Source organism: Pinus tabuliformis, chromosome 4_2 (assembly GCF_031772625.1).
Source record: "Pinus tabuliformis cultivar Carrire ecotype Pingquan chromosome 4_2, CPIR1, whole genome shotgun sequence".
Lineage (NCBI taxonomy): Eukaryota > Viridiplantae > Streptophyta > Pinopsida > Pinales > Pinaceae > Pinus > Pinus tabuliformis.
Window position 1 is genome coordinate 553,387,044 of NC_142304.1, and position 72,089 is coordinate 553,459,132.

Consider the following 72,089-nt stretch of genomic DNA (forward strand, 5'->3'; position numbering starts at 1 on the left):
AGACCTGTGTGCAAAGCACTCATTCATTCGAAATTAGGGTTTCCAAACATAGCCAAAGGAATTCTTTCCCAATTCCTTTCTTTTACCTTGTTGGAATTGAGGCTTACTATATGTTGTCCCACCACCCAACTATTAGTTATATAGACACATCAACTATTACATTGTCATGCTAATACCAAGCATGTTACCCTGCAACTTCTCACACATCTCAACCACATGTTACAAATATCAAGACAATCATATCTATTAATTTGAAATAAACTGTTACCAAGACTAACAATCATGTCATAATCCATAGTCAACTCATAGTCATCAGTCATAATACTACAACTATCACCTACTATACTCAAGTACATATCAACTATCTCAACACATATATTTTCATACAATCATCTTAAAACAATATCATTTGAACACATACTCATATTATGAAATTCATCAAACATTCATACCATGTTAAATAAATCAACTATATGACATAATCAAAATTCAAGCACCAATTATATGACATAAGCAACTAATACCTTAATGTATCTCAGGGGAGGTGATCTTGTCTGCACAATCAATATAGTTAGCATGATATAACTTTACAACACATCAACTCAAGCACTCATTAGATCGTGATACTCATAACAATATCTAACTAACATGTTAACATCGTAAACTCATACACATCTGCAAAGTCAATCTAGATTAGTATGGCACCATCTCACAAATATGTCGATTCATACCTGAATATTGCAACCATAACCATCTTCATAGGTCAATCCAGGTTAACACAATGCATATAACATCAAGATCTTCAAGGAAATGAACATAACCATCAGGCATATGACCAATCCAAATTATAACATCAATATCTCAATGAAATGACCCTAATCATCAAGTTAATATCATATAACAACAATAAGCTATATATCATATTCATCAACAACATACAACACAATCATCAGGTTATCTAATATAAAACAACAATAGAAATGCATACAACTACAGTTTACTATCATTCTTAACTATCTGACACATGTGCATATAACCACACTAATCATCTAACATCTATCATGAATGTAACCATAACATCAAATACATGTTCATAAACCTAATGTATATAACCCTAATGCATATAATAATCCTTAACTTACATACCTACATGCCAAACATACACTACCTATATGACGATTTTCTCTTATCCCAAAGTCTAATGTTGCAACCTCATTATGATGATCTGCATCCCTTGCTCTATCTCAACTAGCTCATTAGCATCATAACAACCAATAGCATCATGATGACCTAAATTGCATACAATGACTTCACAAGGCATGTTTTACCTACTATACATGCATAATCATAGCCACGACCATGCATGCATAATAACAACCATTAATCCATTGTACACATTTCCACATGCAACCAAAAATATGCATAAGAAATGCCAAATCAACTACAACTACGCATAAGTGCATGTAGTCGAACATAAGCGATCAATTCTTGTAATCAACCTACAATACTGATACATGTAATCAAAATATTCAAAAATGTAACCTAACATACAAGGATGTAAGTAGGTATCATGAAATCAACATCCAAGCGACATATAATTCATACACAATCAGTCACATGTTCCAAAAATCAAGACATTGTGTCTATTAATTTGAAATCGGCATTCACCAATACTAACAACCTATAAGCATACCCCCTTACTATCCATGGTCCACATTAAGGTAGAAAGAGGAAGCTACTATAATGGCCTGATCTCCAATGTCCAATTATGGAAATGGGATCTCCAAGGATCTACTAAATTTAACCACACTTGAAAATAAATTGATTTTTATTTCTCATGCATTTGTATGAGACTAAGTCAAAAACATTTTTCTTATTCCACTTGTAACATAATAACTAAAAACATGCCACTTTTCCACTTCCTTACATGCAACTTTTCAAATTCCGTGCAGGCAACTCTTCAAATTATTTGCATGAAAATAGGCATAGATCAGCTACATCCATATTATCATACTAAAATACTATCCCATCCAAAAAAAAATTAACATGTTTTTCAAACAATTACCATACTTTTACATTTTTCTTCAAACAACTACTATTCTATTACATTTGCATGTAATAATTTCTTCAAACACTTTATATGAAAACTAATATAGTAAACCATTTGCATACAAGTAAGCATATATCAACTGCAAGAATACTATTACACATCAATACTATCCCCAACCACAAACAACATACTCATTGGGCCATTTTATCACACAGTTTGTATGCAATTAATCATTGAACCATTTAAGCATTTCATCAAACACTTTGCATGAAAACTAATATAGTGAATGATTCAATGCATATATCCTAAATTGTAGTAGTACAAGTTATCGAAACTAAACCATATGATTAGTGGTATTTTCCCTCACTATGGTTCAAGTTTCTGATCAATGGTATTTTCCCTCACTATGGTTCAAGTTTCAACTTCTGAGATTTCATAGATGAAAAGTTATAACAAAAATACCAACACAATCCTACTTGGTGCATAATTCTAGGAGTATCCAGAAAGCTCGACTTCCACTGGTCATATATCCTAAAATGTAGTGAATAAATGTCTGAAATTTTTATCACAATATCAGTTGGATTTCCCCTCATTGTGGGAAAAATTTCAGCTCCTTATAGTGCCTAGAAGCAAAGTTATAACAAAAATTTCTGTGTGACCCGTTTGAGGCCTGATTTTAGGAGCATTCAGAAAGCTCGACTCCCTCTACTCATATCTCCTAAAATATTGCAAACCAATACCTGAAATTTCTACAACATAATCAGTGGTATGTCCCCACAATGTGAACAATTTTTCAGCTTCTGAAAGCCTACAGAAGATGCATTATTGCATAAATTTCATCATGACCTCTTTAAAGGTGCATTCAGGAAGGTCATCTTCCTTAGATCATAATTCCTAAAGTATTGTGAACCAATATATGAAATTTTTACCACATTATTAGTGGGATTTACCTTAAATATGGACAAATTTTCAACTTCTAATATGCCAAAGAAGAAAATTTATAACATATATGACAGAAAGATGTAAAATTTAACCTTTGTTCTTCATTTTACCTATGATGGAGCCCATCCAGTCCAAGTGTTTGAACCATTCTCTGATACCAATCTATAACACCTTCCAAGGTAAATGTGCATATAAACAACATAATAGGAACATAAATACAATAAACATATTAGCCATCAAAATCCATATATACACCAGTACATTTGCACATGAAAATCAAGGGAATGAATTTTTTCATTAATAAATGCAATGAACCAACCAGTGATGGGACTACCACGTTCCACCCGACCATAGATTGGCTGAGCCAAGTCTCTCTTCAACCAATCACCCCCATGCCATATTCCAAGCATGAATGTGGGATCTCAGAGAACACATCAATCAAAACTCATTCAGGGCTTCCAGAGGCCACCCACCTCAACCCATCAAATAGTGATTTTACCTCACGGTCGAACATCACCGAAAAAACCATCATCAGATTGGTCTCCATCCAAGCCTTCCAGGGCTTCTAGAGTGTTTGTCCAACCAAGGCATCTAGAACTAGTAACTCAACCCACAGCTTATACAGGGCTTCCAGAGCTTTTGTCCAGCCAAGGCTTCTAGGACTAGTAACTCAACCCACCAAGGGCTTCGAGAGTGTTTGTCCAACTAGGGCTTCCAGGACTAGTAACTAAACCCAAGCTATTACAGGGCTTCCAGAGCATTTGTTCAACAATGGCTTCTAGGACTAATAGCTCAACCCACGCTAAGGAAACATGAGAACCAACCAAAATGAAGCAATGAAAGTAAACCCACAATCACCATGGCTATCTAGGAAATGGAAAGGCTAGGCAATCCACTGCCAATCCTAGACATCCGCCATGCCAATGACAAATCATAACCAAGAAACCATAGGCATGTGCCATGCATGCCAAAAATAGTGAAGAAATCATACATGCAACCCGATACCTGCAAGAAATCTGATGTAGCTACTGATACCGATGCGCTCTTGTGCTTTCCTACTCTTCCTTTGCCTTCTTGCACCAAGAATCCAAGTGTGCCACCCCCTCCAAGAGTGCTCCAAGAAAACTCTAAGAATCCAAGAGTATGAGAGAGAGAGAGAGAGAGAGAGAGAGAGAGAGAGAGAATAATGAGAGAGCTCCAAAACTGAACTGACAAAAGGTTCACACTGAAAGGAAGAAGCCTGAGCCAAGAGCTTGCCAGCTGATCCTTATAAGCCTTTTAATGAGGCCTCTATTTTCTTCATTTTCCATTATTTTCCTTCAATTTCTCCCTCACATGCAACCTTTGACCTTCCTTTTCTCCTAATTTCCATTATTTTCATAAATAAATGTTTCAAAATACCTTTTTTCCCCTTTGATGCCTTAGTCATTTCTTTTGCCAATTTCCTTAACCAAAAACAACCAAATGAACACCCACTAGGATGTCCTACCCACCATTCATCTTGTAATATGTGTCCCATCATCCATGGTATTTATATATTTTTACATGGAATTTTCACCAGGGTTGTTACATCAAAGGCTAGGGGTTGGCAAAGATTTTATCTGAATCCAATTGCCAAGCTCTAGGGATAATCCTGATCACAGAGGAGGGAAAACTAGAGGATGAATAGAGCAGAATCAAAACAGCTGAGCATAAGATCTATTCCAAATATGAGGGATCACCCAAGTATAAGAACATTGTTCATTACCTCTTATTCCTAGGATGCCCATTGGGACTGGATAGATCTAAATACCGGAGTCTGAGATTGTAGGCACAAAAGTACATTATATCCAACGGACTGCTCTACTGGAAGGACCTTGTGGGGGTACTACTTCTATCTTTGGTCGAGGGAGAAACCCATGAAGTGATTAAATATTTCCATGGGAGAGTCTATGGAGGACACTACAATTGGAAGGAAATATCACACAAAATCCTCAAGGCAGGATTTTATTGGCCCACGCTGTTTGGAGATGTTTATTCTCAGGTTAGGCCATGCCAAAAATCCCAATTGTTTACTAAAAGAGAGAAGTGTGCTCCTCTCCCTCTGATTCCTTTGCATGTAGAGTAGCCTTTTAGAGAGTGGGGATTGGAATTCATTGGAGAAATAAACCCACCTTCTAGCAGCCAACACAAATGGATTCTAACAACCACTGACTATTCCACCAAGTGGGTAGAGGCTATCCCAACTAGGAATGCTACTGATTCAGTGGTGATAAAATTCATGGAAGAGAACATATTGTCCTGTTTTGGGTGTCCTTTTAAAATCATCATTGGTAATGCACAGGTCTTCAAATTTTTCAAGTTCACCAACTTCTACCACAAATTCAACATCATTATTGGGCACCCCACTACATAATACCCTCAAGGGAATGGCTTGGCTAATTCTTCTAATAAAACTATGGTGAGAGTTCTAAAGAAGACCATCACTAAAAATCAAAGGAACTGGGACTCTCAGCTAAAGTTTTATCTGTGGGCTAACCATGTCACACCAAAACTATCCACTTGAGAATCACCCTTTGAGCTAGTATATGGCAAGGTTGTTGTCTTCCCTATCCAATTAGCAATTCCAGTAGCTAAGTTGCTACAAGAATTTGAGGAAGAACCAAGCACCTTGACTAGAAGAATGAATCAGCTAGTGGAGCTTCATGAGAACAGAGAGTAGGTGGGGACCAAACTGTCAAACTACCAACAAAGGATGAAATCTCTATTTGACAAGAAGGCTAAGGACAAACCTCTTCAGCAAGGAGATTTAGTTCTCAGATGGGATGTCAGGCGAGAAGACAAAGGAAAACATGGGAAGTTTGATCCACTATGGTTCAACCCTTTCAAGATTGAAGAAGAAAGGGAAAACAACACCTACATGCTTGAAAACTTGGATGGTGAACTGCTGGAACTACCTGTAAATGGTCAGTTTCTAAAATTTTATTTTCAGAATTAGAGATATTTGTCTCTTGCTCATTGTAAATATCCAGTGTGTATGTTGAGATTGTTATTTGAATTTTTCAGTTTATTTTCAGAAAATTCCTTTTCACATAATTATATTTTGTTTAAGAATAACTCCATGCCCAATGGAAGGAAAGACTATTGGTCTACAGGTCCTCAACACCTTGCCAATAAGGCACTGTCCCTAGTTGGAGCCAATGTTGTCACTCACTGCATTGTGGGTTTCAAATGGTCAAATTTTCCCAAGAGAAGTGAAATTTGGAGCCCCTTTCTTAGGCCACAGAAGATCTCAGAGCTAAATCAGACCCTCCCCATTGCGTAGTGCTCAGAAAGAGATTTCCAATGATATATGGAAGTCCAAAAATGGACTCCTCGAGAAAAAGATAAAGCATTTTGAAGGTCTACCTTGGAAAATCCCAGCAAACCAAAAATGACTAAGTATGGAGGGAAAATCGCAATCGGAGGTCCGGGGGAGCGATCAAAATCGCAAATCGGCTATCAGTAGAATTCAATAGGAAATGAACAATGGTAGAATGACAAGCAATGATCCGTCGATCATTGACATTGCATATCGGCAGTCGACGGGTCTGAGCACAACTTTTATCAGCAATCGGCTATCGGCGGGATCCTAGTGCACACACTTAATCCAAAACTTCAAAGACTTGCAGGGGACGATCTGCGATATAATGTTGTATCACTGGGAAAGGGCTAAAAATATTAACAAAGGAAACACTCAACAAAACCAAGGTGGGTGGCCCACTTTCTCTCTCCTCCACGTGGCATCGGCGATTGACGGATCGATGGGGTTTCAACTTAAAAAGACTTGCAAACCGCTGATATCGTAATAAAGTGGTGCATCACCCGGGGGGGGGGGGGGGGGGCAAGAAAACCAAATACAAAGGAAAAGCATGAAAAAATAGGGTCGGGCAGGCCTTTTTCTCTCTCCTCCAGGGGGCCACGTGGCGACCTCTGATTGGTCCTTAGAGCAGACATGGAAGCTAATGTCACCAATGATGTGGTAGTGTGGATGAAAAGTGGTAGTATGGAAGACATGTGGAAATACGGATGTTGAAGTCACAGGCAGACACATGTCACTCGGTTTTGGCATTTTCAGGGGTCCTCTAGGGCCATTTCTAGGTGACACATGTCACCACTCACAAGGGGACACGTGGAAAAGATGGCATCATCCAGCATATCGGTGATCATAACTTCTTAGCAAAAAAACTCAAGGGAAAGTGTATTAAGCGTCAGATGTGGGATTTTTATTGTAACAAGAAAAGGGCCCCCCCAGATGCGATGTTCCATAGGCTGTATTTCATAAGGTTTTCGCGTTCGGGATATCGATCGATGTTGTGTAAGGGGTTATTAAAGGTTTTTCAAGTAATAAAGGAAAAGGACCCCGCACGATTATTGAAAGCCTTAGTGCCCAAAGGACTAAGCATGCGGTTCAAGCCCTCGATCACATAAAAGAAGAATCGGAAGGGGGTTGTATTCCCAAGGGCATAAGGGGCAGTCGGGCACCCATGTTTCATGGTGTTCATGTGTTAAAAGGCTAGTGTTCGAAAGGCTCTTGGGTACTCCATGAAACATGACACCAGACATTTCAGAGCACCGATATTATCTAATGGAAAGTTAAAAGGGTGTATGAGTTGGCAGTTGTTTCAGAGGCTGTTAAAGACTGAGAGTGACCCAGAACCGGTTGAGAGAGGATTAACCATGACTTAGCAGGAACACGTCAGGACCAAAGGCCAGCAAAGAAGAGTGGCATGAAGATATTTCCAAAATCCATCATTTCAGTTGCAATGGATTAATTTCGTTTTGTTGTTTTGATCATTGTATTATTATTCTATTTTTCTTTCAAGAAAGGAATCTCCCTACCATAATAGTTATAGGATTTACGCCGAGGCAACCATTCATACAGACAGCTGTAAATTTCCACCTGAAGATATTTTTGTAACTGATTTTCTTACCCTCCCTCTCATTATATAAGGGAGGAAGTGTTAAGGGACAAATTCCCCTAGGGTCTTTGGGTTGACACCCTAGCAGATCAGAGGTTGTCTATACATAGAAACACAAATTCCATACAGCCATAATGCTAATATAAGCAAACTATACGATAAGGGGCATACCTGGGGGTCCTTCGATTGAGAAGATCCTTCCAGGGTCCAAACCCTCTTGGAGTTCCTTTTGCTCCTTCAGCCTGCAAAACAATCAATTCAAGAAAGTACAACAGTATATGGACTAAACATCATAAAGGAATCATCTTCATAGTATATTGAAAAGTAGTTAGTTATGCAATTAAAAAACCTTTCATATATGAATCATAACATGGATATCATAAACATGAAGAAGATTTATATCGGGAACAAAGACAAGTGTTTCTTTTATTATAGACAAATAAAGTACAGAAAGGAATAATTTCACCTGATTCGTCCTTTCACAGGCTCCAAGCGGAACCGTCCTCCGGATTCGTCTAGTCTCAAGCCTTTAACAAATTCCTTCCATGACTTACTCCATGATATCACAAGTAATAGATAGGCATCATCACACAAGGAAACAAGGGTTTCCTGTAAATGGGGGAAGTGTAGGAGGCACTAGGATCTTTAGACCTGGTCAGGGAAATCTCATCATAGTAACCTTTCTCTCTCTTCTCTCCTCCTTTAGGCCTTCCCATTGAAGCCTTTTTATACTTCTCCCAAAGTAGTTTTTTAGTTGGGAATTCTATGGGAACAGTTGGGTCACGGGCACTAACAGTTAATCAACAGGTAAAACCTGCAATCTCTGCTCGAAATTAAGAAGATTTAATTTTTTAAAGTGTTTTAAGACATATAAGCGGGTTGGGTATACACAGACTCACATACACACGCGTTTAGCTCAGGGAAATGTCGCGTATAGGGAATAAAACACTGTTTTTTAAATTTTGGACCAGGTCTGGAAGGAAGGGTTGCCCTGGGCTATGAATGCAACATCACAAACCTCAAGAGTGAGATCTGGAGCTATAAAAGATGCCCCCTAATATATGAGTTCATAAGGGCTACATGATGGCTGAAATGTATTAAGCAAGTACATGGAAAATAAATCTGTCAAAAACTGAGAAGGACTTCACCAGAGTTCAGCCTGCCAAGCCACAAAAGGAGATTAGAAAGAAACACTATCTGAGGCGGGCATACCCATGCTTAGAGAAAGTACATCATGTCCGCATATCAAGTACAAGCGGATCCACTAAGTATACAAGTATAAAAGACTAGAAAATACATAATGGATCATCTGATCAAAATCAAACAAGTACATGTCTGAATATCACATATAAGAATGTCAATGATGCTGAAGAATGAACCGAATCACTGATATCAAAGACTGATCACAAAAGGTACCAAATGAACATGATGGAATAGGATGGTAATACATTGCAAACTCAGGTGCCAACATATAGAATGTTGCCATGACTGACTGCAACATATAAAGTGGAGTGGTATCAACTAGCAGCAACAGGAGCAACTGTCAAGTGAACCAATGAATGCTGATACAACCTGAGGTCTTCACCGACCACCATGGTACATTTCTACACTATGGGAATAAATGATCTGAAGTCGACCATGTGAGAAATCATTTGATTACCGTTCATTGATGTATACTGTTAACAAACGCGAGACTACTCACCGATAATGATAATGAGCGTCAAGGTACCCAATACAATCTAACAAGTGTGAAAAGATGAGTTGGAGTCGAACTCCTGTAAGAATCTATCAATCAGGAGACAATGATGGTTTCCCACTATTGATAGCAAAGGATCTGCCAACTAATGACTGCAAACCCCAAGGTACTGCCAAATGGACTCTAGATCTTTACCCCACAGCAATGAGTCGTAGTTAATGGGGAAAGATCCGATAGAAGGAAGGCATTAAGGCATCCTTCATCAATCTAGCACGAGTGTAATCCGTAGGCCAATAATGTGGAAGGAATCAGACGAAAAAGATGTAGTAACCCGACCAAAGTACGTTTCTAGTGTACACAAGATGTGGCTAGCGCACGACAGAAACCCTCTGAACCAACCAATAATGAAAGCTAACACAGAGGCGAGGTATCCACCAATAGGGTCAAATGGAAACCAAGGTACTACACGAATCCTAGTGTGTGATAATGTAAGTTGATGTTGAACACAAGGGAAACCACTCAGTCAAAGACCCATGATACTGATCGATGCTAAGCACAAGGTGGCCTATGAATAATGAAAATAGGGCCAGGGTGCAGCTCTAGGCCTATCCTCAGAGCAAGATGTCGTTGTCGATAAGGACAAGACCCACCAGCAAGAAGTCAATGGAGACCTTCTCAAACTAGCACGAGTAAAGGACCAATATAGCTGATGTGATGATAGACATGATACTAACAACCAGGGATGGCTGACTGAAAAATGAGTCAAGAGACACCGCAGAGAAGCCGACTCAGGCTAACTTCCCTTGAACAATAGCACAACTCAATGTGACTATGTGGCAGCATATGATGACTCTATATAAGTTCATCATACAAGAGGCATGAATGAACCCTCCATATGATTGGAAGAGATAACCAATCGGGGGAGAACTGACTCAATAACAAAGTTAAGGCGTACCTAAGTCAAACTAAATCTCGCCCAAATGGAGGAGACTTTGCTTTGAGTGATTTGTTCAAGGGAGACATGACTGACTCTAGTTGCCAACAATAAATGGAAATATTGTCCCGTTCCTGCTCTTTTTGGAATATATAATTTTTTTTTGTCTATTTCTTTTAAGCTGGAAAAAGAATAAAAGAATGCTATAGTATAGTGGAAAGAACGAGTGCCGATGAAACAGATGATCTAGTTCCTAGGATTGGAACATTCCTATGCTCAATGCAGGGAGGTGAAAACTGGTCAATGACACTCAAAGGTGTGTTCCTTCCACGGGTCAAGGTGTTTCAAGTTGCAGAAGTTAAAGGTATGCAAGTTTGATTTTTCAATCGTCATGGTCAAAAGTTGGCTTAAACACGAGTCCTAATGAAGCCGGCTAAAGGCAAAAAGGTGCAAATGGTCAAAATTCAATGCAGTAGTACAACTCAACACAAAGGAACCTCTAGGGTATAAGGCCAGAACGAAAGCGAAGAAGCAAATAGGAATGAGTCTTCATCGCATAAGTCATGGCAGGACTACAGAGGACTCCCAAGCCTACTCAAATCGGAGCAGCATGGGCAACAAATGTCAGTGAGGTGCTAACTATGATGCCCATGTAAAGGATGGCTTCTACCATCGTGTCATGATTTAAAGAATTGGCGAGTGAAGATGGTTTACGAACCAAAACACGATGGGATTGACCCTATGGCAAATTTATCGACAGATGGAGGCTAGTATGCATGATGCAATGGAAAAAATGGCTTCCCTAACCTATATGCTAGTGAGAAAATGATACCTACCATGACGGGTCAGCAGTCATGGAACCATCGAAAAAACGTCCAAAAAGTCCTGAAAATCAAACCATTCTCGACATTCCAAGCTCCCAAGTTAAAAGTTACATGAGGCCAAACAAAATAAAATTTTGAAAAAATTTTGCATTTTCAAAACCTATAAAAGAGTTTTTGGACTCACCATTTTCACCATTTGAGTTTGACAGCAGAGAAGTGGAGCAAAAGAAGCAAATTTTCCATACGCCAAATTCAACCGTTCAGATTCTTCCAAAATCCCCAGGTAACTCTTATACTTGACTTGCAATCAATTGTAACTAGTTTTAGAATTTTTAAATTATGTTTTACCGTTGAATTGTTTGTCAAAAATTTCATCGCAGCATATACACGGGTTGGAAATATGAAACTTGCGTACACGCGGGCCCTGCACGCGACTATGTGCAAATGGACCCGCGTATACGCCGCGAACATTTCAAACAAAAAAAACTAACGGTTTAAAATCATTTTTTCTTCAGGATGCCAGTCACTTGGCAAGAAAGAGAGCATACCGCAGTGGATGATGAGGTCATGAACGATCCCAATGCTTTGGATGCCTTACGGGGATGTGGTTTGCTAAAATTCTTCAAATTGCCAAATATGAAAGCAAACACACGTCTGCTTGAGATACTCATTGATTACTGGAGTATCGATGATGATTCGTTTATGATTGACCAGATGCCACTCAGGATAGAAGTGGATGACATTTATTTCATCACAAGTCTTTCCCAAAGGGGAGAGGTAGTACATTCTAGGGGCAGGACATGAGGTAGTCTCTCGATCAAGGACTACGTACATATATATTACCCGGGACATCCAAAAAAGGTTGGAAGTCAGATTTCAATCACACATGTGGAGAGTTTATCACTGAGGATAATCCTATTCATGACAGCTAGAGTCAACGGATCGGCTTCTCTACACCAGGCATCATGGCTGACCATAAGCTTGGCGGTAGACTGTCTCACCACCATGTTTGACTAGTGTACTCCTCTTCTGGCCAGCTTGAAAAGCCAGCTCACTTCCATCAAGAGAGGGCAGAACAAAAACTTCGGATATGGGACTATTTTGTGTTCTTTATTTTTTGAGAGGGTCCCTGCACTCCGCCCTAGGGTAGCGGTTTCCATCAACACCCCACGAGATCCACGCATGGGTAGGTGGGCTAACCTAATGAAACATCTAGGAGGTGGGGACATCCCACGGACTGCATTTGACAATGACTTCTTCTCCTGGTGGGATCAGCAGATCATCGCCATAGATGACTACCCTTATGCTGGATTGGATTTCCGAGGAGATCCCGATCTAGTATTACCACCGACCGCAGCATGGGGCGACATTGGTAAGTGTTTTTTGATTTTATAATTTTTTTTGGATTTTTCAAATATAATGATGAATTTTGAAAAATATTTTTGATAGGATTCAAATGACTAATATGATGATCATATTCCAGATATTGGGCTGGTACGACCAGATGATTTCCCACATCACAGACGTCGTGGCCGAGGGGCTGAAGAGGCAGCTACAAACACAGAGCGACTACTTCACACCGTCCAACAGCACTTGGTGAGACTCACTCATGGAGTACTGAAGGCGGCGGTAGAGGATCTTCCTGAGGATATGCAACATCATGTGGTTTGCATGCCACGTGACTGGGTCCACACTTTTAGGCGTGTGGCTAATGCGATAGCTACCTACTTAGCCTCTCATCCTTAGCAGAGGCATTAGATATACTAGACATGATTATGGGCATTTGAGTCCCAATTTTGTATATTTTTTTTTGGACAGACTTATGTACACTCGAGATGTTTTACGATATCTCTCTCTCTCTCTCTCTCTCTATATCTATATATATATATATATATATATATATATATATATATATATATATATATATATATATACAGTTTGACTTTTTGATGCTTGATTTTATTGCGATGAATGATTAATGTGCCAGTCTAATGCTTGATTAGCGATAGAATCAACTAACCAATTATGAGATCTTGGAATGTGAAAATAATTAATATAAGTAAATGATCTTTGCAACAACCTCACCCTTAAATACTGGCGATATAAACATGGATCCCTTACCCGATAAATGTTATTCAGTTGCAACGCTATCAATTATGAATCAAGATAAGCTACCAACGAGTCAATTCCGTGAGAAATTGCCTCGGATAGTAAATTAATGACGACAGTATACTCAGCCATATTATTTGAAGTGGGACCCATGCATACTCCCCTTGATACCATCAACTGACCAGTTGGATAGTAGAGTACCCAAGCTGCGGAAGCGAGGTTCCGAGTGTGCCGACTAGCACCATCGGCGAATCCGAAATAGACCAAGCCATCCATCAACACCTGCCACAACAAACCAAAAAGTGTTGAGATCAAAAACTCTCGATGAGATATGTACAAATATACATAATGTACAAAGAAGCCATTGCCTAGTTACTAAGCAAATTACTACTTAAGGTAAAGCCCATCAAGGGGCTCCGCCCACTTGCTCCTAGGGATGTTTATCGGTACTATTACCGAACCAATCAATATACTTCCTTCGGAGAATGATTGTGTTGGAGCCAAAGGGATCGTACAAACATCGCTAGTCAGACTGGAGGACCCGAATCCGACTTCATGCAAAGGGGAAATGAAAACATGACCGACGATGTAAATCTTCCAAAGGTCGATCTACAGCCGTCATTGCTTCGAATATCACTTCGTCAGATGGAAAAACAATATCCAAGCAATCCAACATAGAAGTGGAATCAAGGGTCTGAGGATGAGTCACATCACCATCTACCTCTTTCTCAGAGGAAGGAGTAGAATGGTTACCTACAGGGTTATCGATAGATTCACATCTAGGCTCCACTGCAGACATAAGAGTTCTATTCCACCCGCCTTGCTGTCATCTGATGTGGTCACAGATGAAGATAAGGTTCCAGGACCCGAAAAATAATTAGCTTGAGAAACTCTTTCTGTAAGAGGTATTTGGAGGATGAAATTGTATCTATTCTAGCCGTAGGAGGGGGAAGATCAAACATACCCATCAATGAAGAGTACATCCCGACTCCTAGATTCTCAGTAGGCGGACGAGGGTTATCCGCTAAGGGAACAGTAGAGTCTGAAGTTGCTCAAGGATCAACTGGACAATAATCCAATTGATCAACCTTAACGATTTTCCCTTCATGAGGAAAGCAAATAACACAAAACAGAGTTGAAACAACGACTTCCATTTCGTATACCCAATTCCTTCCTAAGAGGATATTGTAGTCTAGGTTAGCATTAATGACTTAATACTTCAATATTAACAAACTTTCCCCCAACACATATAGGAAACGTCGGGATAATCCCATATGGCCTATGAGAATGACCATCAAACGCTGTCAAGAGGGTAGGTGAAGGAACAACCGAAGGTGATCCAATGGCCTTCCAACATGACATAGACATGACACATGTGGAAGTTCCCTCATCTATAACTATCTGAAAAATATTAATTTTCTGGTAGGTAGACTTTATCTGAAAAGCCATGTGATGAGGAAGTCTCCTTTTGACATTATGCATATCAAAAGTGAGAGCTAACGAATTATTTGGATCCACTGCCCCCATTGCCGACAACAAGGCACTTCTTTGAGCGGGACACGACTGGAGGACCTCTAAAGCAGACATAGCACATGGACTCTGAGCCAGATCCTCAACAATGGAGTAATTTTGGGTTGCCGTAACATTAGGGTTAATAGTCGCGCGTTTAACGGAACCTTTTAGTATCCGTGGTATAGTCTCGACAGGGGGTTGCTCAATATGAAGTGGGTTGTTAGTTTTGGGAATTTTTTTATCCTTGGAAGTTTCACCTTCACCATAATCGCATGACCGAGTGGCCACATGGAAATTGGAACCCATCATGAAAACATTTTATGACTTTTCCCCTTCCTGGTTGCCCCCTGCGAAGGTACCAGGGTTTGAACTCGTGCCAGCAAGAAGTTGTTGCCCTTGGGGAAAAGGGTTGGTTAACAAAGCTTGAGAACTAAAAGTCCCTTGCTACCCTAACAAGTGCTAGGCATCTTCAATCTTGGGGCAGAGATGAGTTAAATGGTCTCCACCGCATAACTTGCATGGAAACTTAACTTTCTTTTTGGACTCATTTCCACCACCACCAGCATTGTTTCTAGGATTATTTGCATCAGTCTTCCCATCTTGACCCTTTTTCTTACCTCGTCTTTCTTCTTCCCATTGGAATTTTGATTTCCTTTGGGGTTGGTATATTGGACGACATTAACTGAAGAGGGTTGGGAAGACGAAGGGTTAGATGATGTGACTTTGTTGTTAGGAGCAGTTTGCAAGGACCACTGCTGCAATTGGCTCAACAAGTTCACCACATTTGTGTCTACCGATCCAACGATACCATCCACATGGGGACCTAGCTTCAACTTGGCTATATTAACCTTAGACCTAGGAGCATATAACAAGATTTTTTGTAGGATCCCGAACTGAGAGTAAATCAATTCTAATTGTTGGGCCATAAAAATAGCTTGCTCCTCAGAATAGACTCCGAAAATGGAGATATCCTTAGATATTTCAGGTTGTAAAGATTTCAAAAACCATTCGAGACGATATTCCAGGGGAATCTCGGCTTTAATAAGCCTCTTTCTTCATCTCCATTCCTAAATGTGGTCAGAAATGTGAGTTTCCGTGTCCTAACGGAAATTGGCCAGAATTTCAATTCCGGCATCATAACGGACGGGCAACTGGAAATGATTTAAGAAAATATTAGCTAAGTCGGCGAAATATGTAAAGCTGCCCCCTGGCAACTCTATATACCACTCGGCCGCATTACCAGTCAAGGTGCGTTGAAAAATTCTCAACCTAGTTGAGTCATCAATAAGGGAGTTTGATGAGCACCACAGATGGAATGTGCTTACATGGTCGCCTGGGTCTTCATAGCCCTTCCCTTCGAATTTTGGAATGTCCGAAGGGAGTTTGGTTGGGACTGAAAGCCAGGCTGGGTTGTATTTGATTGTATCATTTGTTAATTTTGTGAGATCTGGAAAGTTCAAAGTTGCCAGAAAAGGAAGCCTAGGAGGACCTTGGAGGTTCCACCCTTACTGGGTGAAGCTCCCAAAGTTCTGAAAAGATTGGCCTGGATTTTGAAAGGCACCAGGCTGCCTGAAGTATCCAACAAAACTAGATGAACCAAAAGGCAAGCCTTGTGATCTAGCAAAACTTGGAGTTTGACCAACTCTGGCCGCAAAACCTCCATAACTGGCAAAGCTTCCTCCTAAAGGATTATAAGGAGTGGATAACCCCTGATAAGGATTCCAAGCAGTAGCTAAGATTGGAATACTTCGAAACGAACTAACTGTGGAGTACGACCCATTCCCTTGTTGGCCGAAAAACAGATTCCCAGTTCCCATGCCACTAACCGCAAGGTTAGTCTAACCTTGGAAAGGATTGTTGCTTTGTCCTGTAGAAGAAAAAGGCATAGATCCTACTGTCGGGTTGGAATGTGGTATATGACCACTTCTGAAAGGAAAACCCTGGAATGAAGCCGATCCACCCATCATGGATGTGGAGGCGCTAAACGAAACTGATGGAATACCCTATGAATGGGTGCCAAATGGGAAGAATCTAGTACTAAAAGCATTGGCTTGGAAATTTCCACTCGTAGAAGGAATGGAGGTAGACCCAACAAAAGATGTGCTAGCAAAAGACCCAAATAAAGATGCAGAGGGGATGCAAATAGTTCCTCCCCCTTGTACTGATGTTGGAGTCTGCATAGTTGTAGCACTTGTAGTAGAAGCCATGCTTCCAGTAGTGGTCATCAATGGTAAGTGCATAGTGTGACCTGGACTTGACAGTATATGCATCGGATTCCCAACGTATCGTAATACTTCTGGTAACTAGAAGGTAGGGGAGAATTCAGAGCCGCTAACGACTTTGGGAGTTCTTCTACCTCTATGTTATCTTCCGTCTGAAAGAGAACCCGAGAAAGAACTGGAGTGTCCCTTTCTTGTTCTGTGGAAGTACCAGGCCTATTCTGAACACTAATTTCCCCGAGAGGAGGATCAATCCCCGATGCATCAGTTGCCATGGGATGAAACCCACTAATAGTATTACCTCTACGCCTTCTACAAGAAGCCTCTAAACTTGGTGGTGAAAGACCATGAAGTCTTCGAGACCGTCTAGGTGATCGGTTAGCCACTTTGAATTTTTTATTAAGATCTAGCTAAAGACTCAAAAAATTGAAAGCTAGGTCAACTAGGAGCATAGAGCACACACTAAAAAGTCCCTAAAAGATATCATCCAGTCAAACAACTTTCGAGTATTTCCACTCTGGGTGATGAGGACCGGACACCAAAATACAAGAAAGTGAAGTAAGGGGCCTTCCAAAGATAGTCTGGGATAATGACGGCCCAGTCCTATCAGCGAAGGTAAGAGAGGAAGTTACGCTGACCTCCTAACAACAGCCTGTGCTGGTGCAAGCCCCTAAGCTTCGTAAGGGCGCCCTTCAGTAGTACTGTTGAGAGTGATACAACGTCGACCTCAGGTGCCACGAGATTCCCCTCCGCAGCCACCTGTGTAGATCCCTAGGAGTAGCAACTAAGGTTACCAACTCGTATTAGAAGCTAGGCGGAACAATCTTGAGGATAGATCCGACAAGTAGGAGAGGGGGTATCTCTCTTCCCTGTCTTCAAAAACCCTCGTGCTTAACTCCCAGATCTGGAGCTTTCTTGGTCTCCCTAACGCTATTGGATTTTCACTCACTATTCAGACTCCTATGTTTGACAGTTTAAATGGCCTTGGAGAGTTATCTCTCCACTCGCCTAATCCAAGGCCCTAAAATATCCCGAAACTTGTTGGTGTGTCTAACTTGACAATTATAAAAAGTTCTAGTATATTTTAATTAGCGCTTGTTTTTAAATGGGTTGTTCTTTAAGTCAAGGGATAAGCAGAAGTGAAACTAGTGGTGTTTTGACGCAAAAGAAATTAATAAAAACCAAACTACATGCAAATGCACTTGTTTTCGTTTTTCGATGAAAGAAATTTCTACTGGGTTCAGAGGAACTTCAAAGAAAACAACAAATTTTCTTTTCTTTTCTTTTACTCACGCTTCACACTCACAAAAGTTAACAAAACTATGAATGCCTAAAAAGATGTGCAACTCTATCCTAATGCAATGAGTACATGCTGATGCAAGACTTAAGACTACTCTAAATGAAGAAATGAAAGTTACTTGTTTATCAATTTTTAATTTGCCACTTAAAATGTTTAGATGGAATATGAGTTGCTAATCATTAATTTCATCTAAACACTAAAAACAAGTTTCGAGACAAACAAAAATGCACTTTCATTCACTAAAGAAACTAAATCAAAACAAAGTTCAAGAAAACAAAACCAAGTTTTTTCAAAAAGTTTTCTTCAAAAGCAGAAGCAAAGACATCTTTTCAAAAGTGCTCTCAACAAAACTGAAACTTTATGATTGAAAAATCGGCACCAAACACTTTGCAAGATGACAACACAAAATGGATGAAAACTCAACAACAAAGATGTGTTTCGAGATGCTTTTAACAATCAAAAGTAGCAATGAGAGGTTTGGCAACAAAGACCAAAAGATCAAAAAGAAAATTTTCAAGAAAGTGTCAATCAACAACTTTCGAAAACAAGAAAAGTAGATGGTCACAACAATGTAGTTTTAACAAGCAAACACAAAAGGTCACCAAAACAAGATTTGACACAAAGACTGAGATCAGCCTTTCTGCTCTGAAAAAATAGAGTAGCCAAGACTCCTAACAAGAAATCTTGAGTGCTTAACAAAACGATGACGCTTGCAATAAAACCAATAATACCAACACTTTCCAAAATCAGAGAGAATTTGAAATCAGACACTTGCTGTAAAACTAAAAACTGACACAAAAAGTAACTGTTCAGGACTGAATCAAACCAGAAGACAAACCTTCAGAAACAAAAAGATTTGAAAAATCTTGAAAATTACAAGATATATGAGACTATATTGATGTACAATTGCGTGTATACGCGACTGTGCCTAAGGAAACCTGCGCATACGTGGATTAACTTAAGGAAACATGCGTATATACGCTTCTGTAAACAAGAAAATCAGCGTATATAAAAGATTTCAAGAAAAAACAAAAAACAGTCTGAAGAAACTGACCAAACTTACAATTCAAATTCCTACAGGAACAGACTACATAGTAACAGCAAGCAAACAGACAGCTGATCCCTGATTGGCTTGAATAAACCCAAACTAGGAATAACAATATTGTTGTCCCCAGTGGAGTCGCCAATTCTGTTAAGGGACAAATTCCCCTAGGGTCTTTGGGTTGACACCCTAGCAGATCAAAGGTTGTCTATACAGAGAAACACACATTCCATACAGCCATAATGCTAGTATAAGCAAACTATATGATAAGGAGTGTACATGGGGGTCCTTCATTTGAGAAGATCCTTCCAGGGTCCAAACCCTCTTGGAGTTCCTTTTGCTCCTTCAGCCAGCAAAACAATCAATTCAATAAAGTACAACAATATATGGACTAAAAATCATAAAGGAATCATCTTCATAGTATATTGAAAAGTAGTTAGTTATGAAATTAAAAAACCTTTCATATATGAATCATAACATTGATATCATAAACATGAAGAAGATTTATATCGGGAACAAAGACAAGTGTTTCTTTTATTATAGACAAATAAAGTACAGAAAGGAATAATTTCACCTGATTCGTCCTTTCACAGGCTCCAAGAGGAACCGTCCTCCAGATTCATCTAGTCTCAAGCCTTTAACAAATTCCTTCCATGACTTACTCCATGATATCACAAGTAATAGATAGACATCATCACACAAGGAAACAAGGGTTTCCTGTAAATGGGGGAAGTGCAGGAGGCACTAGGATCTTCAGACCTGGGCAGGGAAATCTCAGCATAGTAACCTTTCTCTCTCTTCTCTCCTCCTTTAGGCCTTCCCATTGAAGCCTTTTTATACTTCTCCCAAAGTAGTTTTTTAGTTGGGAATTCGTTGGGAACAATTGGGCCACAGGCACTAACAGGTAATCAGTAGGTAAAACCCGCGATCTCCGCCCAAAATTAAGGAGATTTAATTTTTTAAAGTGTTTTAAGACATATACGCGGGTTGGGTATACACAGACCTGCATACACACGCGTTTAGCTCAGGGCAATGTCATGTATAGGGAATAAAACACTGTTTTTTAAATTTTGGACCAAGTATGGAAGGAAGGGTTGCCCTGGGCCATGAATGCAGCATCACAAACCTCAAGAGTGAGATCTGGAGCTATAACAAGAAGAAACATTGAAGAAAGGTTCTGAATTCTAGGAAAAAATTGCATGTGCTTTTGAAGTTGTATGGATTCTAGATCTACATATTTCTGAATATGAATGAAAAAGTGGTGATTCCCATGTTTGAGTATTACAGTATGTTGTTTCTTTGTTAAACTTCCATTATGTTGGCACTTACTTTCTAATTTCAAGCAATTGTAGCTACCACAAATATCTCTTGTATTCTTACAAATTCATTGTTGTTAACTAGTTAATACATATGCATGTATGCAAGTCTAAGATTATATCTTTAAATGTGCGCTTCCTGAAATCATAGCATTCACTCTTCTTACATCCACTTGTCTATATTTAGCTCAGATAAGTATAGAATTCTTGATGTTTCAAGCTCTATGTGATGAGCTAGTATTCTCCTTCTCTTCTTTCATTATTCTACAAAACCTGATTAAACTGTAAGTCCTTGATTACTTGACCTCCACTGGTTTTTACCTTATTCTTGTGAGTTGTATATGTGAAAGGATACCAAAAATGCATGGCTTATGTCCTTGGGTGAAGGAACCAACCCATGTTGTTATATGTATAGTTGTATATTTGTAATTACTATGTGTAGAAGATGCATATGATGCCTCCACTTTCTTGAGGATCATATAAGACACACTGAATTTAGATGTTCCCAGGCACTGGTCTTGTAAGCAATCCAAGGTTGTCTTTGGGAGAGACAACACGTCAGGTCCAATGTTTACTTACCTGGTCTTCAAAGGTTTTGTTATATCAGGGTTCACTGCTTTGGGGCCTTCAACCTCGCGATGTCCCTTGGACTCTGGAATGCTGAGAATTTCTTGGATCCTCTTCTTCTTCTTTTGCAGTCACGTTGTATCATTCTAGAACATGGCACAGTTGTGTATTCTAGTCCGGTTGAACCCATTCTACTGACTCCTCAAGCACTCTAAAGATTGCTTCCTTAATTTCCTGGAGTGCCTCATCAATACACACAAATCCATCCTCAAATATGAAAGTTAACAAGACATTTTCCCTTAGGATATCCCACTCGGTCATCCTATGTCGTAGATCTGTTTCCAAGTACCAGTTCATCAGAATAATATCTAGGGTGTAAAAAACGATATGTACCCATTCTAGTTGATGCTCCTCCCCCCACACTTCAGGCCATCGTGCCAAATTTTCGCAAAAATTATGCTTTCTTGAGTATTTCTCGGTCAAGCGGGTATTCACGTACCTAAACCTTAGCTTCATCATTCGCTTGTACTCTTTCCAGTCAGCGAAGCTATTCTTATGTGTACCCCACCAACAGGCAGGCGTAGCGTGCAGTGCCAGATCTAGCACCTAGAATCGATACTCCTCTAGCACCTCATTTTCAAGTTGATCGAAAAACAAGTTAACATCATTCATACCATCATAATGAGGTAGGTTTTGTACCTCTGTGGATACGCAGCGAAGTGAATTTGTCATCATATTGCAGTGTAGCATTGAGACTTCGTGCAACCTATTCTGCTAGTGCTTGAGTTCTTCATCCAAATCCGAGGTAGAGGAGCTATCTCTATCCCATATAATTTGTCCATCTGTAATGGGTTTGATCCAATCTTCATCACGTGCAGTGATCTTGTATATTTGATCCAAATCGTCTTCTTCTTTGTAGTCCTGAACTGGTTCATTGTAGCGTGCTCCTTCAATGGGATCCAATGGGAAAATAACCCAGAGTGCCTTCCTTTCAAAGGTCATTCTTCGCATCTTTGGATTAATTACTACATCCATGTTGAAGGCCCAATCAACTCCTAATAGCGCAGGGTAAGGAGTGTTGTCATCCACTATTTCAATTACTTCAAATTCGGCTAGAGCGCTTGCTCCTTCAATGTCTATTGTTACCCCATACAGGCACCCCATAGGAATGATCTTCTATTGATTGGCCATGCGTAGCTATATAGGAGACCATTGTAGTGTAGGTCTCCCCATCTTTTCCCATGTCTGCTTTGTATCACGTTTACATCATATCCGAGATCCAGGATGACTTGATCCATTTTATACTCTCTAATCTGCACGGTCAGCCTCATTTTGTGCTCTGTCCGCTTCTTATGTTTACCCAATTTCCTTACAGCGCATTTTTTTGGAGGCGTCTTGATTTTACCCATACAGTTGTCAATTAGTTCCTTGTGCTCTTCCACCACTTTCCTATCCCATAACAACTTCATACAGGATTCAGAAAAGTAGCCAACAATGAGGGATCGATGTCCCGTGTTTCATTGTTTTCAACCGATTTCTCCTGATTTCCTGACATCGAAGCTTCAACAAAGTCCTTGTTGGCCTCCATAAAATTTTCCTTAGCCCTATTGATATCAAACCCAACCTCCTTTTTGGCAGCATGGTGCACCCAACCTTCGGTTTCTAGCTCTCCCATGGTAATACCACTTCACATCACAATATTGATGCTTTGGTTCTCTTTGCGAGGCTCTGCCCTCATCATCTGCATATTTTGTGTGGGTTGTTGAGTCTTTTTCTCCTGAATTTTGGATATCAACACCAGGAAATCTTTTATCACATGATCAAATTTTCTACAATACTGATAAGATGGATGTGTTGGGTTCTGACAATCGTGTGCAAAATGACCTGCTTCGCCACAGTTATAACAAACGACTTGTCTGCGACCTCTGCTAGTCCCTCCTCCTCTTCCTCTTCCATGACCTTGGAATCCTCCTCGTGCTACACCTACGCCCTGATCCTGAGGCCAATACTCTGCCTGCATTTGATACGTAGGGCTCCACTCCATAATTAATTCATATCTTCAACAGTTTCGTTCATCATGCCCAACTAATTTACAGAAGGTATAAAAAAAATGTTGTGGAGTTTGTACAAACTTTTACAAGAGGTGACAATGGTCAGTCGTGTGCTTCTCAACTATCTGGTAGATAGCACACCATAAAGGTACTCCTGTGCTTTGTCCCGCAATGTTTTAAGGCTTCAAACGAATAGGACCTCCTTCAATTAGGTAATTCTGAAAATAGGACAGTGGTCCTTATCATGTCCCTTTCCTTTACATTTTATGCACCATACTTCTACACACATCTCAAGCTGAGCTTCCTTTCTTGTCTTTAAGCTCTGCAACTCCATGTGTAGGATTTCTAGCTACGACTAAATCTGTTGTACTCCAATGTTCGTATCCTGCATTGGTGAGGCTTCCAACCTCATCGTGGTCTCCACAGCCTCAACTTGCATTCCTATCTTCTATTGTGATAATGGTAATCTTATATGGGGAAGGAGGGAAGCGATGTACCAATCCCTATGCTGAGAATCTGTGATAGACATATTAGCTTGTCGGATCAAGCACTTTAGCCTCTGATCGAAGTCCCACATGGACTTATTTACCCTTTGTTACAAACTGTGCAATTCACAAGGAAATAAACAGAAGAAGGTTTCAAGCTTGTCTGTGTACATATATATATATATATATATATATATATATATATATATATATTCATCCATTCTTCCTTGCATAAGCGTGGATTTATGTTCTCTTGTGTGTAAACGCCTACAGTTCTCTATCAATCCACTTCTCAATTTCTTTCTTAGTAGGGAACCACTTATTTGACATCCCACATTCCTCAAACAGATCCCTGTCCCAGCAACGAAACCATTTGTTGGCTTAATGGGGCCTGACCCAAGTTCAACATTATCTGTGCCAACCAAAAAAACCCTAACTGTTGGCCCTTTCGAAAACAAACTGCGTAACGTAGGCTACATTCTCACCCAAAGCAGTATTGGGGGATGACAAAACTAGGTTTCTGCATCCAAAGGGTTGTGTGATAGGTTTCTGCTATCCTAGGGCTTAGGTCTACCTTCGCAAACCCTTAACCCTTCAGAACAAACAATTACTATAAATGTACTTAAATATCTTCTAGATCTTCGTGAAGGCTCTTAATCATTCATAACATGCATAAATCTACTATTTTCACGCACCAGATAAGCATTAATTCATATAAATTATAACACAGAGCGACATTACAGAAACTTGCAGAAGTAAGAAAGAAGACACAGATGTGTCAGAATTAGATCAAAACTGTCTTTATTAGGTATAATCAATTCATTATAGACTTCTTTTCCCTGCACACTAAGTTACAGGGGCCCATGCACTCAGCCTACGGACTTACCAAGATCTTTGCACACTCAGCTGCAAGAGCCTTCGCCTTTTACCTAAGTATAGGAAATAGAACTTTCCTGCCTTAGCTTACTTGCCCTTGGAAAAATTCTTCTTCATTAGATACCTCTTAGACTCACTATAACTCATCTATATATAGCATTTTTCTTACAATACCATGGTCCTCGGACCATGGGTAGGTCTCAAAACCTACCTATCACTTACCTACCTAAGGGACTAAACCTCATTTGACTCATACTATCTTCGCGCTCCGCTTTCACATTTCACAGAGACTTTACATGCTTCAAAAATATATTATAAATTTACCCAATTTTGACTAAAACTTAACCCCAAGGACCCCATCCCACCAGGGAAAATTTTAAGGATGAAAATTTGTCTTAAATTTTAAAAAGATTCGCAAATATTACTAGTCCCCAAATTATTAATTATAAAATGTTTGTTGATATATTCGTAAAAACATGCAAATTTCTAATAGTTTAATATATAGCCTTTATACAATTTTGGCAATTTTTAAGGTAAAATAATTTTATACTATAAAATTTTGGCGAATCATTTTTGGAAAAAAATAGAAATTGGTGAATCTTTAAAAAAAAATGTGGAAAATTAGCCCACTTGAGAATATTAGCCCCTAAAATTTTCCATGTCTAACATGATCAGAGATGGCAAGTTGTTGGATACTCCAAATAGGAGAGGTGATAGACACATGTGTTATTCAAGTTCTGGCTGTGATATGCATCATGATCGTCATCATTATCATCCTTACAAGAGGAGTGATAGGTGATACTTGTGAGATGAGTTTAAGAAAGAAAATCCACCTACCTTTGATGGAGATATGAATAAATTACATGATGCAGAGGCATGGTTGCTTGGTATGAAGAAATTCTTCTGATTGCATGATTACTCAGAAAACATGAAAGCAAAGGTAGCCACTTTCAGTCTCAAAGCTAAAGCGTATATTTGGTGGGAAGATGTGAAGAATGTCAAAGGTATACATGAGGAAGATTTGACATGGCATGTGTTTGAAAGGCTCTTCAAGAAAAAGTACTTGTCGGAAAGGTACTATGATGAAAGGTCCAAGGAGTTTTACGACTTGCAGATGGGTTCTATGATAGATGATGAGTATACTAGCAAGTTCTTGGAGCTATTGAGATATGTGCCTTACCTCAAGGAGGAGAAGGCCAAGGTTCAGATATTCATTAGTGGATTGCCAATAACATACATAGACTAGATTGAGTTTGATGAGCCTAGATTGTTGGAGGAGGCCATTCGAAATTTGAAACATCGTTATGTGCAGTCAAAGTGAAAATTTGAGCCTAAGCATGACTTGAAAAGAAATGAGAAAGCTAAAGGAAAATAGCCACCAAAGAGAGGAATACCTCAAGATGCAAGTGAGAAATAAAATGCAGTTCCTTACAAGAAGTTCAATACAACTGAGAAAGGACATAGACAGAAGCAAGCTAGAGGTGGTGGTAGGGAAACATTGCAGTGTTGTATACATGGTAATGATCATCGTAAGAGGGATTGTACATAGTATCATAGTGGTGCTAGACCCCAGATCTATAGTGCTTAGGAGGCACATACAGTTGGTGATGTTGGTCATAGCATTCCTCAGATCTATGCAGTCATGGACAACAGGCAGGCGGATCATCGTGCATCAATCATTGAGATGGATGGTAAGCTTTGTGATCAAGTTGCTTCTATTTTGATTGACCCTGCATATAAGTATAGTTATATTAATCATGACCTAGTGGATAAGTGTGGCTTGAGAAAATAAGTGCATGCAGAATGTTGGTTGGTATATTTGGCTACAAGTACAAAGAAGCAAGTTCACCATTGGGTAAGAGCTTGCACATTTGAGTTAAATGGTATGCCTACAGCAGCACATTTGAATCTGTTTCCATTGGGATCATATAGTATGATTTCAAGTATGGATTGGCCATACCTTCATAGAACCAAAGTGGATTACTTCGACAAGGCCATTGAGTGTGTTGTGCAGGTAAATCCCCTCTGTGGAAGGAGGCATTCCCTACTAGCCCGGACCTGGTCTAGCAACAATCATCAAATGCTATAGCGCAAGTTCCTAATTTCAAATTAACAGACCAGTGATGAAGGCCTACCTGGATTCCAATGCTAGTGCTTGTAGAAGAGGTGGTTCTCCTGTTCCTTTGCTCCGAGAGATCACAATCCCCACGATCTCCGCGAATGGACACCTGCACATACAAGAAACGACACAAACACAAACATAAAATCCAGCATATGCAACTATATATCAGTCAAAAAGTATATAACTCATCATCATCACAAATAAAAATAAGAGTGGAACCATAACCAATAGTCTTTCATTAACAATTCATCAAAGAAGAATACAACCAAAGTTCTGATGCTAGATTCTCCTTTGGCTGGGTAGTCAGCAGCACATGTCTTGCAAATCTTGTTGGGAATAGGGACAAGCCTCTCTCTTTTTGGTTATTGGACAAGAATATCCTTGCTTGGATTTGGCCTTGTGGGAATTAAGAAGGCTCTTGCAGCATGAAGCTCTTGGAAACTTGACAATTCTCAATCTCTGGAACTCTCCAAAAATAAAAAAAACTAGCTTGCAAAGGAAATGGGAAAGCTTTTATAGATGGAGGAAGGGGAGTTGGGATCATAACCAATAATCATGGGATTGGCCATATCATCAAGGAAGCTTCCATGAGAGGTGGCAAACCACTTCCTCTCTATGGAAATCTGTAGCCAAACCACCCAACTTAAGATAGGTAGCAGTCCAGGAATTTGTTAGGACGAAACTTCCGCCATTTATTTGTTAAAAAACACCTCTGATTATGGTTGGCGCGGGTGCAACTCTATGATAGAGCGCCAATTGGTGCGCCCTATTTGGAGGATTTGCCCCCTTGGCGCGAGGGCTGCACTATGGAACCGCGCCAATGGAAAAAGAGCTATTTTTAGGGTTTTTTAGCAGGAGATGTCTTCAGGGCAAACAAAGCTCATTTTCAGAGGAATGTAATGCAAGTGTTTTTAGGCCATGTCACTTCTCATAGGTCCCGGAATGAGTCCTCCAAGATGCGGGAGAGGGTTAGCAGGGACGGTGACAAATTGCTGTGTAACAGATGCCCCCTAAAGCATGAGGCCCGAGAGAGAGAGAGGGGTGAAATGATTTACGAGAACATGTCCAACTGAAAACACTTCCGCCTAGAAAACCTGCGTGGAGAAGTACAACCGATATCTCAAATACATGATATGTGTGGTATGGGCGCAACCATCCATAGCAGAGTACATAATAATCTAGATCCAAGGTATGGGCGCAGCCATCCAGCAAGGATCAATAAATAGACTCGGGCATGGTCGCAGCCATCTAGTAAATGAGTCATGTAACAATCATAGTAATCCACAAAATCGAAACCTGGATTCCAACAGACAAAATCCAGGGTCTTGCGCTCCATCTCGACTCGAACAAAGTACAAGTTCAAGCATGCGAATATATGAGCTGAAGTCGAACATGCAAGAACATCGTCTGATTACCAGCTAGTGATGGAAGCCATTAATAGACGCGAGAGGTACCACCAATAATGACAATGGTCCTCAAGATACTATACGTACAATCTACAGCGTGCGAATCAGTGAGCTGGCATCGAACACCCGTAGAATCATCCGATCGGAGGCCAATGATGAAAACCTCGCGTTGAATGCGAAGAACCTGCCATTGAGGCATGTAGGCTCCAAGGCACCAGAAGGGAGTCTCTAGATCAACTTCTTGGATAATGAGTTGAAGTCGACAGGAAGTGACCTTGACCGAAGGTGGGCCATACTGTTTCCCACATCATCGACACGAGAGAGAGGAAGATAAGGTTGTTGTGAATCAGGATTATGTGAGTTATTAGAGGGAGGTTGTTATTTCACAGAGGTCAACTTCTCTTGAACATATCGGCGGCACGACAGTGGACTTGGCAGTATTTGACATCAATCAATTAGAGGTCATGGCGACAAGGCAACGAGCAGATGAGAGGTCAAACATGATCACAAAAACCCATGGAGGCGAGTGAAAAACGAGATGAGATGTCCCCACCCAGACACGAATGCAGACAAGTGCCATGTTCAAGAGCGACATACTGCCGACACGACAATGATTGTGGTTCTATTTTCCCCACCATTTCTGGCGAGTACCCCAGTTATTTTTATCAACAAGCTTGATGGGGATAGCATATGCTTGTAAAGCGTCATTTCGACGGAATCCAACGTCATCAAGTTTTAACGAGTCTGATAGAGGAAGAACTCGACATCTTTTCATGTTTAGAGAGTTTGAAAAGACAACAGAAAAGTAAACTCCAGGGGTGTCCTTTTTCGTAAATTTGTGTATCTCGAGACCGAAAAAGTAGAAAACAATGCCCAAAAGAACCGCCCAACCATTACAATCGAGGAGTAATTTTCATGATTAGTGACTTCGACCTGAAAAAGTAAAAAAAGCGATCGAAATCACGTTGTTTCGTAACCGTTAATGAGCCTGAAATGACAAGGGCCCGACAATCTTTTCGTCTTTTCACGATCGGAAAAGAGTTTGAAGACGACCGCCTCTTATTTACGTTTAGCGAGTCAAGAGGAATAACTCGACGATCTTTTTACATTTAGAGAGTCAGAAAAGAGCTGAAAGATGACTCCATAATGACTTTTTCATGTATTTATCGAGTCTGAAAAAGTATAAAATACAACTCGTTTCACCGTCTAAGTCGCATAAAAACCTGTCGCTGCACAAAAACAAGTGTAAAACCCATTTTCGATAGAAATATATTAAAATATTCATAAAAAATGACTTTTAAAACCTATTTTGAGTTGAAAACGCTATAAGTATGTCAAAATGGTAAAAACAAAATTACTTTTTACTTTTTACCTCATTGAAGAGCAGCAGTGGTCCATTTGGTGGTGAACTTCGGGCGGCGATTGTGACAGATCTGTGCGACCATTTAGAGCTCCGTCAGTTCCAGGTAAGAGGCGCTTCCTCATACTCCATTTTAGTCCATTTTTAATGGTTTTGTTGTCCTCATTCGATCTCTATGGGAGGACTTTGAAAAATTAGGGCCGCGCCCATTGGCATGGGTGTTGGGCTTGGACCCGCGCCAATGGGTCTTTATACTCCAAAGGCCCGTGCCAATGGCCGAAGCGCGTTTTTTCTTTTGAATTTCAAATTTTCAAGTGATTTAAATGCATTTTGAGCCTACCAGAGATCTAATCAAGGTTTGTTTGACCATGTGGATGTAGGCAACCAAACAAAATGGTGGTCCAATGGAAAGAAAGGGAAGATGACAGTGTGGATGAATTTTTCATGGAAGACGAAGCTTGCATGGATGCCCTCAGGAATTGCGGGATGAAAAAATTCTTCCTAACGCCTTACTTACGAGCTCAACCTGAGCTCTTACAGTACTTGATCAATCTTTGGGACGAAAACGAGCAAGTGTTCCGATTACGAGACCAAGTATTGGAACTGGATGTTTCTGACATCTATTTCATCACGAGATTGTCACGAAGAGGGTCGATTCCCATATTGATAGGGAGCAAACCATCTGGTGAGAAGATGGGCGAGGTGATGGAACGGGTGTGCCCAGGGGCACAATTCGGATCCGGGAGTGCAAAGGTGGATATTGCCACCATTCGGGATCTAACACTCAAGGCGGTGTTATTTACCATCACATGGGCTGCGAGGGCATAGGCACCCCACAAGGCAACAAAAAACCAACTCATATTGGCCACAGAGTGTCTGAATCCCACTATTTTTGATTGGGCCATAACAGTGACTGCAAACATGAAGAGACAACTTACAAAATGTAAGCGAGGCAAACTGAAGCAGTTTGGCTACAGTTCTATCCTGGTAACGTTTATTCTGGAACGATTACCAATCTTCCAAGGCCAAGGGGCTGTAGTAGCTGAGCCAGTACCACGGGAGCTAAGAATGGCTCGTTGGGTAGCATTGATGCCCAGAGGAGGAGGGGACCAACAGATGTCTTGGAGGCCGGAGTTTTTTGGGTGGCTACATCGTCAATTAATCGTATTTGAAGACTGGCCATACGCAGGGACCGATTTCACTGGTGATCCAGATCTCCAATTGCCGGAGGGAGATGAGTTGGACAAAGAGCTAGGTATGATCTCTTTTTGATTTTATGTTTTATGATTTTTTTTTGTTAATACATGTTTGTTCTGATAGCATTCATATGTGTATGCAGATGTTGGCCCAGAGAGACCAGCCGGAATGTCCCCTATTTCGCGAAGAAACCAGACTGCAGCTGACCCTCAGGAAGAGGGTGCCGAGGGAGGGGAGCTGATCCAGAAACTCGAGGGAATTGCTTGGGGGATTTCGGATTATGCTTGGCTGGCAAATGTCCCACTAGCGCATCAGAAGCATATAGTGGGAGTGCCCAGTCGCATCCACCGTCTCTTGAGACGCCTAGTGCGTGCGGTGACGTGCTATTATGAGCACCACAGGGATTAGAAACCTAGGTTTATTTTTATGCATATTTTTTGAGAGACATGTCGTCTCCGGATGTATTAAGACGAACATGTATTATTTTTTGATCTATGTGATGCACGTTGTGCAAACATTTCGACACATATATATACACATATGCCTATTTTGGATGGATCTTTTACATGTGATGATGTTTTTATATGCCATGCAGATGTCTAACACAAATGTAATCTAATGTATCAGTTGCATAACAAACGACCCAATGCGAAATGTATTTAATCACATATTTTATTTTTACGCAAGCTTGAAAGCACACATGACAACACATATGCAAACTATGCTTGGAAATGGATTTTATTTTTATGCAAGCTTAAAAGCACGCACATGCAAACTATGCTTGAAAACAAGGGAAACGGGCATGCCCCCCAGCATGATGTCTCAATTCGAGGTACATGCCCCCAAGCTTTAGTCCATTGAAAATGGAGTGAAGGTTGACAATATTGTGATCGCACTCGAATTGCACGAGCTCATGTTTCATTATTTTAACGAGGTTGACACACTTAAAAGAACTATCCTCATGACACCTGGTTTCATTTGTTAAGGAGCATAACACAGGAAAGGAACTATGCTCCGACCAGACCTAGTTTCATTTTTTAAGGAGCTTGACATAGGAAAGGAACTATGCTCCACACGAACTTCATCATAATGAAAAGGAAGTCGTTGCTTCCAAGAGTGCCACTCCCGGTGGAAGGAAAACATCTTGGAAGTCAGGGCCCAATGCCCCCAGGACACTCTGCACGACGGCATCATCACTGGATATAGGCACGGGAGAAGTAGCCACATAGTTGACCTGCGGTGGGGCAGATACAACCAGTGGAGGAAAACCAGGAGGGGATGCGAGCTGCGTAGGAGGCACCTGGGGACCAAAGAACGATAACTGATCGATGGTCACAATTCTTCTAGTGTGTGGAAAGCAGACCACATGGCGTAAATATAATCACGGCCCCCATGGGAAGAAACGAGGGCCCCCATGGCGTAAATATAATCATGGCCAAGGAGAAAACTGAAATTCGCACCTTGGACAACCATGACGTCTATATAGACGGTTTTTCCCCCCAAAGTAACAGGAATCCTGGGGAGGACTCCTACAGGTTGACAGGCTCCTCTGTCAAAGGCCAACAGATTCTGCATGACCGGCACAAGCTGTGGGGAACCCAAAGCTTGCCAAGTAGTGGACGGCATAAGACTGACCGACGCACCCTCATCCAGAATAGTGTCGGGTACTGCTTTATCATAGGCGTGTACCATGATCTCGAAAGGCACATAGGTGGGGAGGTGGAAAGTAGTCAAGTGACTCCAGTCATAGGAAGTGACCAAACTACTTTGTGGGGGAATCGTATGATTGCCCCCATGCTCTACAGGAACCGAAGAAGGACTCTCTAGATCAGCTAAGACAGGAGAGTCATTTGCGGACTCTGGAGAATCTGATGAGACGAGAAGGACATGATCATGATGCTCTTCCGAAATAGAGTGATCAATGGGTGGGGAACCCAAGTTGATACTCTCACCGACCAACGATTGGTCTGGACCAGGCTTAGCACAGCCAGGTTCGGGAAGAGGAGCCCGGACAAGAGAAGAATCTAAGTCAATCTCTTTGTCGACAGGGAGACGATTTGAAGAGAGACTTTGATAACCAATGGGAAGTTGGGGTGAGGAAGCTGTAAGACTTTCCAAAACAGCGGAAGCTTTATCCATGAGCAGACAAAGGTGAAGGGGATGGTTGCCTTCACATAGTCTACAGGGGATTCGAATCTTCCCTTTCTTCTGAATGTTGTCAATTGATAGGGTGGCATCGCCATGAGCTTCAGAGGACGATGAGGGGAAAGTCAGATCATGAGACCATGCTTCTAAGACCCTAGGAATGCCAGGACAATCACGAAGAATATGGTCTCCCTTGCACAATTTACAAGGAAACTTAACCTTCCGCGGAGGAGCAGAAGGAGGTCTAACTTGAGATGTACTCAGAGTAGTAGCTGCACAGGTGGCCTCACATTTATCAGACTTCTTCTTCTTCTTCTTCTTCTTAATCACCTAGTTACTTGAATCCAGACTTTCACCAGGCAAAGTAGAAGATGAGGACGTAGAAACAGGTGAAGAAGGGGAGAGGTCCACCTTGGAATCAACATGATGTTGTTCGGGTGGAGGAACTGATTGACCAGTAATTAAGACATTAGGGACCAGAGAGATTGAGAAAAACCAAACAGGCAACCCAACAATTAACCTAGGAAGGGACAACATTGCCATGTAAGGAGCACCAACATTTCCAAAAGGAGGGAAATGACTAGGACTCCCGTCAGAGGGGATTCTTGGGTTGGTGAACTCTAGAAAAGTTGCCATCAAAAACTGAAAATCACACACGGGGCTGAAAAAGAGTTAAGACACACAATCAAATGGCCAACAAGTAGAATCTAACAGGGCGTCTGATCGCAGGTGAATAAATTTTAAGACACAAGGACATAACTTGACCTTTTCATATTTAAAGAGTCGAGAAAAGGACAAAAAGATGACTCTAGTTGCCTTCGAATGTTTAATGAGCCCAAAGTGACAAATGCTCAGATGAGCCTTTTATTTTAGGGAGTCCGAAAAGGATCAAAAGTGACTACTCTGGAGAACTAGGCAAAAAGGTTTACCAATCAAAGCCGTAAAACTGCATATACACCTTGGCAGTCATATGAAAACTAAGGACTTTTTGTACGACAGTCAATCTTCCCAAATGCCGTGTTCGGTGCGTTACGACTTGTAAGGCGGCAGACACGGCTTCCTATGGATAAAGGATGATAAGCTAGTGGGGTCTCCCCATATACTCGACGGTACGTGGGAGCTCAAATCGTACTAGACCACTATTGAGTCACAGAACGAGGAATCACCTAACCTTGAGTGGAAACAAAAGTGACTAGGTTTAAAGACGCCGGAGCACATCTCTAGCCTAGACCTCTAAATGTGTGCGTTATGTTCCAATGGGTTGTTAGATTCATTCAGTTCATTTTAAAGTTGATCTTGGATTATGTTTCAGTTTTCAGGCCTTTCCGTATGTAATGTCTCAAAATTTCCTAAATGCAAACTATATGCCACAATATATCATTTCATTCGATGAATTCTAACTATGAGAGGGTTGAGAGCTTTCACACAAACAAAATGATCATATAACAATAAAAAATATCTCTAATGCAGCTAATGGAAATTAATAAACTTTTCTTCAAAGTCACTAATCACTAATAACAACGAAAAGATCTAATTCACATTAACTAATGAAAAGCAAAAGAGATTTAAAAAAAAAAAAAAATTTAAAATTGATGGCAAGATGCACTAAACAAACTTTGAGAAACGATAATAAAAGAGTAAAAACACAAATTTCAGTCAATGCAAACACAATCAGATCCCTAAATGCCAAAGCAGTCCTTCAAAACCAAGAAAATTCCCAAAGACACCAATGAGCCATGTAATCTAGGCCCAAAGCGAGACTAAGCGGAATCCAAGTGAAAAAAGGGGTAAGTCACTCAAATAATGCAATAAAATGCTTAACAACCACTAAACAAGTGCAATGGAGTAATCAAAAAGTCGACTATACTGATAGAAGACCAAAAACTCCTAAGGAAGGCTCGACACACAAAGCCACTAGATGCCCTAGGGCTAAAACATGAAATCAATAGAAAATGGCAAACACCCAAAGGGTAAAGGTTAAAACTAGTCAAACAAGACTCCAACACACTCAAGCAGTCGAAAAAATGTATCCAAAAACAAAACCAAGCTTAGAAGGCTTAAAACAATCAAACTTTAAAAGTTCCCAGGCCTGGCGCGACTGTCAGGCTGCAACTAGCACCTTTTAAGGATTGGCGTGGGTTCTAGTGCCAATTGGCATGACTGTTATCTTAAAAAAGCGCGCCAGTCGAGAGTCGAGTTTGCTATGCAAAAATAAAAAAAGAAGCAATCCAAGACTAGGCCAATGATAACCAGGTAAACCAAGAAGCAAGAAACAACAAAAGGACTCAACCTGGAAGGTTGACCAAGCAGGTAAAAATCAAGAAACAACCAAAAAGGCAAGACAAGATGCCCAGTGGAGTCGCCAAATTGTTGTGGAGGTAAATCCCCTCTGCAGACAGAGGCGATCCCTACTACCCCGGACCAGGTCTAGCAACAATCGTCAAATACTATACTGCAAGTTCCTAATTGCAAATTAATAGACCAGTGATGAAGGCCTACCTGGATTCCAATGCTAGTGCTTGTAGAAGAGGTGGCGCTCCCGTTCCTTTGCTCCGGCAGATCACAATCCTCACGATCTCCGCGAATGGACACCTGCACATACAAGAAAAGACGCAAACACAAACATAAAATCCAGCATATGCAATTATATATCAGTCAGAATGGATATAACTCATCATCATCAAAAATAACAATAAGAGTGGAACCATAACCAATAGTCATTCATTAACAATTCATCAAGAAAGAATACAACCAAAGTTCTGATGCTAGATTCTCCTTTGGCTGGGTAGTCAGTAGCACATTTCTTGCAAAGCTTGTTGGGAATAGGGACAAGCCTCTCTCTTTTTGGTTATTGGACAAGAATATCCTTGCTTGGATTTGGCCTTGTGGGAATTAAGAAGGCTCTTGCAGCATGAAGCTCTTGGAAACTTGACAATTCTCAATCTTTGGAACTATGGAACTATGGAACTCTCCAAAACTCAAAAAAACTAGCTTGCAAAGGAAATGGGAAAGCTTTTATAGATGGAGGAAGGGGAGTTGGGATCATAACCAATAATCATGGGACTGGCCATATCATCAAGGAAGCTTCCATGAGAGGTGGCAAACCACTTCCTCTCTATGGAAATCCATAGCCAAACCACCCAACTCAAGATAGGTAGCAGTCCAGGAATTTGTTAGGACGAAACTTCCGCCGTTTATTTGTTAAAAAACACCTCTGATTATGGTTGGTGTGTGTGCGACTCTATGACAGAGGGCCAATTGGCGCGCCCTATTTGGAGGATTTTCCCCCTTGGCGCGAGGGCTGCACTATGGAACCGCGCCAATGGAAAAAGAGCTATTTTTAGGGTTTTTCAGCAGGAGATGTCTTCAGGGAAAACAAAGCTCATGTTCAGAGGAATGTAATGCAAGTGCTTTTAGGCCATGTCACTTCTCATAGGTCCCGGAATGAGTCCTCCAAGATGCGGGAGAGGGGTAGCAAGGACGGTGACAAATTGCTGTGTAACAGAGTGTGTGGATGATAGTGGGGAAAAGAGCACTTTGTAGGGGAAGAAGAAGCCTACATCAATGAGAATGGTTACTGCTATGTAGGCTAAGTGTAGTTGCAGAAAATGATGTGTCATGTTTGCAGTAAACAGTTCTAGTGACAAGGGTAAGGAGGTTGAGGATGCTAATGTGTTCAGGAGATACCCAATTTTGCAGCAGTTTCAAGATGTATTTCTTGAGGAAATTATAGAGTTTCCACCTCATAGGGAGGTAGATGTTTCTATTGAGTTGGTGCCAGGGGTGGATCCACAATCAAAATCACCCTATAGTATGAGAACACCTGACTTGGTAGAGTTGAATTTGTAGTCAAAGGAAATGCTTGACAAGGGATACATTAGGCCAAGTGTATCACCTTGGGGTTCACCAGTGTTGTTTGTAAAGAATAAAGATGGTACTCTTATATTGTGCATTGATTACAGGTAGCTAAAAAAAGTGACCTTCAAGAACAGGTAACCTTTGTTGAGGATTGATGATTTGTTTGATCAGTTGAAGGGAGAAGTAGTTTTCTCTAAGATCGACTTGATATTAGGATATCATAAGGTATGCATCAAGGAAGAGGATATCTTTAAGACTACATTCAAGACCAGGTATGGGAATTATGAGTTTGTTGTTGTTCCATTTGGTTTGACTAATTCTCCATCTACATTTATGTGTTTGATGAATAGTGTGTTGCATCCTTATCTAGACAAGTTTTTTATTGTATTCATTGATGACATATTGGTATATTCTAAGAATGAGGAAGAACATGTTGAGCATTTAGCAGCAATGTTGAAATTGCTAAGACAGCATCAAGTGTATGCTAAACTTAGACATTTCAACTTATTTCAGATTGAGGTGCATTACTAGGGGCATGTTGTCTCCAAGTATGGCATAGCAGTGGATCCAGAAATGATAAGGGATATCATGGAGTGGGCATCTCCTAAGAATGTGGATGAGGTGAGATCATTTATAGGATTGGCAGGTTACTACAGGAGGTTCATCAGTAACTTCTCATGCATTACATATCCTATCACATCATTGCAGTGGAAAGGTAAGAAGTTAGAATGGACAGAGGAGTGTGAGGCTAGTTTTGAGAAGCTTAAGTATTTGTTGACACATGCACCAGTGCTAAAGATTCTGGATTCGGATAAAGAGTTTGTAGTGTGTACAGTTTCTTGCAAGAGAGGACTTGGTGGTTTTTTCATGCAAGAAGGACAGGTAGTGTTCTATGAGTCACGAAAATTGAATGAACACAAACAAAATTATATGATGCCTGAGCTTGAGCTAGCAACAATCATACATGCATTGAAGATGTGGAGACACTGCCTTCTGGGCAAGAGGTTTACATTGATGAGCGATCATAGTGGGTTGAGGTATTTGTTTGACTAGCCAAATCTAAATCTTAAGCAAGCTAGATGGTTGGCCACACTTAGTGATTTCGACTTTGAGATCAAATACATCAAAGGGAAGGGGAACAAGGTTGCAGATGCTCTTAACACGAAGGTATAGGTAAACCATATAGCAGCTATGAGCTCTTATGGGATAGAGTTACAGGATAAGAACTTGTAGGAAGGACAACAGGATGATAAATACATGGAGATTATAAACAGGTTACAGTAGAGCACGGGTATAGGTACAGGTGCAAGTATAGGTACAGGTACAAGTACAGGTGATTGGAATGCAGATTATCATTTCACGACAGATGGTTTGGTGAGATTTAGGGATAAGATCGATGTGCTGAATTGTAGTGAGCTAAAGAAGCTTATCTTGAGGGAGTTTCACACTAAGCCATACTTTAGTCATTTAGGATATCAGAAGACATTGATGGTGGTGAAGAAGTTATACTCTTGACCGAATCTGAAGAAGGAAGTGGTAAAGTTCATGGTAAGATTTTTAGATTTTCAGCAGGTAAAGGTGGAATGTAAGCATCCAAGTGGGTTACTACAACTAATAGAGATTCTGGAATGGAAATGGGAGGTAATTTCCATGGATTTCATTACAGGTCTTCCAAGGACAGTGAGGCAGCATGATTCTATTATGGTCATGGTCGAAAGGTTGAGCAAGGTAGCTCACTTCATTCCAGTAAAGACTACATATTTAGCCAGTGAGGTAGCATAGGTGTTCATCAGAGAGATAGTGAGACTGCATGGTGTTCCAAAGAAGATTGTGTCAGATAGGGATGAAAAGTTCACTTCCATGTTTTGGAAGGAGCTATTTGCAAGTTTGGGTATAAAGTTTGCCTTTAGTACAACTTATCATCTATAGACATATGGATAGACAGACAGGGTCAATAGGGTATTGGAGGATATCTTGAGGATGTACGTGATGCACCAAAAGAGGAAATGGGAGGATTATCTTCCATTGGTTGAGTTTTCAAACAAAAATTGTTACCAGGAGTCATTAAGGATGAATCCTTTCGAGACATTATATGGACAGAGTTGTAACACTCCCTTCAGCTAGAGTGATCCAATGAACTGGGTACTTATTGGACCAGATATGTTGGAAGACATGGAGCAGGAAATGCAAGTTATAAAGAAGAATCTAAAGGTAATAGAAGATAGAAAGAAGAGTTATGCAGATTAGCACAGGGTGTTCAAGGAGTTTCAGGTCGGGGATCATGTGTATTTTCACATCAGGCCCAAGAAAATTTCTTTTAGGATTGGCTCATCTGCCAAGTTGGCACCATGGTATTGCGGGCCTTTTGAGATCCTTGAGAGGATTGGACCAGTGGCATATCGACTTGAATTGCCTCCAATAGTGAAATTCCATGATTTTTTCCATATTTCATTTCTTAAGAAGTATATAAAGGATGTTGATCATGTTATTTATTGGTCTGTATTGCAAGTGGAGCAAGAAGGATAGTTCTAGCCGGAGCCTCAGTGCATATTGTAGTGGAAGCATATCATGCTTAAGAATAGAGCCATAGAGAAATTTAAATTGCAGTGGAAGTACTTTGGGCCCGAACATGCTACATGTGAGATGGTGGATCAAATGCAGGCCCTATATCCTTCATTGTTTGTTTATTGAGGCAAAGCAATTTTGGTTTGATGTTGGTATATTTTTGGCATTTGTTTTGCTGATATTTTGGTATATGTATGCATATGTAAATACTGCCATGAGCTAAGTTATAAAGCTCCAATAACTGGTATGGGTGTCATGTTATTATGGTTTTTATATTGTCATATTGTCATGATGTTTTTCTTTTGAGCAGATCTTTCAGTGTAACTACTCCAACGAGCTAAGTTGTAAATCTCCATGGTAGTATGTTTGACTTTTAGTGATTTTGCTGAGGTCATGGTGTGGTTTAACACCGAGGATGATTTCCCCAAGGGGGAGGGTTTTGTAACGTCCCTGGTGAAAATTTCATGCAATAAAAGTTAATAAAGGAAAAATAAGACCACGATTAAGGGACACTTATTCCAAGTTGAATGTTAGGAAAAGATATCCTAGTGGACATCACTGGATGTGTGTTCTGGCTAAGGAAAATTGACAAAGGCTAAGGTAAAGGAATTAAAAGGCAAAAAGGAATTTTTGGCACATTTATTTATTAAAATAAAGGAAATTAGGAGAAAAGCAAGGTGAATGGTCATAGGTTTCATGTGAGGAGGAAATTGAAGGAAAATAATGGAAATTGAAGAAAATAGAGGCCTCATTCATAAAAGGGCTTCTAAGGATCAATTGGCAACCTTTTATTACTTCAATTTTTGAGCTCTCTCATTATTCTCTCTCTCTCTCACTCACTCTTGGTCACTTCGCGTTTTCTTGGATCACTCTAGTTTTGGATCAAGGAAGGAAAAGCAATCAAATGAAAGGAAGGAAGCAAGGATCAGCGAAGGAAGAGCAAGACCAAGCAGCTTCAGTGGGAATACTTGTAGTTAACCTTTTGCATGTGTGATTTCCTAGATGGTTTAGACATGCATGGCTTTTCATGTCTATGTATGGTTCTCTTGTTGTCGGTGGCATGGTTTTGTCGGGTTATGATAGTGGTTTTTAGCCTAGCCTTGCCTTTTTATAGATACCATGGTATGTTGGGATGTTTATCTCAGTTTTGAGCTTTGGTTTTTCGAATGGATTTCGGAATCCAAGGTAGAGGTGGTCTCAAGGTTCATTCCAAAAGTCTTAGGAATCCCTTGACCAATTTTGGTGGGATACACAGTAAAGTCTAAGGGAGAAGTCTCGGTTTAGGGCCTAGTGATTTGGGGAATGACACAGAACATACCTGGGAAACTAATGGGAAAGATTGCACAATTTCTTTTGGGAGGTTGGATGACTGGCTACCAGAACTGCGCAAAAGGCAGTTTGGGCTATCTAGGAGGTAAGACTGGCTACTAGACCTATGCAATGCGCAATCCAGACTGGTTTTTGGCTGCTAGGATTACGTAATGCACAATTCTAGTTGGGAGTGACTGCAGGCTTATGGATTGCATTGCGCAATTTTTTGGGCCAACAGTAATTGTCCCTCATAAATGTGCAAAACAATCTTGGTGGACAGTGCTGTGCAGAAATGTGCATTTCTGGAGAGGAAGGCAGAGTCTTCCTTGCACAGATTGCGCAATGCTATCTCGGTGAAGGCAGAATTGGGCCAAGGCTGGCCCGACTCGTCACAGGAAAATGAAAGAAAATAAGACAGTGAATGCATGGCGACACTAAGTGAAATCAAAAGTTATTGACAGTGCATGCAAACATGAATGAAAGATTCAACAAACATATCAACATGCATGTGGGTGAAGCGATTCGCCGAATCGGCGAATGTTCGTGCAAAACAATTTCATGCATGCGACAATAGTGAGATAGCAACAAAAACTAAAACAGAGCTAGAACAAGCTAGTATACATGTAAAGGACAGCCAGCGTTCAAATAAATCAAACAAACAATACCCACACAAGCGAATACACAAAAAGTGAAAGAAATGCTGAAAAAGACAAGTTGAGGCCACTTACCTGTGAATATATGAGCCGGATGTGTCGAAGAGTCATGGATGTGATGTGGGATGTTAGAGCTCCAAGATCGATGTGAAATAATGAGCTCTGATGCATCGAATAAATAAGTTTTGAGCTCATGACATGTATGCCACAAATCTAGAAAAAAGTGCCACTTGGAGGAAAGTTTCTAAAGCAACTTTGCATGTAACATCCAGCTACTAAAAATAGCTCCCTGAATCATGGAATGCCTTTTGCATGTTTCCTTTTTTCTATTCTGGGAAAAAACAAGCCATGCATGTAAGTCAATTTTCCTTGGTCCCGGGTGGAACTTGTCAACCAGACTGGTCATGCATGAAGTTTCTCAACTGCTTGAGAAAAATGAGCATTTCTAGCTAGGAGTTGGGCTGGATGCCTAGGAGATTTGCACAATTTATGGGCAGAGTAGCTAATTGTTGCCCAGATGTGCACAAATTCTGGGTTGAGCAGCACTGTTGGCTAAAATTACACAATTTTCACTAGGAGTGCTGACTCATAGGATTACGCAATTCTAGAACCCAACAGGATGCCAGACAGGATTGTGCAATTTTTGGAGGGAAGGTTGGTTTCCCTCCAGAAATGCACAATTTCTTGGGGAAACTTCTCAGCTTACAGTTGGACCAAGTTCAGGTGACCATCCGATGGGGGGAATGCATCAAGATGTGATCGGCAGGCTGCGTTTGTGCAAGCAAAACATTGAAGCTTGTGTACTTGACGAAGCAAGACAAGGTGTTGTGAAAGGTTGGTAGGGAGGCTCCAAAACGAGGCTAAGGAAAAAAATTTGGAGGGTGGTTGTAGTCGCTACAACACTTGGCAACACACTAGTAGAACTCCAGCTCTCATAATGGACCTTGTTCGTGAAAAGAAAGTCTAACATCTTTGGAAGTATTGTTCAGCTCTCAGCTCATCTTGGCTTCACACTAGCTTGATTGTAAGATGTAGCATCTACTAAGATCTTGGTTGATTGAAACACATTCCAAGCCAAGGTAACATAGTTTTGATTGGGGTTGAGGGGTATATAGGTTCACAAGCAGTATAGTCATCAGAGTCTTAGTTTCATCTCTAGTGTTGCTCCGCTGCCAGCAGGCCTAGACAGTACCCTGACAGAGTCACATAGGAACATAAGTATGGCTCCCCTTCTAGCGAGCCTGGTCAGTACCTCGGAAGAGTTACTTGAATCACCTCTCTGCATAGGAAGCCTTTCTCTTCTTTCACCTTATTCATTTTCATTTTGAATTTTTTGACTTTTTAATCTTTTCATTTTTCATTTTTTCGACTTTGCATAGCACTTATTCATTTCATAGGTGGAAGAGGGATCTCAACTTATTGAGAGCAGAAGAGGTTGTTCTAGTAGAGAAGTAGTTTATTATATCTCTGACGTGCCTATTAATGTTTTCCCCCTCACCTTACTCTACTTGACTGAGCTGACAAGGGTTAACCCAAAAACAACCAACTAGAGAAGGTGACACTAGTTAGTGTGACACTAGTTAGCGCACAAGCGTTTTGTTTTCACCAAGGTTCACTTCGAATAGTACATATTTTCCTTCGACATATCATGAACTAAAAGTAACAAGTTCTTCATATAGAGGCAAGATGACAGATAACCAAGTAGTGATAGTTGTACAATCCCTCTCATACTTCACCCAGCTTGTTTCAAGAGTCATACATGGTTTTATGTGAAACTAACCTATGAATGAACCAAGAAAACTATACAAACGAAACAAGCGAACTAACAAACAACAAAGAAAAGAAAGAGCAGAAGAAAAAGTGAAAGAAAAGCAAGTAAGCAAAAAAGCAAGCAGATAAACAAACAAACAAAGTGAGTAAGAAAACAAGCATGCAAGAAAACTAACTAAAAGAAAACACTACTCCTACTCTTACACTAATGGTGCATGGACCTGATCACGTGAAGTGATAGTTCCAATGCAACCACTGGTGCATTGATTGACCCATGTTGGTGAAGGCTTGGTTTGCGAGCAACCCATTTGTGCAAACCAGTAAGAAAGAAATATATAACAATGAAGACAAACACACTTCATGTTTCAAAGTTCCCACAAGACATAAGTGAGGGTAAGTGCATGACGAGCAGTCCGTGAGCTTATCCTAGTGTTGTGTGACACTGTGTGCAACTTTGAAACATAAGGACACTCTTGACTGTGACATGCAAGCAAACTAAAGAAACAAAGATAACTTGTGTCACGAATGAGTGCTTGCAATGTAAGATCCCTCCAATGCATGAGCGATGGGATCATGAAGTTTGAGTGGAGGAAGTATGATATGTGTGTGAGATGGATCTTCAATGCATACAAATGAGTGATGAGGAGCCTTGGGCGATTGAATAGTTTCATGATCAGAAGTGAGACTAACCCCAAGAGAGTGAGGACCAGACATAACCATCAGCTTGGGATGAAGTGCCTTGACAGCCTTGGGTGTTTCAACTTCATCATCAGATAGATCATCATAGACTGATGGATTCGAAATATCAACTGTGATAGAGTCATGATCATGATCAAATATGGAAACAAATGGATCACGACCGCCGCAATCAGAAAATTCAATGATTCCATCGGCATCCTCATGATCAGATGAATCAAACAGAGGGGTATATGAAAAGTGAACAAACTCATCCTCTGTCTTTCCAGAAAAGACAGATGAAAGATCAAGTGGATTTTCGATTAATAACGTATCCTCTCCATTATCGAATGATGGACCGACATCCAACGAGTCCTATGAGTGATCAACAATGGGTGCATCCATGGATGATGGCACACATGCGAAATCATGGATGGCAGGTTCACTAAAGTTGTTAAGAAAAAATGAGGGGGCTTGGATGAAAGGGAGTCATCCTTCACTGAGTGTTGATGCTCAAGCTCCCACTCATACTCTTCATGAATGACCACGCATGTTGGTTCTGCAACACCAACTCGTCAATGTCTTGTTCCTCGTTCACAACAAGTGAAGATTATGGAATGGACAAACACAACACAGTATCATCTGGAGGAACACCTGAGTGCAAAGATGGAGGTTGTAGAACGGAATGCATATGAGAACTTGAAGGACTCACAATCAAATCTACGTGAAAATTGAGCGAAGTGATGTTGGGAGGATGTGAAAGCTAAACAAGTGTGTGAGCATGATCCTCAACATCACTTGACAGTGGTGGAGCTGTTGAATGAGGGGATGGAGGACACTCAGTCAAGACAGTGATCGCATCCACATGATATTGTGCAGCTCCCTCACTGAAGAATGTTGAGCGAGGCAAACTTCATCTGGCTCCTCGAAGCTTGAAACTACAAGTCACGGAAGTGCTTCCAAAAATCTATAACCGATTCATGTGAAGCCTTCCATTGTTGTAACAGTTTTCGGTCAATATGGTCTAGATCAAAATGATAGAAAGTGTCTTCAATGAGATCACAGAAGTGCTCAAGTGAGTGCATGCTATTAGCGGGTAGGTTGAGCAGCCATCGACGTGGAGAATCACAAAGTGTGTGTGCAAGCAACAAGCTGTCCTTTTTGTCAGAATACCCATCTTCCTCATGAAGCATGGAAAGAAAGTCATGTAAGTACTTAGGCTAGGCCACTTTGACTTCACCATCATACATGTAAGTGGAAAAGAGATCGAAAAACTCCCCCGTGATGGTGACATCTTCATGATTCAAAAAACATCGTGGAGGGAGAAGAGTGCAAGAATCTATTGGGAGTGGGATCCCCCAAGGGCAGTTTTGGGGCTAAAAGCCCATGTTTTTGTAATATTATTGTAAAGACTCCACATTTTGTAGTCGCGGAGTGCGATGGTATTATGTGTCACAAAGGGTAGTCCACCCTTAGTTTTGTAAAGTAAAGTTGGTTGTATGAGATCTACCCATGGTCCATGGACCATGGGATTGTATACAAAGAGCTAAGCTCTAAGTAGTTAATAGAATAACACAAGGAGGAAGAGAGTCATATATTTAGAGCAAGAAGTCTAAGTCTTGGGTTGTAGTGTAGGTAGAGGTTCTGCAACTGAGTGCGAGAACCCTTGTAGCTGTGTGCGCAAGGGGAATAGAGTCTGTAATACTTGGAAGATATTAATAAGAGGAGTATTATGCAATTTCTGTGTATTGGTTTTGTTGATGGGTTTGGATATTTTTTGTATGAATTTTCTTTATTATGCTTATATGATGCGTGAATGAATGCAATTACATTCAATAATTGAATGCAATCATGAATATATGCTTACGCAGTAATAGCTTTAGGTATTTGACAAGACAAGCAAATCACTTAGGATAATTGAGGAATCTACACAGCACACTGCTATAGCAGCGCGAAAGTACTTGAGCTACAGGTTAGAGATGTGTGAAGGTCGATCGTGTACTTTCGCGAAGGTATTGAAACCTGGAACAGAGGGTTTGTCTTACAAGCCCTAGAGCGAGATCACTTGCACGAAGGCAGGGATAGAAGAGATCAAACGACATCAAAACCATCTCAAGGGAGCGGAAACTTGGTTCCAACATCCCCCCATACTGCTTCGGGTGAGACTTCGGTCCACGCTCTGCGGGCTGATGTCGAAAGGGCTTGTAGTGTAGGGATTTGTTTGGCTAAATAACGCTAAACCTAGGTCATGCCCCCTCAAGCCAACAAATGGTTCTATTGTCGGGACCATAATTTGCATAAGAGATGTGTGATGTCATATCACTAGAATCCAACTAAGAAGGATATTGGAGACTGGTTGGATAGAAATATCCATGAATTCGTGGCATAGGAGAACAGAAACCCACTACTAATAAAAGAATAGTGGTTGGACCGATACCTGTATACAAAGATCCAAGAAATCTTTTTCTATTCTTTCCCCATTGAGTTGTACGAGTGGATCGCGAAGCTAGCAGATAGCCAAGGAAGGTGGAAACTTGACAGTCCTATTGTGTGGACCCCAAAGCTAGTGCGAAGGTTGGAAGTATCAAAGGATAAGATCACCCGCGCTATCAATCATTGGCTCAATCACGTCATAGGAGGATTTGTGATTGAATTCGCAGTCGACACCTCAGTTAGCTATAGGGAGGTGGAACGACATTTTTTCAAAGGATTACGAGGTAAGTACGTAAAATATTTGAATACTTGGATTAAAATTTTGGTGTGCGAAAAATGGGTTATGCAGCTACCTTGATGTTCGGGACTATGCGAAGCGAAAAAACTTACAGTATAGACCCTTGACTTCACCTTGGCGAAGAGATGAAGAAGGGATAGTGAAGGCCTCTCCACAAAGTGCTATTCAGTTAATAAGACAAGGATTCCTATGAATACCACCTCCACTCACACCACCTCCGACTTCACCTTCATCACCTCTAACTTCACCCGTACCACCTCCACCTCTAGCGCGGTTCAGTATGGAAAATACAGTGAAGTTTCCTATGTTCAAAGGCTTGGGAAATGAGGACCCAGACCAATTTTGGTTCATTGTGAGGGTTGTATGGGAATCTCAAGGTGTTACAGATGATCATATAAAGAAGGTGACATTGGTTAGTGCTCTACAATATAGGGAATTTAGCAGGCCTAAATCTAAGGTGCGGTCGATTGTGGGATTCAAAGAGATCGCGATGCAACCAGGCGAGATGCCTTGGGAACTAGATCAGAGGTTGAAATGTACAATCCGTGAAGCCAACATGAATTTGATAGATGGACAGCATCGCGAGTGGTTTGTGGCTTCGCTACTACCACACTTAAGGAGTGCGTTGTTGCAGCAGAAGATAACAACTCAGGTAGAGGCCTCGGAGATTGCAATGAGACTACATGAGACTTCAATGCAAGATCTTAATCTAGGAGTTTAGTAGATCCATGTGCAGCTAAAGAACATGTTCCTTGAGATGCAAAGTCTGATGTAGGACAGGATGGTTTGGCCAGAGGTACGCGAGGAGGTATGGTGCTTGAAATGCAAGAGTTAAGGTCATGACAAAGACCATTGCCTAGTCTTTGCAAATTACCTTGCAGGAGGAGGACTGATGCCTTTAAGGCCAGAAGCTCAAGCAGGACCTAGTGCGGGGCCTGCATTATGGTGTGCTATCTATCAAGTAGCTGAAAAACATGCCATGGATAACTATTACTTGCTACAAAAGTATGTACAAGCACTGCAATAGTTGTTATGCAACTTTTATAGGTCAGTAGTACACGATGAGCATACTTGCAGGAGCTATGAATTGATGATGGATAGAACTCTTACCTACAGGGTTGAGGTCGAAACGCAGCCCCCTGACCAGAATGTAGGGATGGCGCGGATAGGATTTTAGGGGTGCGGACGGGGCAGAGGTGGAGGAGGACCTGGTAGAGGTCGAGGACAATTGATTTGCTACAATTGCGAAGGACCAGGACACTATGCCTGCGATTGCACTAATCCAACGTGTCCTTCGTGCAAGTATTGCATGTTGTTTCATCACGAAACAGAAAATTTTCCTACGCTGATAGCTAGGATTTGTGAAAAAGGGGCACTACCACCTCCTGACTTAGAACCTGTAGATGATGAGATCTGAGCCGTGCAAGCAATATCCAAACGTAAATATAGTACTCAGAAGTGGAATCGTAATGGGATATGGCAAAGGGAAACAACCAAAAGATAGTACATGGGTTCTCAAAGCCCCGACGAAAGAGGCTGAGTTCGATTTGGAGCACACTCATGAAACCTTCATGGAAACTAAGAAGAGCTTCGCTAAGGCCTCCACCTCAGGAAGCAAGAATAACCCTGAGTCCGAGATGGACCCCTCTATGCTCACAACTTTCCTAGAAACCTATATGAACTTACTGCATGATAGTAAGGCTGTGAAAGGGTTACAAGAACGTATTAATAGATGCACTGGAACCACGCTAGGCGACCGCATGCAGTACGAAAGATTGGTAAGCATAAAACAATGATGGGATGGGAGATGAGACTAACCGCACAAATAGGAGAGTATGAAATGGATCAGGTCATTTTTGACCTGGGGTAAGATGTGGATGTCCTACCATAATATACTTGGGAATGAATGGGGAGACCTACGTTGCAATTGTCTCCAATTCAGCTAAGGATGGAAAATCAGTCGAAAATCATCCCTAGGGGGCAGCTATAGGGGGTGACTATGGATATTGAGGGAGCGAGCGCAGTGGCGAATTCTGAAGTAATAGAGATAGTGGATGAATGAAATCCCTAGCCTGTGCTCCTAGGAATTGATTGGGCCACTGATATGAACGGGGTAATCAATCTGAAGAAACGAAAGATGATCTTTGAGAATAAATTGCTGCGCGTAATAACACCCCTCGATCCTGCTGAAGGATCACGCTATACTGAACCTGTCTGTGATTATGAGAGTGATGACAACCTGGACTGTATCTATAAGATAACAGTGTGAGACCAAGATTGGGTGAATCCCACCATGGATGGAAGGATTACGTAGGATCGCGAGAGTTCCTACACTTCGGACTCTGACGAGGAAATATAACAATGGAAGAATCAGTTACATGAAGTAACTACGCTGAATTGCAACATGATGACCTGGTCATTGCACTGTGTGTCATCAAAGGTAAGAAACCTGCCTATTTATGATGTTCTAAATGAGGTAGATATCTTTTTGGATGCATTTGAAAGGGAGGTACTAAAAAAGCAGCGCTTCCAAGCCTTGGACTAGGCACTACGCGCTACGCCCACAAGATGGTGGGGTACGCACAAGGGAAGCTTTGATGATAGGCGAGAATGTAGGAGGATGATGAGAACACGATTTGGGAAGCCTAAGATGTGACTAACAGAAAAGTACAATGGGCAAAATGATCCACACACGCATCTGGTGAAATGGATGTAGGCTTATGGAGAAAAGCCCCAACCTGAGTGGGTGCACCTGTTCTGCCATACCCTAGATGTTATCCCAATGAATTGGTATATAGAAACAGAGCTCTGCCATGGGACAGGTGAATGGGATATCCTGCACGAAGGATTCATGATGACATTCAGTTTTGAGGATGGATTTGACAGTATTGATGAAGCACCACAAGAGGTGAAAGCAGCCATCTTTAGGATACCGCAGGATGCTTTAGACCTAATTCAGCTTGAATAGGCTACTCAGCTGAGTCACGCACTCCAATGTTACAATGTAACTGCTGAATATGAGGAGGAGGATCTGCGGAAGATTAACATTCCAGAAATAGAAGGCCACCATGAGTTTCAAGGACCGTAGATTGAGAACCCTGATATAACCACGTCGATGAAAAAGAAAACAAGTGAACATCGGTACGGAGGTAGAACCTAATTTTACGAATATTGGAGACTACTGGGATGACGCGACGGTGGATAAGGTCACTGAATTGATCCACCAATACCAGGAATTATTCCCTACCAATATTACATATTTGAAAGGAATAATCAAAGACCTAAGAGTGATGAATATCACGTTAAAGCTCGACATGAAGCCAGTTAAGCAAAGGCCTTACCGCCTCAATCCAAACTACAAGGAGAAGGTCCGCTTAGAGCTAGACAGAATGCTAGCGGTAGGCATCATTGAGCCTGTGGAAGAATCTAATTGGGTAAGCCCAATGGTAGTGAAAGAGAAGAAGCAGAAGGATGAGATAAGGATATGCATGGATCTCACAAAACTGAATGATTTTTGTGTGCATGATCCTTTCCCAACTCCATTCACGGATGAAGTGTTGGACAATGTAGGTGGCCAGGAAGCAGATTCTTTCACTGATGGGTTCTCTAGGTACCATGAAATCAAAATCACCTCGGAGGATAGGAGCAAGACAACCTTCACAACTAAGTGGGGTTGTTTTCAATACACTGTGACGTTGTTTGGATTGAAGAATGCACCTGCAATCTTTTCACGCGTGGTTGTTGCGGCATTCAAGGAATTTGTTCATAAGTTCTTGGAGGTATATTTTGATGACTGGATTGTATTTGGGCTGGTTAAGTGCCACATAGCAAGCTTGCGCTTGATGTTGGATACCTATCGAAGATACCAGATTGCACTCAATCTCAAGAAGTGTTTTTTTTGCGTTCCTTTTGGGAACCTATTGGGGCATGTGGTTTGCAGACAAGGATTGATGGCAGACCCCGCGAATATCACGGTGATACCGAACTTGGAAGCGTTGAGTGTGAAACAACTGCGTGCTACTCTGGGACATACGGGATATTACAAAAAGTTTATCAAAAGCTATGCCCAGATCACTATGCCAATGGAAAAATTGTTGAAGAAAGATGTCACGTTCTGCTGGAACAATGAATGTAAGAAAATATTATATATATTGAAAGAAAAGATGGTTACCGCATCGATTCTAGTCTTTCTGGATTGGAAGAAAGAGTTTCATGTACATGTCGACGCGTCATGTATAGTGTTGGGGGCAATACTAACATAGGATGGTGAAGAAGGCTTGGACCATCCTATCATGTTCGAAAGCCGCAGCTTATCCAAAGCAGAGAAGAACTATTCTACCACTGAACACGAGGGGCTAGCTATGGTTTATGTGCTCCAGAAGTACTGACACTACTTGCTAGGAGGCCATAAGGATAATTTTAGGGGCGAATGTTCGCCCTTTGGCAAAATTAAGGGATTTTAAATTTTTAGTGGGCGAATATTTTGTATCATAGTAAATTTTTAGAAATCACCTCAAATAGCCCACCTTATTTTAAGGGAGAGGGTAAAAAAGGTAAATTTAGCCCTTGAAATTAGGACTTACAACCTTCCATTCGCCCATTTTCAAGAATAGGTTTTATTTAAGTGAATCCATTCGCCCATTTTCAAGAACAGGTTTTATTTAAGTGAATCCTATGGGCCAAACACCATATTTATAAAAGAGGTATGGTAAATTAATAAAAATATAAATAAATGAGAGGTATGGTAAATAAATAAAACATTTTTTATATTTACTCCATAGGTCACCTTATATACATTTAAGGGTGTAAAGAAATAAAAATACAAGTAAAGTGGAGGTATGGTAAATAAATAAAGTGTTTTTTATATTTACTCCATAAGTCACCTTATATACATGTAAGAGTGTAAACAAATAAAAATATAAGTAAAGTGGAGGTATGGTAAATAAATAAAACGTCTTTTTATACTTACTCAAAAGGTATGGTAAATAAATAAAAATATAAATAAACTAGACGTATCGTAAATAAATAAAACCTCTTTTTATATTTAGTCCGTAACCCTCGTTCTATTTATGAAGGCTCAAGAAAGAGGTTTTATTTAAGTGAATCCTATGGGCCAAATACCATATTTTTATAAGAGGTATGGTAAATTAATAAAAATATAAATAAACGAGAGGTATGGTAAACAAATAAAACATTTTTTTATATTTACTCCATAAGTCACCTTATATTTACGAACACTCAAAAAATGGGTTATATTTAGGTGAAACCTATGGCCAAAATACTATGGGACAAATACCATGGACTAGATTGTTATTAATACCATGCAAAAAACCATTATTAACCCTAATATTAGAATTAATAAAAACAAAAATGGCACATGGTATTGACCCATGGTATTCACCAAAATGGCACATGGTATTGACCCATGGTATTCACCTGGAATGTAGCCTATTTAAATGCGGGAATTAAACCAGCATGTAGCCTATGCTAAGATTCACTAGGACTTTACAAAGTTTTATTATTTAGTGAAAGACTCGCCAAGATCTTACAAGATTTTATAATTGAGTAAAATATTCGCCATGCCTGGTGAGAGATTCGCCAAAAAATTATATATACATATTATATTATTGATAAAATCGCCTTCCATTTTTCCTATATACCATGGAGATTCGCCCATTTATTATATTTATAAATTTAGGGGGGGTTCTTAAAATTTTCCCTGGAGGCCATTTTAAGATGTATACGGATCATTCTGTGCTAAAGCACCTGGTCAATAAGCCTGTGTTGGGGGGGAGAATCTGTAGATAGCTCTTATTGTTCTAAGAGTACGATTTTGAATTTGTTGTGAAGCCTGGATGATTGAATGCGAGACCAAACCATTTGTTGCCCATCGAAATAGGGGAGGAACCTACTAACTTGGAAGAAGGATTGCCTGATGCATAGCTATTTGCATTGCATGTAATGGATGGTCATTTTTAAGATATAATACACTTCCTAACAACAGGAACTGCACTGGAAGGATACTCTATCTAGCAAAAGAAGGAATTAGTGGTGCACACGGAAGATTTCTTTGTCATTGTTGGGCATCTATACAAGATGGGGACTAATGAGATATTGTGATGGTATGTACCTGAGTTTGAACGAAGCAGCATCCTCACGGATGCTCATGGGGGCGCTATGGGAGGACATTATGTAGGGAGAGAAACCGCGCAAAAGATTCTACGCGTATGGTTGTGGTGGCCAACCCTTCATCAGGATTCAAAAGCATATTGTAAGGCATGTGATTTATGTCAATGAATAGGCAGGCCATCGCGGAGGAATGAAATGCCTTTGAATCCACAAATGACATGGCAACCCTTAGAGAAGTGGGAAATAGATTTTGTAGGACCCATTCGGCCACAAGGGAAGACATGAGTGAGGTACATTATCACTGCAATGGAGTATTTAACTCATTGGGTAGAAGTGCAACCGATAAAGGATTACACAGGCATGATGGCCGCGAAGTTTTTATTTGAGCATGTATTGATGTGATTTGGATGTCCAAGGATCTTGATGAGTGATCGTGGTATGCACTTCCTAAATGAGACGACCAACGCACTAAAGGAGGAATTTCAGGTATATCACCAGAAGAGCACACCTTATCACCCGCAAGCTAATGGGATAGTGGAGACGTTCAACAAAGTGCTTAAAAATGTGTTGACCAAGGTTTGCAATGCTCAGCGAAGTGATTGGGACCTACGCATACCTGCAATATTGTGGGCTTATCGAACGACATGCAAGAAGTTGATGGGACAAACCCCTTTTAGGATTGTCTATGGTGTGGAAGCCATAACGCCTATGGAATACATTGTGCCTAGTCTATGCATAACATCGCTCATAGGTATGATGGATCATGAAGCCCTAGAAGAGAGGCTCGCGTAGTTAGATGAGCTCGAAGAAGAAAGATTTTTGGTTGCATTTCACCAACAAGTCCAAAAGCAGCATGAAAAGGCATGGCATGATCAACACATCAAGCTATGCACATTCAAGGTAAATGATCTGGTTTTGTTGTATGATAGTAAGTTTGATCAATTCCCTAGAAAATTCAGGATGCAATGGTTAGGGCTCTATGTTATTAAGGAGATTACCGACGGAGGAGCGGTACAGCTGGTCAAGTTAAATGGAGAACCCTTCCCAGGAAATGTGAATGGCAGTCACTTGAAGCCATACGCCGGTGGTCCGACCAAGTGACTAAATGAAAGTAGCATAGTCTTAGCGCCCTAGGCAGTTGAAAGGAGGCTCAGGACTATAAACTACACTGCGCAATTGGAAGATGGTGCGAAGCAAGGACGTGTCACTGGGTCCACGACAACGTGAAAGGAGTTGCACTACCTAAGGAGAAATCACGTAGGTCAGCTGGAAAGTGACCATTAAGGTAAATGTTCATGAAAAGATGGTAGAAGTGAGGCCAAATGGAGTGGGCAGCCGACAATTATGACAAAATTTATGGCTTAGATCCTTGAAAATTTGCTGCCAATCTGACATTAATGAACCAATTTCAGGGGGAACGGTCGGATTTGAATTCAAATTTCCCTATAAATTACAAGTGGTTGTCTAGCAAGAAACACTTGGCATTTTTAGTATTTAGCTGTTGAGATCTTCGACACCTATGGACCCAGAGTTTTTCGCAGCTCTCAAACAGACCCCTGCATTTGCAAACTTTCCTGAGACGTCACGAGTACTGATAGAGAGTGTTATGTCATCACCCCTAGAAGTTATCAATACACAGCAAGTGGTAGAAGATATGGAACAAGAGATGGAGAAACAGGCTGAAGAAGTTTCCCCAGAAGTAGCCAAAGTACTGGCGGAGGTCCCTAAATCCCCAAGAACGTTGAGACCGAAGCCAACCCCAGCCAAGGAGACCATGAAAGATAAGAAAGGAAAGTAACCTGCCATCATAGTGCATGCGTCACCAAGACAAAACCCAACCAAGCCCACTGCCCAGGAGAAAGGTAAGGCTATAAACATAGAGCGAGAAGAGGAGGATATCGAAGACATCCCCATGGATGATGAGGATGTGGGAGTGCAAATAGAGGAGGTTGAAGCCCAGGGTGTGGACCCTATTACACGGTTGTAGAGTATGTCCCTCCGTGAAAACCTAAGTCCAAGGTCCCCAAGGACATTGATGAAAGTAAGACTCCCCTGAAAGTCACATTGCTACCAGATGAGATCACTTTTGATGGTTCGCGTTTGGCACGGGTGCCGATTTTGAAGCTTGAAGACTGGGACTTGGTGGACCATGAGAAGTTCTCGCACCTGGCGACCGAACAGTTGATGCATTGCATCATAGACACAAAGACTGGGATGACTGCACTAGAGCCATAGAAGTGGCTTAGAGGAGTAGAGAAGGCAGGATTACTCAACCTGCTCTAGGTGGCGCACTATAACCGCACCCCTGTGACGATTTTATTCATCAAGCAGCTGTTGTGCTTGGTGCATGATGGGCGTCTGTGGCTGGAGGACCCCATACCCATCACTGATATGTTGATTCCCCGCATCACACACCTCTCGTATATAGGCCAAAATCCAGCGATGATTTTTGGTGTCAAGGGTGGTGAGCTGGCACTGGCAGAATTGATGAAAGACAAATTTAAATTGGCGAAGAAGTTGCATGGGTACGCAATCTCTAGCATCTACAACCCTGCTGTGAAGGTGGCAATGCAGATCCTTGCAAGGAAGGTGATGTAGAAGTGCCACGCCGACGAGGTGTCGGCACTTGTTGGCGTGCTTACACAACAGTACATGAAAGGAGTCCAGTTTAACTAGTCGAACTACCTTCGCGATGAGTTCCTGGCAAAATGCCACGAAGCGTAGGAGAAAAGAAAGATGTTCCACTATGTGTGGATCTTGCTATCGATTATGCTCGTAGAATGGGAGCAACCAAAAGAAGGTTAATTCCCCTCGGTCACGCCAGACCTTCTTGAAGCAGCGAAGTACACTTCGTTGTGGGAGACCAAGGACTTGGAGCACGTTCGCGACAGAAAAATATTTTGGATCCTGATGGAAATGAATATTAGGATGGCTATTAATCGCAAGCCATGATTATTGTCCACGGTATATGCTAACTTGCAAAGCTATGCCAAATTCAAAGCATATTTCCATCAGATCTCAATCAGGGTGCGGAAGGACCCTATGCAAAAGTGGTATGACTTGCCGTACCTAGCCACAGATGATGCCATTGATGCGGTAGTGGATAAATGATCGGTGGAGTGGCGCACCTCCACGGACTTGACGGTGGGTGGAAGCAAGTTTTCCACACAAAAGAAGAAGGATGAGGCCAAGCTCAAGATGGCGCAGTGGTTCGAGAAGAGGAAGAAGGAGGCCACTGAGAAGGCCAAGGCAGAGCAGACAAGAAAGGAGGCAGGAAAACAAACGGGAGGCACATAGCATGGCTCAAACAAAGATGCACGATTGCCTTCACCTACAACTGAAGAAGAGGACACAGAGTAGCACAACGTGGACCCTCAGGAGACATTCGGTCATATTAAGCGCCTGAGAGAGCCGGAAAAGGGAGGGTCCAAAAAGAAGTCCAAGGCAACCAAGACCTCACTAGACCCCATCACACTAAGGGAGGGAGATTTATACGACATCAGTGACACCGTTAGAGATTTCACCGCGGAGGCCCTCCAGCAATTTAAAAAGCAGCAGCAGATCATCCTAGGGGACATCCAGATTGGATTGTAGGAGTTGTAGGCCCGCGCGTCGCAAGTTGGAATGGCGTCTACTAGCTTAGCTATCAGCACATCAAAGGTTGCTAATATGTTGCGGACAAAGGCTTCCAGTATCAGGTTGATAGGCCCACTGTCAGCACCTTGAAGGGATTCTGATTGAACCTGGCAGAGCTCCTGCGCGAAGCACTCCACTCCTTGTAGGATGGAGTAATTTCCGAGATGAGGGCCCACGAACACCATGCCCTCTAAGTGATCAGTGAGTAGAGAATGAACAATGAGTAGATGGCATTATATAAGAATGATTCCATCACAGCTGAAGCCGAGGCGACCAGCCAGAGTAAGAATATCATACAAGTCGTGGAGGAGGCCTGTAGAATGGTCCCGGAATTGGCCATTTTGGAGGAGGAACTAGATGAGGTCCGCATCCATAAATTGGCCACAGGGGTGTGCGACACTCAGACAGAGATGGCGCGGGTAAAGTTGGAGCTGAACTTGTAGATTACAGAGCAATAATTGAGGGCTCAGCCTTCGACACCACCAAAGGTAAAGGAACAATGGGTGGCTACTATCACAAAAGTAGTCATGGCAGTGGAGAGTATAGTAGAAGACTGCACATAGTTGTTTGAACAATCGTTTTAGGTCATGACCGTATGTAGGAGGACCCAAACATCCATAGGCTCCAGAAGGGAGCGTGAAAACTGCAACAACGCTCTAACAAAGTTAAGGGCACAACGCAAACCATCGCACTGACACAAAGGTTAGCCAAGCTACAGGAAGCCAAGCAGCTGAAGGAATAGGTGGATGCAACGCTGCACAAGTAAGTAGTGTTGAAGGCACGACTCAAGCCCTTGCTAGAGGAAGCTTATGCGGTTCCAGGAAACATTGAAGGAAATCTTGCGACTCTGCAAGCGATGCAACAATAACTTTAGGCTGACAGCGCAGGGGCAGTAACTGAGAAGACAGTCGAAGATGTGAAGCAAGCAACAGCTCAGTGCACAACCAAAGATGTGATCATCAGGGTCGAGCTGGACAAGATTCGCACAAAGATCTTTGTGCCTATCGAGTGACTCGAGGGCAAGTGACAATGTTTGTGTTGGGGGCCTATTGGGAGTGGGATCCCTCAAGGGCAGTTTTGGGGCTAAAAACCCATCTTTTTGTAATATTATTGTAAAGACTCTGCATTTTTTCGTCGCAGAGCACGAAGGTATTATGTGTCACAAAGGGTAGTTTGCCCTTAGTTTCGTAAAGTAAAGTCAGCCGTAAGAGATCTACCCATGGTCCGTGGACCATGGGATTGTATAAAAAGAGCTAAGCTCTAAGTAGTTAATAGAATAACACAAGGAGGAATAGAGTCATATCTTTAAAGCAAGAAGTCTAAGTCTTGGGTTGTAGCGTAGGTAGAGGCTCTGCAGCTGAGTGCGCAGAGGCCTAGGGTAGAAGTTTGCAGCTAAGTGCGCAGACCCCTGCAGCTGTGTGCGCAGGGGGAACAGAGTCTATAATACTTGGAAGATATTAATAAAATGAGTATTATGCAATTTCTGTGTATTGGTTCTGTTGATGGGTTTGGATATTTTGTGTATGAATTTCCTTTATTATGCTTATATGATGCGCGAATGAATGAAATTACATTCAATAATTGAACGCAATCACAAATATCTTCTTACACGGTAATAACTTTAGGTATTTGAAAAGATAAGAAAATCACTTAGGATAATTGAGGAATCTACACAACAGGCTACTATAGTAGCGCGAAAGTACCTGAGCTACAAGTTAGAGTTGTGCAAAGCTCGATCGTGTACTTTTGCGAAGGTATTGAAAGCCGGAACAAAGGGTTTGTCTTACAAGCCCTAGAGCGAGATCACCTACAAGAAGGCAGGGATAGAAGAGATCAAATGACATCACAGCCATCTTAAAGGTGCGGAAACTTGGTTCCATCATCCCCCATACTGCTTCGGGTGAGACATTGGTCTGCGCTCCGCGGGCTGACGCCGAAAGGGCCATTAGTGTAGGGATTTGTTTGGCTAAATAACGCCGAACCTGGGTCAAGCCCCCTCAATCCAACAAAATCCATGAAAGGTAAGAAAAGGTTCAAAATTGGATGATAGGACATAGCTTGTCATCTAGCACTCCTTCTAGCACTAGAAATGTTGACAGTGTTAGACCCGCCAACATGTCAAGGGGATCTCCCTGGTAAGAAGTCCCAATTAGACCTCAGATCGTTTGGTGTAGGGGTCCTAGCTATGGGTTGTATGGTAATGTCTTGACTACGATTTCGCAGAGAGGAAAGTAAGATAACTCTGTTGGTAGTAAGGGTGTGACAACTACAGAGAGTCAAGGAAGGTGCATGAGAGGTTCTAACACATGGGGATTGAGATAAGTGCACCCCTTCGCAACCTGTAATAGTACTTGGATGGGAAGAGAACACACGAGCGAAGGTACATCACAAGTTGGAAAGAAAGTCAGTTGGCAATCCAAAGTGATGGTTAAACCAATCAACACATTTCAAAAAGATTCATACATGCTTGTATAGAACAGTCCATACATGCGTGCGTAAGAAAGATAATACATATGCCATTCAGAGTAAACAAGATAGATGGAATACAATACAACATATGCATGAAACGTGTTGGCTCTTATTATATAAAGAAGTGTAAGTTCCAGTCATTCAATACATCCATGTACACCTGCTAGATCCAATAGTGGAACGTTACAACTACATCCGCCTGCTCCTTCAAAGAGACAAACTAGCTCTTTGTAGTGGAGAAGCTAAGGCGCATTACAATACTTTCCAAGTTCTCTCCAAGATACTCTCTTCAGAAGCTTGGATGACCAAAAGCCTCTACAATGAGTTATGAGGGACTATTTATAGCAAAGGGTGGGGTGACCCTTTACATTCCCCTTTATGATAGTTCAACTACCCTCATGACTCTTCACCTACTCTATGACTGTTACATCCAACTATTGACACTTGACTTACACTTGATATGACTTAACATTACAATGCACATGTACCCATGTGAACAAGATGGCTTGGGCAAGCCATGTTGACATCACTCTGACTTAAACAACCATGGAAGTCCAACTCCTCAACATCTTCATGTCGATCGACAGTAACATATTGATGCCAAGATCGGTAGTCCTTGATGGTGTCCGTGTGCTTCATGGTGACATCCTTTTGAAACCTAACTCTTGCCTCTGTTATCACCTAGATTGACCTCAAGCTAAAGGAAGGCAATGCTAGGGAAACCACAAACCAAGCTTAGCTAAGTAGCTAGCCCTACTAGGCCGGGAGAGGGCTCTCTCCATAAGGATCTCAGTCAAGATGACTGGATCAGGTAAAGGATTTTAGGCTAGGTATAGTAGCTCGAAGGTTTTCATTGAATTTTGTTGGTGTTTTGCCGGATCAGGAGGAGCTAGGCAGTTTAAGTCTGGGAAATTAGGTCAGAAATGCAGGGTTTTCTATGGGGAAAGGTAGGCATAGGCTTTAGCACTTTAGGCTTGATTATGTGAGGTATCTAAGACTGATGAGGATCTAAGATGGGCATGTGATAATCATGGATCCTTCTTAAACAGTAGAAAACATGAAATGTTGAATGATTTCCCAAGGCAGAGCACTAATACAATGGATTCTACCTATCAAACTTGAAAACATTCAAATAGAAGCAATGAAATGAATGATGGAATACATAAAACATGTAAAAAAATGATCACAAAAGAAGAAAATGTACTAAAACTCCATACCACAGGGATCCCATAAAAATCGCTGCAAATCTTATTAATCTCCTTGCCAAACTGCTTACAATGATGTACAATCAAGTTCTGAGCATCCAACTGAGTCCAACCCCTTACAAAGAGAAATAAGAAGAAGATATAGACATGATTTCAACCTCCTCCCATCCTCAGGGGTCTAATCCCTAATATGAGGAGCTAATCTAACTAATACTGAACAAGAAAATAGGAATATAGGCATCTCAACAACTTGCCTCTAAAAGTGAAAAACTGATTCATTTGGGCTCAAACTAACTCCTAAGCAATGAATATGCCTTCTATTACTATTTATCCATCATATTTACAAGCCATGAAATCATTTACATAGGCAAATTATCCACCATGAGAGAGAATCTATGATTACAGTAAAAAACTGGAAAAATAGCAACCCTGAGCAAAAACTGTGAAAAGCTCAGTGCCACTGAGCAAAATCGTACCGCCGCTTTTAGGTCCCTTTTGGAGGTTTTCCTAGCCTCCAAATTGAGCCCATCATAGCTCATTGGAAATTTCTTCAAGTCTACTTTCCAGAACACCGGGAATTTCTACATTTGGAGCTCATTTGACCCCTCAAAATTTGATTCTCCCAAGACTGCTTCTGTGTCCAAAAAGTGGCAGAAAAGTCATTTTTAGGGTGTTTTTTGACCTTTTGGTGGACCATTTCTGCCCCAAAACGTTTGAAACTTTCTAGGGTGCATGTCCTCATCACTCTGAATCCAAAAATGAAAGCCATTTCTTCAATAGGTGCCCCTAGGAAAAGTGCAGTGCCATAGGCAGTTTTCTTGTGTATTAAATTTCAAAATTTGCAAATGACAAAATTTGTTCAAAACTTTCCCAAAATTGGTGTGAAGCACCACCATCATGTGCTTTGATGAGACAAGGAGGCTTCAGCCAAAATTCTAAGTATATCCTCCTCTTTCTTGCCTTTCAAGGCCCACCTTCGCCTAGCTTTCATTCTTTTGACCCTCATATTGCAAATCTTGTTTCGGGTCCTGTAACGATAAGCCATGTGTCTAATCATCTGATTTTCTTTATTGACCTTCTGTAACAACTTTTCAAGGTGCAAGTTGACTCTCTCAAGCCAAGTCCCCCTATCATTTTCAATCTCCTGCTCAATAGGGGTCAAAGTGAGTTGTGCCTCTTTGCCACTTTGTCGTTTCATCTTAAGAATTTCTAGCTCCATGAGGACTTGTTTGTTAGTTAATTGCTTGTTTTCTTGCTCCAAATATGTAATGACATATTTGGCCCTCTCCAAATTGTCCGCCAAAGCTTTCACTTGAGCTTCCCTTTCCCGTATGATGATGTCTTTGATGGTTTCTTCATCCTGATCCTCCAAGTCAGTGATATCAACTCCATGATGAGTATAACACTGCTCTGGCTCATCATGGTCAGTCAAGTCAAAATCTCTTTCCTCATTATAATCATCCAACATCCTTTCCTTTCCTTTATGCAGCTACTGCACCTGTACCTATTGTGCTGAATAAGAAGGCAAAGCCCCTTCCACATCTTGTGGAGTTAGTATTTGCCTATAAGCTGATGAAGAAGTCAAGGCCCCTTCCACATCCCGTGGAGAAAACACTCGCCTATCTGCTGCAAATAATCTCCTAGTGCCCCTATGATATGTCATGAAAATGGGCACCTCAATAGTTCTTATCTCCTTCGCCTCCTCATCTGTTTTAGCTGGGCTAGAAGGTCCTCCTGCTTCTTGAGGCACTGGTGGAGGAATTTGAGGACCGCTGAAGATCTCATGAGAAATGAAGGTCTCCCAAGGGATTTTAAGGAGACTGAGATGATGAAGCACAATGACCTTGATCAGAGAGTAATGATAAAAGCTACTCATCTGCAGAGGGTAAGGCTTCCCTTGGACAATAAAAGCCATCTTCTCAATACTCCTGAACAAGTAATAAGGGATGTTTAACATCCTCAACCTGGTAAAATGCATGAGGATCCTGATATGATAAGTATACATCTTGGAGAACCGACCCTCACAAGTGAAATACTTCATGATGATCTTCATCATGGGGACATACTTGTTCTCAAGAAGCTTGAAAGGAAACAGTCTCTTCACCTGATTTCTATACTGGGGTTTGATATAAGGTTCATAATAATACTCACCTAGATCCTAGCGCTTGAACCACTTCTCCCCTACATTAGGAATGCTGGTGGCATATGAAATAATGGAAGAAGAAATGGTGAAAGTTACCCCAGCAAGAGTCACCCTGTTGTCATGAATATGTGCTGCAAAAATCCTAGTGAGCCTCGGGTGATATTTCACTCTCTCAACTAGTTTACAGAATTCATAGCAGCCAAGGTACTTGAAGCATGTGACTGCCAACTCTGAGGCTTGCAATTCCCTAAGGTTTGATGGATCTTCTCTGATAATCCTGCCTCCCTTGTGTGGTTTTCTCGGTTGCATGGCTCCATCAGCTGAGGTATCACTGGCTGTGTTCTCCTCCTCATAGTCTTGGTCTTCGAGGTCCATGTTTGCAAGGTTGAGGAGTGTGGAAATGAGAAATGGGGGGATAGAAAATAGGCTTGCAACTAGGAAATGAATGGAAATGATAAGGGTTTTGTGCCTTGAGCACTTGGGAAAGAGAGACAAAAGGGAATGTGAAGAAAAAGTGGGAAAGAGGGGAAAGGGATAGGGTGATTTTAGGACTATAGGGTTGGGTGTTGAGAGGAGTAGGAAGGAGTTAGGGTTGAGGTAGAATTAGGGATAATTTTATGGTTTCAAGATTACAACTGAGCAATGATGCTTGTAGCTTAGATTTAGCAACCCAAAATCAAGATGAAGTACATGTACTTACCTATAAGAAGGGAGAGCAAAACCAATTTGAACCCTGCTAGAAGACTGGGAGGTTTTTGATCACTTCTAGGAAAAGTGCAGTGCCTTCACTCAAAAGCGCAACACCATAACAAAAGTGCAGCACCCATTCAATTTTGCTCTGGAAAAATCAGGGAAAAGCATAGTGCCTACCTCGAAAAGCACAGTGCCAGTCTGTCTTGGCCAAAAGCACAATGCTTCTATGCAAAAAGCGCAACACCAGACTTTTTCGCTCAAACGCACTCAAACTCGACTTTATTTCTTCTCCCTTTCACTTTCTTGCTTGGCAAATGAAGATAATGATTTTGAAAATGAAGTATGAGGGTTTAAATAGAAGGAGATTTTTATTTTTCACTTTGAAAAACCCACTTTTTCAATATTTCTAGTTATTTTTCAAAATGCCTTTTCTTCTTGTATCTTTGCAGGTGGATCATTGCTCAATTTGAATTGAATTTTGCAGTGTTTTTTGGTCTTGCAGCAAGGAAAAATGCTCTGGTGAAGCTGAGATCAATTATTACATATAGGAACTTAAAATTACATATGAAATACAAAATAAACTAAAATACTCTGTTTTCACCTCAAAAAGATGTTTTTGAGGTGAAAATTACATTAGGTTAAAAAGATAATGATTTTAGTAGCTATGACTTACAAGCCATCATGCTTGATTTATTGATCATCCTCATACCCTTGCTGACCTTTATTTACACTTTGAAATCAGTTTCTTGACCTTGTCGATGAAACCCTAGACCTAATGAAATCATACCCTATGACCTAATGAAATGAACTGCAGAATAATTATGAAACCCTAACTAAAGATAATCTGAAGAAGGATCAGCAAGTATACTCTATGAGGGAAATATTTTCTGAAGAGAAAACAACCATCCGTGGATCAGTATATCATGACCTAATGGAATGAAGCAAAATTTTCAGTATGGAACTCCTAAAATGCATATGCAAAGAGTGAATTTTGATCCCTGATGGAAGTATGTAGATACTAACACTAACATTGGCCTTATTGGGGATGGCAGCTCCTTGGAGGTGTCAAGAACACTATAGACCAAGTGCCTCATCTATTGGGCAATATGGTCAAAACCAAAAAAGTGAAAAATGACTCAATACAATTGAACACTGACTCTCAACCAAACTAACTCAAAACTTGACTATAAACCAACTCAGACTTGACACTAATCATTTAAAATTTATAACCTTCACTTTGGGCCCCAAGCTCAAATGACAGTGTACTTGAAAACTTGCAAGGAAAATCAAAATGGTATATACAATGAAAGTGACATAATTTCAGGGAACCACCTCAAAAGTAGTAGTGCTTCAGGAACCTACCATTCACTGGCCCTCCTGAACAATCCTGACCATCCATCTCCTTGAGAAGAAAAGCATTTTGTCCTCTGTATGCTGAGATCTTATACGGTCCTTTCCATAGATTGTCAAACTTACCATGCTTTCCTTTGTCCTTATTCCATGCATCCCACCACAGCACTACATCCTCTAGCTAAAACTTTTCTGCAATGGTTTTGTGGTCATAGATCTTCTTTATCTTTTCTTGCAGTCTGAAAGTGTTTTGGGAGACCTCTTCCCTTATTTTCTGAAGGTGACCATTTGATTAATTCTTCGCTGAATATCATCCTCTTCGCTACCAGCTTCCTGTAGTAATCTCATGACCGAGACTGCAAGTGATGTAGGAAATACTGTATCTGTACCATAAACCAACTCAAAAGGTGACATACCTATGGATTTCTTGTTGCTCACTCTATCGGCCCATAAGGCATTAACAAGATTTCGATGCCAATTCTTCTTATTTGCCTCCAACATTTTCTTGATTATATTCACCAAGGACTTATTTGATGACTCGGCCAATCCATTGCCCTGCGGGTAGTATGTTGTGGAATGACCCAATGTAATGTTGTACTTGTTGCAAAATTCCACCATTTTCTTGGACTTAAATTTTACTACATTATCTGTTATAATCTTGTCAGGGCAACCAAAATGAGATAGGATATTTTATTCTAAAAATTGAATAATTACCATATCCATGGTCTGCCTTGTCGGAATGGCTTCAATCCACTTGGTGAAGTAATCGGTAACTGTCAAGATCCATCAATGCTGTGCTGATGATATAGGATGGATTTCCCCTATGAAATCAAGTCCCCACTGCTAGAAAGGTGCATTTACTTCAACTGGTTTCAAATGAAGAGGAATTATCTTACTTTTTCCTTGAAAAACTTGGCATTCATGGCAACTCATCACTGTCTTATACAAATCTGAAAATAAAGTCGGCCAATAATATCATGCTTGCAACACTTTGTGAGCTATTGTTTTCCAAAACAAATGACCACCACAATCACCTTTATGAAAATCATGTATCACCTGCTAAGATTCGTCTTCAACCAAAAAATTAAGAAGAACTCCTCCCGGATCTTTCCAAAAAATAGCACTGTTTAAAATGAAAAATTTAGTTGATTTGAGTTTTAGTGATCTACCTTTGCTTCTTGACATTCCAGGAGGTGGTGAAAGATGCTGAAGAACATAAACTATATCAGAATACCACGGTGATTGGAGAAACATTTCTGAAACTTGAATGAGCAAATCACCATCCTCATCTTCCGACATTATTGCTATGAGATTTATGTCTAGGGCATGCAAATTTGATTCTTCCATCAGTTTTGCTAAGCCTTGTCCCTTGATTAGTTTAGTGGGTTTAATATCCAAATCATATTCCAACATTGCTGCTATCCACTTACCTCTTCTTCCCTTCGGATCAGTTTGCGTCAGAACATCCTTTATTGCTACATTAGGAACATATGCTATGGTATGTGAATGCAGAATGTACACTCTGAAATCCTTCAATGCTTTTATGAGAGCCAACACTTGTTTCTCAATGATATTATACCGCAAGGCAGCATCTCGAATAGTCCTACTGAAAAAAAGAAATGGGTTGCTCAATCTGATCCCTCTTTTGCATCAATACTGCAGCATGGTATGCTCAGATGCAAATGAAAATATAACGAAATCTTGATTGTAATAAGGACTAATCAAGACTGGGGCTGTGGTCAAAGCAAATTTTACCAAATTGAATGACTTCATGGCATCCTTGGTCCATTTCACAATGCTGTCGTTTTTCAACATATTAGTCATTTCACGTAAATGTTCTGCCAAATTGGGTATAAATTTGCGTAAGAAATTCATCTTACCATTGAAATCCTGAATCTCTTTTTTGTTGCGCAGAAAATCTATATGTTGAATTTCCTCCACCCTTGAAGAATCAATGTAGATACCGACTTTAGAAATTATATGACCAAGGAGGTTACCCTCATCCATGGCAAAAAGACTCTTCTTGGGGTTGAGAGAAATCCCAAACTTTCTACATCTCTAAAAGACAATCCTTAAGTGGTGCAAGTGTTCATCATCAGAACCAGAAAATACCATCAAATCATCTAAATAAACAACTAAGAAAACATCCTTCTCATTAGAAAAAGTGATGTCCATTGCTCACTGAAAAGTGGCTCTGGAATCCTTCAATCCGAATGGCATTTTGGCATACTAAAAAGTTCCCCAAGGTGTTGTGAAAGCAATTTTGTCTTGGTCTTTTTCATGCACCAAGATCTGATTATAGCCTGAGTAACCTTTGAGTAGTGACATCCGTGATGCTCCAACTACTTTTTGCATAATATGGTCCATATTTGGAAGTGGATAGTTATCCTTTAAGGATACTTTGTTGAGGTTCTGGAAATCTATGCACAACCTTATTTCTCCAGTCTTCTTTCATATCGGGACCAAATTCGAAATCCAATCAGAAAATCTGATTGGAACAATGATGTCAGCTTTGAACAATCTGTTTACCTCTTTTTTGATGGATGGTAGCATCTTTGGATTGATCCTTCTCAACCTATGTCTAAAAGGCTTTTGATCCGGCTTGATAGGAATAGTATGTTGAATTATATCTTTGTCATACAACTTCAAATCTGAATAATCCCACGCAAACACATCAAAAAATTCAGAAAGTAATCTAACATAATGGGCTTTTACCTCGGGAGACATTGCTTTTGATAACTTTACAAGCTTGGGCTTGTCAGTTGTTCCAAGATTGACATCTTCAACTCCTTTGTCGGTAGGCACCAAGCTCGGCTTTCTTGCAACATCATCTTGATCAAAAACCTCCTCTAAAGTTATGAGACCTCTAGGAATAATGTTATCCTTCAGCTATAATACCTCCACCTGATTCACCTCAATCTCTTGTTCATCGATATCACAATCATTATCAATGGAAGCATCCTTGAACTTTCCTTCATTCTGTAAAAATGCATTGATTTCATTATCATCCCAAAAAACTTGCCAATATCTTAAATTATCTAGAACAACAGGCTGGTGTTTGACATGAATTTCAAACTTGTTGCTAAAGTTCAGTGGGATCTTCAAATTTCTTGCAGCAGTGGGGAGTGAATCTGCAATAATGTTTTGAGTCCAGGGTACTACCATCAAGGTATATTCAAGAAACATTCTCAAAATATCTAGAACTTCATTTCTATAGGCTCTCATCCGCGGATGCTTTGCTTAATACTCTCCCTTTACCTGTTTGATCACGAGCTCTGAGTCACCATAGATAGAAATCCTTTTTTCATTCAATTTTTTCAAAATTTTAAGACCTGTAATCAAAGCCCCATACTCCATTTCATTGTTAGAGCAATAAAAATACAACTTGTAAGAACATACTCTAACATTACTTGGGACTTTGGTAGGCTGGAAAGCAGGGATGTGAATCCAAATTCCTATACCAACACCGTCCTTACCCACACACCATCAAAATCCATGCTCCAAAGGCTAGCTTCGTCTTCTAGATGCTGAAATTTTGTTTCCTTCACTTTCTTACCTTGACTGATTACTTCATTTTTTTTCTCTTCACTGACCTTCTGCTCCTTAAAAGAACTTGCTACTTTCTCTTTTTCCTAATTAAGGACTTCCATAAAATTCTCTAAAATTTCTGGTACATTATCTACTTCTACAATCTAAATATTTACATCATTTAATCCGCTATCAGAATACAAAACAAATGATTCTAAATCAATATGTACAACATTTATTGGATGATTGAGTGGCTTCTCTTTGTTGGTGATCATGTATTTCATTTTCTTCTCCTGGTATAACTTTCTCAACTGACCGAAAATGGGAATGGTAGCATAAGATAAGTCAAGTTGTAAAGTGCCCTTAATTCTAGCACCCCATGATCTAGACAAGAGCATACCAAATCGTGGTGGAATATCAGCAACAACCACATCCATCAAAACATTTTTGGCTGGAATTTGATCTAAAGACACTACCAAATCTTTGATAAGACCAATGGAATGAACTCTACCGAAGTCAAAGGAGTACAAATCATGGTATTTTTGGGTAATATCTAGGCCCAACTTCTCCATAATGGCTTTAGGCATCAAATTATGAGAAGCTCCAGAATAAAACATGGCATTATGGAGAATGTACTCATGCAATATAAGACTCAGATAAAAGGGAGGGACTTCACTATCTTCAGACTGACCTTCTATGGCGGGACCAAAAATGAGTTCAGGATGATCATCTTCGACATTTACCATATCTGACAAAGGGTCTATTTGTAAAATTCTAGACACCTGGTGTTTATAATTGCTATTCTTTACCAGCTCAGTCAAGGGAATGGACACTTTTAATTTAGCAATTTCATTTTCTAAATTAAAGGATGAAACTTTTTCTACCTCTTTGACAGTAAGGTCCTTCTTCTCTACTTGCTCTTTCGCTGCACTTTGCTGATTATTCTTCTCATTTGCAATGTTATTTGTTGATGATACTTTGCTGGAACTCAGATCAACAGACTCTTTCCATTTCTTCTGAATGTTTGAGGAGTCATTCTTTGATTGCAGCTCTTTTCTTTTCTGAATGGGATTGATTGGCACATCTCTGCTTCTCAAAGAATACTGCCTCTAATGTGCTGTCAAAGCATTCATATAACCTTGCTGATAATCATCGGACTCAGCCTCCAAAACTGCATCATTTGCTAATATCTAATCTTCATCCCTTTGAATGTCTAGAACCTCTGCATATTCTTCATCTTCCATCAGAAAAATGGGCATACGATCGGCAATGAAAAAATGGCTTTCTTCAATTACCGGATCATCATCGTCATCTTCTGCTTCCATTCCTCAAACATAATTCTACTGCCAATGAGTTCTGATCTGTTGTTGTTGTGCTGGTTGGTCCGGTGCCTTTTGTTCCCTCTGCTTGATCCGGAATTGGGGCTACTGTTGTACTCTAAAATTTGGATTCCTGATTGGTGGTTCAGGTCTATCTGTAATGGTCAGCCAGTCAACCATATTCTCCACTGTTCAGATCAAAGTATCCATCTTAGCATCTGAAGAAGATGCTTCCTCTTTTATGGTCACTCTCTTTTCAGATCTCATTCTTGCTCTTTTGGCCAATAGATTTGCTTCTACACTTACAACGTTCTTTTGCATGTATTCTAGTGTGGTGGGATCATGTTTCCGTAACTGATATGCCATATTAGCATCGAAACCGTCTAGAAACTTGAGCAAGGCTAACCCCTCTGGTGGTTTAATGTTGGCTGGAATAGCATTATATACTGCATTAAACCTCACACAATAATCTTGCACACTTTCACCAACATTCCTTTTGATATTTTCATACTTAGACAAAATTTGGAGAGGGTTCTTCTTTACCTCCCACCGATCTAGGAATTGCCTATGCAGAATTGGAAAAGTGGTGATAGAGGCTGCGGGTAAAGCTCTGAACCATTTTCGAACTTCACCTCCAAAGCTTTGGAAAAACAATCTCATAGTCACATTTTCTACCTCTACCTCATGAAGGTCAAAGAAGTCATTCATTCTATCAACGTGTTTCTAATCTATAATGTTTTGAGTGGCATTAAAAAGAGGTATTTTACTTTGGTAATTAGCAGGCATATCACCAAGATTCTGAGGTAAAACAAGGGGTGCATACCAGGCAACCATGAATCGAGGTGGATTTGAAACAACGGTTGGACCACTAGGGTTTAATGGAGTGGTTGAGGGAGAAGTAGGGGTAATAGGTGTTTGATAGGATATGATAGGTTGAAGGGGAAGGGTAGGTATAAACTGAAGTTTGGAATGAACTTCAGAGATTTATGGGAATAATGATGAACTGAGGGTAGTGGATGCCAATTCCGAAAGCTTAGGGATCTTAGCAGAGCGATGGATGATTGAGGAGAATTTAGGATATACTCGTCAACTGACCAGTTTGCCTTTCAAATTTCAAGATCTGCAATAAATTCCGGGTCTAGAGCTATATCGTCAAGTGCACTTTCAGATTTGGTCCTAAACAGAGATAGGTCAAATGACAAATCAAAAGAGAGATCTTCTAAGGACAACCACTCATCCAAGTAGGAATCTACTTTTATCGACGGGATCAAGCTGATTGAACTTTCTTGCCTTTTGAGTCTTCTTGAAATAAAATTAGGATTATCCACTACTGGGGTGGGATTGGGATCAGGATTGGCCCTAGTGTACTTTCCCGAAGCCAGTGTGCTCAAATTTCGAAGTTTTCTATATTGCTTTAGAAATTTCTATTTCAACCTAATAAATTCTAAAACTCATCATCCAAATTTCATGAATTTATATGAAAGATATTACCAGGGAGATTAGTCTTTCATTCCCCAGTATGGTCGCTACTATGTTATCACCTAGATTGACCTCAAGATGAAGGGAGGCAATGCTAGGGTAACCACAAACCAAGCTTAGCTAAGTAGCTAGCCCTACTAGGTCGGGAGAGGGCTCTCTCCATAAGGATGTCAATCAAGATGACTAGATTAGGTAAAGTATTTTAGGCTAGGTATAGTAGCTCGAAGGTTTTCATTGAATTTTGTTGGTGTTTTGCCGAATCAGGAGGAGCTGGGCAGTTTAGGTCTGGGAAATTAGGTCAGAAATGCAGGGTGTTCTATGGGGAAAGGTAGGCATAGGCTTTAGAAATTTAGGCTTGATGATGTGAGGTGTTTGAGACTGATGAGGAGCTAAGAAGGGCATGTGACAATCATGGATCCTTCTTAAACAGTGGAAAACATGAAATGTTGAATGATTTCCCAAGGCAGAGCACTAATACAATGGATTCTACCTATCAAACTTGAAAACATTCAACTAGAAGCAATGAAATGAATGATGGCATACATAAAACCTGTAAACAAATGATCACAAAAGAAGAAACTGTATTAAAACTCCATACCACAGGGATCCCATAAAAATAGCTACAAATCTTATTAATCTCCTTGCCAAACTGCTTACAATGATGTACAATCAAGTCCTGAGCATCCAACTGAGTCCAACCCCTTAAAAAGAGAAAGAAGAAGAAGATATAGACATGATTTCAACCTCCTCCCATCCTCAAGGGTCGAATCCCTAAGATGAGGAGCTAATCTAACTAATACTGAACAAGAAAACAGGAATATAGGCATCTCAACAACTTGCCTCTAAAAGTGAAAAACTGATTCATTTGGGCTCAAAATAACTCCTAAGAAATGAATATACCTTCTATTACTATTTATCCATAATATTTACAAGTCATGACATAATTTACATAGGTAAATTATCCACCATGAGAAAGAATCCATGATTACAGTAAAAAACTGGAAAAATAGCAACCCTAAGCAAAAACTATGAAAAGCGCAGCGCCACTTTCAGGTCCCTTTTGGAGGCTTTCCCAGAATCCAAATTGAGCCCATGATAGCTCATTGGAAAGGTATTCTAGTATAATCTCTAGAGCACCTAGAATTTTTTCATTTGGAGCTCATTTGACCCCTCAAAACTGGATTCTCCTAAGACTTATTCTGTGTGTCCAAAAAGTGGCAAAAAGATCATTTTTAGGGTGTTTTTTGACCTTTTGGTGGACCAGTTCCACCCCAAAAGTTTTGAAACTTGCTAGGGTGCATGTCGTCATCACTCTAAATCCAAAAATGCAAGCCATTTCTTCAATAGGTGCCCCTAGGAAAATCGCAACTCCAGTGGACCTGCGCTTATAGGCAGTTTTCCTGTGTATTAAATTTCAAAATTTGCAAATGACAAACTTTGTTCGAAACTTGCCCAAAATTGGTGTGAAGCACCATCATCATG